General features: G+C 47.0%; 1 protein-coding gene across 2 annotated transcripts; it reads right to left on the bottom strand.

The window, feature by feature from the left end:
- Positions 1-11,543: 11,543 nt before the first annotated feature.
- On the bottom strand, positions 11,544-60,626 carry CRISPLD2 (cysteine rich secretory protein LCCL domain containing 2). 2 transcript variants are annotated; one of them, XM_014580769.3, is made up of 15 exons: positions 60,296-60,626; positions 52,711-53,012; positions 46,181-46,299; positions 43,370-43,502; positions 42,608-42,723; positions 40,537-40,637; positions 37,343-37,501; positions 36,068-36,128; positions 35,053-35,119; positions 33,794-33,924; positions 33,567-33,610; positions 31,952-32,024; positions 30,616-30,691; positions 22,309-22,442; positions 11,544-16,747 (listed from the first exon to the last, which is right to left on the bottom strand). In XM_014580769.3, the coding sequence occupies exons 2-15, from the start codon at positions 52,933-52,935 to the stop codon at positions 16,693-16,695; spliced, it is 1,494 nt and encodes a 497-aa protein (XP_014436255.1). In that variant the 5' UTR covers positions 52,936-53,012; positions 60,296-60,626; the 3' UTR covers positions 11,544-16,692. The 2 variants fall into 2 exon arrangements, with proteins under 2 accessions (XP_014436255.1, XP_025034397.1); XM_025178612.2 differs by having other exon boundaries at positions 52,711-53,053.
- Positions 60,627-60,948: the final 322 nt, after the last annotated feature.

Below are 60,948 nucleotides of genomic sequence, written 5' to 3' on the forward strand. Positions count from 1 at the left end.
AGGATTCTTCTTTCATGGGGTCTGGCCCTCTTGAGACAAGAGTATCTCCTCTGCTGCTCTTGCTGCTTGAAATCATCTTCCTCTTCCATAGACTCTCCACCTACATTCTTCTGAAAAACTTAACATTTTCTCCCTCCTATATACTGCACCTTAGTTTCTCTCCCTTTCCTCTTCCATTAATCACACTTTCCATCTGACTCTTAGAGTTGGTAATAGACATATTTTCTACAGGACATTTCAAAAAAATGTCCAATGTCTAACATTTTTCAGTTTTTCAATAAAAATCAGAACGCCCAAACATTTCACTTTTTGATAACCACTTTGGGTTATTATTATTACTATTACTATTAATAATAATAATAATAATGAAAGAAACAAAACCTGGAAATGTTGACCAAATTGAGGCAAAGTTGATCGAAAATCCATCTTTCACCCGACAAAAATGTTTTGATGGAATAATGAAGACTACCTACCCTGCCTATGGTCTGACTTACTTCCATACTGGCACTGTGAGGTTCCAGGGTTTGCAGAGAAGCCGATAGCTGTGAAAAGAAGGGATTAGATTAGAAGCAAAAGTTCATCTAGCTATAGAGCAGCTACAATGTATGTTGGGTTCTTAAGTTCACCTCAACACTGACCTTCAAGCTGACCTGGATTGACCAAGTCAAGTTGGTCTCCACGCCTTGCTGCTCTGTGTCCAGTGTTTGTCAGTAAATGAAACAGCCAAACTGTGCCAAAGTCAACTGTATCTGACATCATTTTCCTCCAGCAAAGACTGTTGCTCCCTATGGATTGGATTGAGCCAAACCAATTCATTTGACCTGAGACATCGGGTCAGATATCAGTCATGAAATACTGGCACATACAAGACAAAATGAGTGAAGAAGGAATACATATGCCTTTCTGTATTACTGCAGATAAAAAGGCCGGCCTTAAAATCCCACCAATATTTATATTTCCAGCTTATGTCTTACTAATATTTAGCTTTTGGAATCATGACTCTGACTCACTAATATTTACTCCGGAAAGTCTTTTTATAGTATTTGACTGCTCTCCCTGCTGGAGGAACTAATGGAGATGTCTGTCATCAAAGAGTTAGGGAACCTTCCCTGAGCAAATTCTTTTTGTTACGGGTTCAACTGAGCTGCCGGACGCTTTTATACCCGCTGAACCATTAATGCCGAGGCCTTTCGACTGGCAAGGTTCTCCTCCCAGTGGCTTCACCGAGGCAAAACTAATTTTAAATCTGGCTCTCACAACAAAGACCATTTTTTTCCCCCTTTTACTGGCAAATCTGTCACAGCAACATACTGTGCTCAGACCACAGGAGTAGACTACAAATGGGACGCACTCCATTTCTTTATTGGATCCTTCGCGTTAATTTTACCTAAGGTCATACATTATCTCCAGCAGCGGTGGGCAAACATTTTAGGCCTGAGGGCCACATCTGAGTAGGCAAATTGTATGGTGGGCTATAAATGCTTATTGGCCTGACCTCCTCCCAAGGGCAGATTAGGATGCGTTCAGGGTCCCCGACCAATTGGGGAGCTCCAGAAAGATGTGTGCTCCTGCGTTACCACCAGCTCTGACCCTTCGCCTGGTGTTCCAGCCAAAAAGTGAGGTCGGAGCAGGGCCAGCATCCAACCTTGGCAGGAGCACCAGGTAGAACAGGGCAAGCTCTTGACAACTCTCCCCAGCTAGAGTGACGGGCAGAGCAGTATAAACTCCTAAGCCAATGGGCAAGCTGCCTACCCTGATCTAAAGAGTAGGTGTATCAATACAAACTCTTCTGGCTGTTTTTCTCTGAAACGTTTGACACCGTCAACACATTCTTGCAGAACAATTTGATTTAGTCAAATCAGTCGTTTCCAACCCAAAATGCTTCAACTGGAAAACTTCCCACCAGTTCCATTATAAATCACTTCTCCCTGGAACAGCCCAGCTGCCCCATCAGACCTCTTTGAGCCCGGCTTGGTCTCACTCTTTCATCTTGAAAGGAAAATACATTCTGGTTCCCTCGCTGGATCTTGGATGCCAAGATTTGTTTTATAACCTGGCTGAGGAGAAAATAGATTTCCCGGGTCTCTAGCAAAGGTCTGTCTGCAATACCGTCCAGACAGTGTTAATTCCTCAGCCCCTGCAGCTGCCTCTGCCAAGGTAAAGGCACCTCACTGTGGGATGGCTTTGGTTAACACCTAGGTGGTGAGAAAGTGGTCCCCACCCTGAGTACAGTGAAGCCAGATGATATTGCCCATTGTTAACATTTCAAAAAAGCAAATCTCATGCTTTTTCCCAAGCTGGCCCCTCCTGCCGGCAAGAACACCTGTAAACCGGGGTCTCAAACTCAATTTACCTTCGGGCCCGTGTCAGTCCTCGCATCCTCCCAGAGGACCAGAGGGCATCACGCTCTGGCTGCTGGCCCACACATCCACCAGCCCCACCTGCCACCTTAGGCAATTGAACCCCTCCCCTGGGAGCTCCACCACCAGCAATGCAGCAAGGCTAAAACGGCTTCCAGCTGCTAAGTCCACACCACTGCTGGCATGTCCCTATGGCCTGGGAGAGGTGTGTGCAGAGCTGACCCATTCATAGGTCCGTGCAGGGCAGGCACCCCAGGCCCCGCAATGACCACCCCAACCATCCCATGGAAGGACACGTGCCCCAGACTCAGGTTAGCCCATGGGTGAAGAAGAGCAACTGGGCTGGCCTAGGAGATAGCGGCAGAGCAGACCAGGCTGTTGTGTTGCTCTGCTTCCTCAGGGCTCCTGCCGCCACGGTGGGAGTGGGGGTGGGGGTGAGGGTGGGGGTGGGAGTGGGGGTGGGGGTGAGGGTGGGGGTGGGAGTGGGGGTGGGGCTGAATCCTGTGCCGCCCTGCACTAGCAGAGGCACCATTTCAGGTCTCAACGGGGGAGGCAGGCAAATTAAAGCAGTTCTAGCCACCACCACATGGCCCCAGCCCCAACCACCACGCAGCCCCCACCCCAGCCACTGCCACACAGCCCCAACCCCAGCCGCCACTCAGCCCCAACCCCAGCCACCACCACACGGCCCCAGCCCCAACCGCCACGCAGCCCCCACCCCAACCGCTGCCACATGGCTCCAGCCCCAGCCCCAGCTACCACGCAGCCCCCACCCCGGCCACTGCCACACAGCCCCATCCCCAGCCGCCACTCAGCCCCGACCCCGGCCGCCACCACATGGCTCCAGCCCCAGCCGGCACTTAGTCCCCACCCCGGCTGCCGCCACATGGCTCCATCCCTAGCACCAGCTACCACACAGCCCCCACCCCGGCCGCTGCCACACAGCCCCAACCCCGTCCACCGCCGCATGGCCCCAGCCCCAGCTGCCACTCAGCCCCGACCCCGGCCACTGCCGCATGGCCCCAGCCCCAGCCGCCACTCAGCCCCGACCCCGGCCACTGCCACATGGCCCCAGCCCCAGCCGCCACTCAGCCCCGACCCCGGCCACCGCCGCATGGCCCCGGCCCCAGCCGCCACTCAGCCCCGACCCCGGCCACCGCCGCATGGCCCCAGCCCCAGCCGCCACTCAGTCCCGACCCTGGCCACCGCCACATGGCCCCAGCCCCAGCCGCCACTCAGCCCCGACCCTGGCCACCGCCACATGGCCCCAGCCCCAGCCGCCACTCAGCCCCGACCCTGGCCACCGCCACATGGCCCCAGCCCCAGCCGCCACTCAGCCCCGACCCCAGCCACCGCCGCATGGCCCCAGCCCCAGCCGCCAGTCAGCCCCGACCCCAGCCACCGCCGCATGGCCCCAGCCCCAGCCGCCACTCAGTCCCCATCCCGGCCGCCACCACATGGCCCCAGTCCCAGCCTCCATGCAGCCCCCAACTTGGCCACTGCCACACGGCCCCAGTCCCAGGGCCTTAACTCCGGCTGCCACCACAGGTCTGGCCTCCACTTCGGCTGATGCCACAGCTCTGGCCCTCACGCTGGTCGCCACCATCTGGCCTCAGCTCTGCAGCCCAACTCCCACTGCTGCCATGCAGCCCCCAACTCCAGCCCCAGCTCCGGCTGCCGCCATGTGGCCCTATCTCCAAACACGGCCCCCGTCTCCAGCCGCCACCATGCAGCCTCAGCTCTGGCCTCAGCCCCGCGGCTTCAGCTCCAGCCACCGCCACAGCTCCAGTCCCCAGCCCAGCCTCTGCCACAGCTCCAGCCTCCACTCCACCCACTGCCACTGATCCGGTTGCCACCATCTGGCCCCAGCCACACAGCCTTAACTCTGACTGCCGTCACAGATTCCAGTCCCCACCCTGGCTGCTCTGGCCTCTGCTCCGGCCGTTAGAGGCAGGAGATAGTATCCTGATACAGCAGGAAATTGAGGGGGGGCCTGCAACCTCCTTCGCCCCCCCAAAATGGTGCCCACATGCACCAGCGCCGCCACCCCCCCCCCCCCCCCCATAAACCCAAGGCTTCATCCCTCGAAGAAGGGGTGTAATAGTAGGGAGAGGGAGGAGTAGAGGCGGGAAGAGGCATGGCGGGGAGCAGGTGCTGGGCATGGGAGACAGGCACAGACCACCCCCCTAAGGGCTGCAGGGACTCATGTACCCTCAAGGATTCCTGGCTCTTAGCTCAGAGGGCAGATTTTCAAAAGGACTCCACCTGTCCTTATGGGCAGGAATAGTTGCTGAAATCTTTTATAAATCTGCTCCTCTATCTTCATTGTGTAAAATGTGAGCAGGGTGCAACTGTAACCCAAAAGTTCCCTTCCTTATTTCACAGTGTATCACACGCACCCAGGGAAGGCCTCACAGAAAGCTGCTGAAATAAGAACTTGCAGGCCACCACTTCTCTTAACCATAGAGCCAGAGGGTTTTGTCTACTGTACTCTTTCAGGATCTCCCACAGCTGTTGACAAGAGGAGCCCGGGCTCTGTGGTGGACTGTGCTTTCATGATATTTGTGAAGCATTCCTAAGGGTTTAGTTGGCTTTGTGAGCTTGGATCTCGACCATCATTAGCTCTTTGCTGTAATGTCCCTTCTCTCCCTCGACTTCTAACTCCATCCTAAATAGGTTTGTAGTAAAGTCTGACATTTCATAGCACTAAGATGTGCTTGGCTTCGAAGGAGAGGAGAGAGGAGGGAAACTGTAGGCAGCATTTGACTGCACACACAGTACAGCTGGTGACATGCCCATACTCCGGGAAAGGGTTGCATCAGGGATACTTGGTCCAATGAATCAACTCAGCACACCACAGGCAAGAAGATAAGGGAGATGGTTTCTGTTTACACGGAGGCATTTTGCACTGCTCTGGCCAGCCCCCGAAGTGGCATAAATGTAATTAAAGAGTCTTAAACGGAGCCTTTCATGTCAATGAGACTCAGGGCCCTCGCTGGCAAAGTAGCTTAGAAAACCTTGCCCCGGTGTGTCCTCCAAATCACTTCAGGGGTCAGAAGGAGCACGCGCACACATAGGCAGGCACAAGGCTTTGTATTCATCGCTTTCGATTCTTGCAGCCCATGATTAGAAAGAATATAAGTGAGGAAGCGGATGGTTCAGAGGCACCGCAACGCACCACGGAGCCTTTTGCTTCAAGATTGAGCCCAGATGGGAAACATTTGAATCAAGGAATGACATGCCCCATGACTGCCACTTAGACAGCAATCTCAGCACAGGTGAAACAGTGACCAGGCCATGAAAAGAGGAGGTAGCGTCACTGCTTGCCCTGCAAGTTGGATGCCTCGCTATGCTCTGATCTTGTGGCTCCCAACCACAGCCCATTACAGATTGTGACGGCGTGTTGGGGGTCCCCCGTCTCCTGCAACCCCGAAATGGCACAAACAGACTGCACCAGCCGGTGGAATAGAGGAAGTTTATTGCCTCTCCAAGATACAGCACAGCACAGATGTAATCTGGTCACAGAGCTGGGGTAGGATGCCTCAGGCCCCCTTGAGATGGGGGGAGACTGGGCCCCTAAACTCCAGCCCCTTTCGCTAGGCTGTCTCCTCCATGCTCCCAGACAGCAACTAACTAACCCTCTTCCAGCCCTGCCCCCCAGCCAGGGCAGCATTCCCCCTTCCTTTGTTCCTCTCCATGGGGGGTATCTGGTTCAACAGGTTTGGCATCACCTTTGCATAGTGAGGTTTTCCCTGCTGGGTCTTGCTCCAGACAGCAGAGGTCACCACAGCCCAGCAAGTACCCCCACTACGTCACACAGATACCTTACCGGCCAGCAGGGCACACCTTGAAGATCTGTGTATAGCTGCAGCTCTGATCCAACCACTCTGACCCAAGTAGCCTGCCAACCACACTGGCTTCCACCAGCCTTGGTTACTACTTGCAAGGTGACCCCAACACAGTGCCAGTCCCAAATGTCCCTCAGCAGTTCTTTCCTGAAGAACTCAGCTAGTGAAGGGCCAATATTCACGTTTGTTACTGTAACACCAACAGGTAGGACTGAACCTGGGACCGCTGGAGCTTAGTGCATGAAGCTCTACAGATTGAACTAAAAGCCAGCTGGCTCTCAGCTCTGGCTATAGAGCAAACTCATTCTCTCGCTCTGTAAGTGGACTCAGTGCCACTACATGACACAGTGAACCAGACCCAGTAGGCGTGTGGATTACGCTACTTTAACTGGAGTTACCAAATAGTTCAGTTTTAACAAGCACTGTGTTGGTGTAGATCAGTGGTGCCCAACCATTTGAGGCTGCCGGGTGCTAGGGGGTGTGGCCGTTTGCCTGCCAGGCGCCAGAGGGCGGGGACACCCCCCATAGCCACGTGCCCCCCCATAGCCACGTGCCCGGGGGCAGGGTCCCCCATGCGCCGCGCACCCGGGGCCGGTGCCCCCCCCAAGGGCCGCGCGCTCAGGGCCGGCGCCTCTCCCAAGCACCCCTCCGAAGTGCCACACGCCCAGGGCTGGCGACCCCTCCAAGCACCGCGCGCCCAGGGCTGGCGCCCCCCCCAAGTGCTGCGTGCCTGGGGCCGGTGCCCCCTCCAAGCGCCATGCACCCGGGGCCGGTGCCCCCCCAAGTGCCACGCACCCAGGGCCAGCGCCCCCCCCCCCCCAGTGCCATGGCGGCCAATTTACGGTGCTCCCGGGGCTGGTGCTCACCGTGCGCCATGCGCCCAGGGCCGGCTCCAGCACTGGCACCATGCATGCGCCACGTGCCCGGGGCCAGGCCAGCCCCGAGCACTTGGCGGGTGCACACAAATGCCCCACGGGCACCGTGTTGGGGACCACTGGTGAAGATAAAAACATAAAACAGGTTTGTTGACAAAAGAAAATGGGGTTTCAAGTGAATTCAAGGGTCAGATATTAAAGTCAGAAACGGTTATATAAGAAATTAAAGTAAAACACTTTCTAGCAGCTAAAATTTCACAAGCTAGACTTGGTTCACAGTAAAATCCTTACCATGAGTTCCCACCAACAGACATCAGGTTGGAACGAGGTGTACAGATAGATCGGAATGGCTACGTAGTTCGAACTATCTAGCCCGTGCCACGTGTAGCTGCGCGGCACGGGGTTCGAACAAGCCGGCTTTTAAAAATGGCGGAGCCGGCTTTATGCTAATGAAGCCCGGGAAATTCAAATCCCGGGCTTCATTAGCAAGTGCGGTATGCATACATTACCCCGCTAGTTCGAACTAGCGGGGTAGTGTAGACATACCGGTTGTCTTCTTAGGTGAGAGGGAGAATCCAGGGTGTTTTTGCTGAGATCATAATCAGGACAGGACAAGCAAGATAGTTGCATGGGGCACAAACAATTTGGGACAGGAAATGGGGCAAAAAACAGTAGGGAGGTGCAAATATGCTTTCTTGTCGCTAGCACTAAAATGTCTAGTTACTGCCCTGGTTTTGCCCATCACTTTTATAGTCCAGTCACCTTTTGAAATGCATTATTCTATGGGTTGCCCCTAAATAAAGTTCATTCTGGTTGTGTGGAAGGAGATATGGCAGCTCATGATGAAAGAAATCCTGGATTGCTAAAATGCAGATTGATCTCTTCCTGCCCTCCTTCATTTCCAAAACATGACCACCTGACAGGTGATTGATAACAGCTGGTTAGAGGTTTCAACTTGCCCCATTATCTTTGAGGAACCGGTTGACTCCTTCCCCAGACTTACCTGGTAAGCACATTTTAGTTGCAATTTCAGCTTATGTTCATAACTATGCATTTCCTCCATTCAGTACACCAGAATATTAATGGTTAGAGCATTATTAGTTGTGAAATACTCTACACGAAATACTTTGCACAAATGTTATTGCAATGAACATAGGCATGCTTTCAGACACAGGGGTCACTAATTTTCTTTCAGTGTGCTGAGTTTTCAGGTTCAGCTTCAAATAAACCTAGGACCAAATTTTTCCCATGAGAAAACATGAAAAGCAGGAAAATATGTTGTCTTAGCTATCCATCCTCACCATTCACAGCATCTTCTCCCGAATCACATTCTTTGAGTTTCTCTCCCCCTAATTCATGTATCAGCTCTTGGCTTTTTTATGTCTCCCGTCCCCCAACCCCCCCACACGCACCCATCCCTCCCCGACACTAACATTTCACGTTCAAAGAAAATCGACAGCATCATGACAGTGGCAAGGCAAAATCCTCCCCAACAAACATTCTCTTCCCTTCTTTTTTGAGCTGTGGATTTTGCCCCAGGTCTTTGCTCATCTGGCTCATACATACAGCCCCAAGGAATAGGCAGAAACGATATCGTTGCAGATAGCTCATTCTATGAATAGCTTTTTTTAGCAGGGACATGGTAGAACAAGTTGCTTAAGCAGAGATCAGAAGACAGAGGAACAGTTGCTCAGCTGGTGTTAGTTTCATAGCTCCACTGACGTTAATAGCAACTGAGGTTCTGGTTAGAGATATCTGTGAGGGAATCACAAGATTGTGGCCAAGGTGCCGAATTCCCTCCAAGGCAAGCTAGACCTCAGTTTTGCAGCAAGGGGCCTGGATGTTTAGCAGTATTTTGGTGTAGCAGGCCAGAACGCCTACAGCAGCTTGGTTTAAAAGAAGAAATAGAAAGGGTTTAATTAATTAATTAATTAATTAAATGGCTATTAATTAAGGAAATGGCTATTACAAGCCTCATGGCAGCTCCTGTGTATTTATTTTGTTATTATATTCAGTTCATTCAACCCTGCCCACATTTCTAACGGGCCGGTTTTTTGCATTGATTGTTGGCCTGGGAAGTCAAGGGGACACTTTGGGGCTTTTGCAGCTCGGAGGTAGAGGAGGCAGTTTGGGATTGTGAAGTAAACACTTTAGCTCCCAGACTTGCTTTGCTAAAATAATGAGCAGTGAAATGGTTAATCCTGTTGCTATTTATGGGTCATCATTTTTCAGGTTAACGTTCCTGTGTGATTTATGTCCGCCGTGGGCATTAAAAGTCAGGGGTTATATACTAGAATTATGACTAAAGTGTGTTTAAACAAGGCATGTTGGTAAACGAGTCTTCCCTAATCAAAGGAATGTGTGTTTGATTCTCTGAGCAGCCTGATCTTTGAGCAAAAAAATATAACAGCCGTCCATTTTTACATATTAGGTAAACAAAGCTATTAGGATAACAAATGGGGGAAGAAATAGCATGGTGCTTCCTTCACCACAAGACTCCCTGTCGCCTTCCTCATAGCTTGAATTCTTCCACCAAAAAAAATCCATTGCCAACGTTTTACCAGTCTATAATGCCAGAGGGTCTCATCCTGAAGTGATAAGCAATTGAATCAACTGATTGTTGGCAATACTTCTGCATTAGAAAAGGGAGGTCTCTTCTGAAAGCTAATGAAACTCTGTTTATGAATATCATGAAAGGCATGTAAGGATATATGGCTATTTAATGCTATGATGTTTTAAAGTCTATGGCCAAACAGGAAGAAACAGTTTCACTCCCAGACAGGAAGCTTGCAGTGCTGGATTGATACCCGTCAGTGGGAAATGATTTTGAAGTTGGAAAAGCCACAGGAGGGGCTGTTATCACACAAGCTTGCAGGGCCATTAACCATCTCCTGCTACACAGGACGGTGACTCTCAGCACTGTGAAGGACAGAGCGGATGGTTTTGCTACAGTGGAGTTCCTGACCAGCGGATGGGGAAATAGACTGTACACACAACTAACCACATTGAGTACACCTGCAGGAAATGGCTAGTTTTCTATGGTTATACACGCACTGGTGATTCACCATGGACTCTTCACTGATATCAGCATGGGCTTGTCAGGTAAGAGGCTTGATGCTCTGGTCTTTAAGAACACAGGGCTGTTCAGAACACTGCAGATATGGAAATTCTTTCCTGACCAGCCGGTCACCACCGGCAACAGGGAAAGGCCTGTTGTGATTCTGAAGGACTCAGTCTATTCCTTGCTCCCATTGCTATGTTGACAGGACCAAGGCAAGATACAGCCAGCCAGCAGGTGCATCATGACCGTTCAAAGTGGTTGTGGAAGATGTAAGGGAAGCTGGATTGGATGTCAGTGAGGAAAATATCCCAGTGGTTATAGCTGCCTGTTGCGCCCTGTATAACATCTACGCGGCAAAGGAAGAAAAGCTGCTCTCAGAATGGAAGATGTAGGTGAAGCGGCTGTCTGCTGACTCAACACTGACACAAGGGCACTATTTTCTATAGGTGGTGTTAATTTTAGCTGGTAGCTCACTCCCCAGGGTAACAAAGGCACACAGAGCTCAGCTGCTACTGGTGTCCCAAAGCCACCCAGGCCAATATGTCACTTCCAGGAAATCTACACCAGGCATGAATGTGGCTAAGAAGTAGAGCTGGAATGATCAGCTTTAACAGTTGCACACAAGTAGGAACTTGTCACAGCTGTGTGCCCTACCAAGGGAGGCAATCAGAAAAAGACCTTTCCAAAACACTTGGGGGGGGGGGCTGGTTGGGCTTTTAAAGGGAGTGCCCATGACTCATGAGCAGTGCAATTTACAACTGTGGCCAGAGCAATCAGTCATGGGGACTATGACGTTGTGGGACCTGAGCCAATGGAGGACCCTTCGGGTTGGCACAGGTTGTGCACTGTCTAAACTCGCATTATGTCAACATAAGTAGCTCAACTAGAGCACGCTATTCTGAAAGGTGGTTTCACTATGTCATTCCAATGAGGCATTTATGTCAGCTGAAGATACATTGGAGAGGAGACATGTGACAACCTAATTTTGTAGCGTAGACCAGACATATCTATAGTTTACTGCTCAGTGTGTACTATAGATTCATAGACTCCAGAACCAGAATGATCCATTGTGATCTAGTTTGACCTTTTGCATAACACAGACCATAGAACTTCCCGCACAATAATAGATTCCTCTCTTTTCCTGATCCACAGAAGATATGAATCCATTACAACTCCAGTTACAGATCATGGCCCTTTTATGCTTTCAGCTTTGGAAGTCCCTGGTTCAATCCACGGTATGTCGGCCAAGATGGCATTTGTCACATTTGCGCAGCACCGAGCACATTAGACTCTTAATTGAGGTGCTCAAGTACTATAAATAAATAAAAAAATATCCCACGCTCAGCCTCCTAAATGAAGCCAGTGAAAAGTTACACTTTAAAACCAAGGGGCTGACATCTTGTTTTTTGTATAGGTTTTATTTCACAATTCAGAAAACAAAACAAAGGTATTTTACAGTTCTGCATTTAGAAAAAAAATGAGTTTTAGAAACCAAAATATGGCCCCGTAAAGATCATGCAAAGGCAAGCCCCATTTACACTAAACCTTTGTACACAGGAAGTAGTAAAAACAAAAACCCGTTTTTCATAGAAAAAAGGCAAATACATAAACTGCAGGCTGAGGCAGCCTATGGTCAATAGCTATTCAACTCAACACCTGCTTCAAAGCCAGGGAAGAGCAACAAAAATGCAGCTATTAAAGAGGGGCTTCAAATTATCTAATTCCAAACTTCAGTTGCCTTACATTTTAGGGGTGATGTTACATTAAAAAATAAAGAGATCTCTCATGTTTTGGTGGGTTTTCCCTCTCCCGCACCCTTTGCTGTTCTCCTATATACAAAATCTCTATGGTGGAGAAATCAAAAGAGGGGCCAAATTTGCATACCCTAACTCATGCTCAGTAGAACCCTACTGTGCTAATGGTCCCACTGACTTCAGGTACTATGCGTTATGCACATTGACTTCCATAGGATTCCTGATGGGGGCCTGGATTCAGGAAAGCATCCTTATTTATGACAGCATTTCAGTGACTGCTTAACTTTAAGCATGTGCTTAAATCTCACCAGCTTCACGTTAATCATATAGTCAAGTCCCCGCTCAGTGAGTCTAGACTCAGAGCCGAAATGAGGACCAACCAAATCTGAACCGCTGGAGACTCTGAAACACTGAAATGCCCTTGACCCCTTAACTGTGGCAGTGGCGGTAATTAGAGCCCTGGGTGGTGCACTCCTGGTGGTGCTGAAAGGCTGATGGGAGGAGCCTATATCCAGCCCCACCCCTTCTGCTCAAGGCCCCACCCCTTTTGGGAGCACAGAGACAAATGCTGGCACACACAATTCTGTTGGGACCCTGGTTTCTGCGGAGAGGCTCTTCAGCCCCTCTGATCCTAGAAACCAATGATGTCCTTAGGAATCCAGCACATAAAATGAGATTCTTTTCAGTGACCATTGCGTTACTTATTTATTGGTGTTGGGATGAAACTTATAAGCCAGCCATAAAAACCTAAAAGACTTCCATTAACAAGATACTTAACCACCGGCTCCCTTTGGCTTCAATTTTCCAAGGCATTTAGGCACCTAATGCCTGTTGAATCTCAGTGGTAGTTAGGCACTTAAAGACAGGTGGGACCTCCCAGATCTGGCACCCATGGGACCTGACTGGTCCCAGATGAAGGATTTTGCCTGACCAGACGAGGTCATTTTTGGACCCCTGCCACTGGCCCCCCCTGGACTGGCCGCTGACCTCCCAGCTGGTTGCCCTCTCCTGCTGGCCCTGCTGCCCTGCCAACCTACTGGGCAGCCATTGCTGCCGTGGCTCCACCTTAGGGCTTCAGGCAGCACTGCGCACCAGGACTCCCAACTCCACTAGGCAGCCCCGCTTCTATGTGCCAGTCCCATAGGGATCCTTACTGCTGGCCTTCCACCAGGACTCTTTGATCCTGCAACATCCATGCTGGACCATGGATGTTGCCAGAGCAGAGAATCCCAGTTAAGAGAGTTTCAACCTGTACCTTATCTTAAAAATCCTATCCCTTGGCTTCAGTGAGGATCCTCCCAGGCTTACAGACAGGCACATTCTTCAGTACCTTGTTGAATCAACACCTAAATCAGGGAATTTGATAATATAAAGACAAAGACACTCTGCAGCTGAAAGCTCTGTTGAAACATATTAGACTGAGAAATGCTTGGGTAAGACACAGGTAATATCAGCATATATTTGGCTAAAAACAGCCTGTTCCACCTACATATGGGCAGCTGATATATACAATTGAACACAATGATAAAAAAGGCATAATGCCTTGTAGGATGTGACCCTTCCTAAATACGGTAGAGATATTATTTAAACTAATAGCACCCAGAACATCAAAGAATGATTGATCAAAGTCCTGATTGTTCTGTTGTACAGAATCTATACAATTAAACAGAGACACCGACATACACTAAATACCAGTTTCTGAAAATCCAAATTGTTTGGCTGAAGCAACAGAATGATTATATTGTTTATTTTATATTCACAATTTCACTTTTTATGTTACGGTATTAATTCCTTCTCTCCCCTCTTTTTTTTAAGAAAGATACATTCTAGGTCAACTGAATTTGTGTATATTGTTCTTGATGATTCTCAGATTTTCCTGTTGTTCCAGTCCAAATTTTTTCCCATCCTTCTACAAGATGACTGATTCTCAAAGACAGGGTAATGGAACAATTGTGTTCTCCTTTGACTGGGATATACAATAGAACTAAACATGAGCCCAATCCAACTCCCATGAAGTCCGTGGAAAGGCTTAATTGATCCTTATTATGCTTTCTAATTCAGTCCTCAGCTACTGAAGATGTAACTTCTATTTGGCTTACAGAGTCCACAGATTCATGCAACAAAAATGTGGTGGGATTAGACAAGCCTGTTTCCAATCTTATCTACTACATGTTTTAAGAGAATCTGTTTGTTTGTTCAAGAACTCCTCCTAAACAATAAGAGCTAGGATCACCAAATTTGGTATGCAGCTTCCTCTTATCGTAACTTAAAGCAACATAAGAGTTTGGTGGTGTCAGGAAAATGGGATGTGCCTAGAATGGGATTGCTTCTCATAAACCCATACTGAAATGAGACAGAATCACCTAGAAGGTGAAAGAGGCTGGCTGGGGGCAATTCCCTCCCCCATCTAGGACTTTCACAGCTCTGAGCCACCCCTCCCCCTCCCCCTCCCAGATGCCTTTAGGGAGGAGGGGGTTGAAGCTCCTCCCCCACTTCCCCAATTCATATAGGGATGTTGCTGACTGTTCCCCTTCACCACTGTCAGGGGGCGAGAGGAAAGTGCACAGTTTGCTGCATTCCTCACTCTGATGAGGTGTGTGCTTTGCTCTCGATCCCTGACAGGGAGAGGAAGGGGAAGAACAAGGAGCCCTGGTACAAATTTTCCTTTTATTTTCTAAAAGAGAATTAACTGAGTTAAGGACCGGAGCAAATGAGCTAGTTATTCATAATGGGCAAAACAAGGAACCTGACTTATCTCATTGTCAAGTTTTCAGTTTCTCCCAACGGGCACTTTCTAAAGCTGTTTTTCACATACATTTACCTTGAACATGTAACCGGTTTTCCTTGCTATAAAGCAAGCACAACATATCTTAAGAGACCACACTAAATAAATACAGAATAGGTGTTACGTTAATTTACCAGAACCATTCCAAAAGTAGGCTTGCTGTGTGTCACTTCTTGAAACTGTGCAAACCCTGCTCAGTTATGAAAGGTCTCTTTCTAACCTCAGATTTCACAAGGAAAGGAAACCTTACTTATGAAACAAATGGCCTGACAAATGTAATTTCCTTGCGGATTTCATGGGGTTTAAAAATTAAATAAAATGAGTGCTTATCCATATCATGCTATTGGTCTAACATTTTGGAATAGGTTTATAGCTAGGTTTCCGGCCCCTCTAGTATAATTTAAATATAGCCTGAACATTGGAAGGCTATGGAAAGCCATGAAACATCTGCCAAATAGAGTGATGACATAATTGTAACAGTAAGTGAAATATATCCCACATGTTACATACTACAATCGAGTTACTGAGTGAAGGGATATCTTTTTACATCAGCCAACGAGCTAAAGGTTGTGTGGCCTTCTCTGTGTTCATGTGGGTTATTTTATATCTGACCATTAAGGGAAAAATAGGTTTAGGCTTAGATCAATGTTACTAACCTCTAAAAGTTAGGAACAAATTAGCTTCAGCCATGAATTCCACGATTGCTAGATTGTCTTACAAGACAATCCATATTAGGCTGATTTTATAGCTACTTTTAATTCCTTTCAAACTCTTCTAAGCAATGTATTTAAATAGCTCTTAGGAGCAGAATGACTGAAATTTTTAAAACTTCTAATAAATTTATATTTAGTAACCCAACACTTTGGATTTCAGATGCTCACAACAATGATCATGTTGGAAGCTAAGACGGCTATATGGTATCGATTGTATGCAAGCAAACAATCCAGCCCCATTCCATAAATTTAAACCTCAGAACTGTACAAAAAAACTTCATAAAGATAAAGTGAACACAGTTTATATAGATGCATCCATTTCTAACAAAAATAAGATTAACTTCTTATTACTGCTTAACTACTATCCATAAAACCAGCACTGCTGTATAGAACAATAAATTGCATTTAACTGTAAATTAAAAATAAATGGTGTGTAGCATAATACAGAGATGTGCCAGGACAGGAGCTCTAACTCCTCCACTTCTCAGAGGTAATCCAACTTCCTAACTATCCACGAATGTTTGGCCAGCAAACACCAGCGCAGCATTTTTGATTGGCTTGGGTTGTTGTTTCTCTGGGGTGGGGATCTTCACCACCTTTTCATACTGTCACCACATTTTTGAGACAACATCATCTCCAAGAGTCCTTTAGGAAGCCACAGGTTACATCATGACACCACTTGACCTAACGCAATATATCACGAACCTAACCCAACGTTTCCTATGCACATGCGAGCTGATGGGGAAACACTCAGGTTTTGCTCTTAAATAGACACCCCCTCCAAAACAAAAAACAAAACACCAACACAACACCTCGTTCCAAACAAAAACATATGCCCCACCCCACAAAAGGAGCAGCTTTAAAACTAATTTTTAAAAGGCCCGCCATCCAAACAATATTTCACTAGATATTCTGCTTGCCAACGTGTGCTGTTATTTCCATCGCGGTAGGTACTTCAAAAGCTACAGCGGTATCTGTGGACCAGCAAGGGGAGGGGTCCCAATATCAGCTGTAAATTAATCCACACTCAAGCTAGTTAGCACACCTCTTTTGGAACTGGAAGCTGCAACACTCTGAATGCCCTGGATTTAAAACAAAAACACACAAAGCAAAATACTGAACTGGAGCAGATGTGATGCAGACACTGAAGTCAGAAGCTGTTGAGATTTCTTCGGTCTTCCCTGAAAGAAATTGGCAAGGGGTGTGTGTTCAGAGCAGACGCCATCAGAGGAAGGTTGCTGTCTCTCAAGATCAGTGGATTGTTCTCCAGAAGAAACTTGCACGTTCCCAGGGTCTTTACTGCTTCACAGAAAAAATTCGGAAAGCCATCCCTTCACGGGGACTCTTCAAGCTGTAAAAGAGCAAGCAGTGTGAACCATAAGGAGGTGCAGCAGCTCGCCATGTAGGCACTTCAGTAAGGAAATGAGTGCTTTTAATTATTGATTGGATTTAAATGCATGTTCATTCGAACATCCGCAGTCTCGGTTTCTGAAGCACTCGCACCTCCATGACGCCTCGCACGGGGAGTTTCCATTACCACCCCGAGCCCTGAATGCTTTTCAGTTTAATAGAAAGGCCTCAGTTTATAGCTGGTGAAACTTAAGAGTGCATTAAAAATCTGCTACCTGTATGAAACAAGATGCAGTATGGGCAACTGGCAAGCAACTGAGCCAGCCTTAGGGCTGGGCTAACTGGGCCCATGCCCAGGGCGCCATAGCCAGGGGGTACCCCAAGGGGCTTCAGCCTCCTTTCTTTGGCTGTGACAGGACTTTATTTGGCTGCCCACGGGGCGGGCTCCTCCTCTCTGGCCCCTCTCCAGCGCTGGGCTGGCAGGCTTCTCCCCATCCCTTGCCCCACTCTCCACTCACTCACTCTTCATCCAGCCAGCTGAGGGGTCTGCAACCACCTCATCCCTCCCTGCAGCAGGAGCCCAGAACAGCACAGGCAGCGTGGTGGTGCCCCACACCATGCTCCGGAGTGGAGTGCCTCCCGGCCCGGACTCTGGCAGGGCTGGGACCTGGCCAAAGCCAGAAGCAAAACTTTCTCTTCATGTGACTGAGTGGGAAGGGGAGGGAAGGGGAACCGGACAAGGCTGGGTACACCCCCAAAGCCCAACCTTCTGCTCTTAGCTCCACCCCAAACCCTGTCTCCTTGCCCCCACCACATCCTGACTCCGGCACTCCCACATCCCTATCTCCTGCCTGGAGCCTCCCCCAAACCCCACACCAATCCCCTGCCCTCATCCCCCAGCACTCCACCTCGCTCTTTAATTTCTTACAGGCACTGTCGAATCACATCCCCTACCCCCGGAGTAACAGAACACTCCATGTGAGAAACATAAGTTACTTTCTCTCCTGAGAACGCCATCACGAACAGCACACTGCAGGGCTAGGCACCATGTTGGATAGCTTTCTTCTTGTCCTGAGGTCTGGCTTTAGAACTGCCAAGTTCAGTGGCAGATGCAGCTAAGACTAAAATTCTGAGTGAATGAGATGGCCAGAGCAAAATTCAGCAGAGAGATTTCTTTGAGCACTGCGAGCTGCCTGCATAAATTCCTTCTCCCTCAGGGTATGTCTACACTACAGCACTAATTCTAACTAACTTAATTCAAATTAGTTCATTCGAACTAAGCTAATACGAATTAGTGCATCTAGACCTAAAAACTAATTCGAATTAGCGTTTTGCTAATTCAAAATAGCATGTCCACATTGAGTGGACCCTGAACCGAAATTAAGGCTGGCTGAAACCAGTGCCAGCAGGGCATTGGGTTAGGACTTAGAGTGTGGAGCTGCTGTCTCAGGAGAGCCGAAGGCTGTGCTTAAAGGGACCCGACCCCCACTCTGGACAGACAGTTCTCAGGGTTCCCCACTTGCTTGTCTAACTCGATGAGGGACAGCAAAACAGTCCTGTCTTGGAGTGTCCTGAGTGCCCGCACTCGGCACATCACAGCACTCGGCCATCAGCCCGGCTGCACTTGCCGCAGGCTGCCATCCAAGGGGGTCAATCGGGGGGCTGTCAGGATCCAGGAAGCCCTGCAGGAGAGCTTCCACCCTGAGGAGCCCAGAGAGCCACCCCAGTCCTCCCCATCAGGGAGTCATGCCCCATTGCTCCCTCACCTCCTTCCACCTACCCCTCCCTAGCCCCCCTTCCTGATGTAAAAAATAAAGGACACGTGTGTTCAAAAATAGAAACTCTCTGTATTTAACAAAACTGGGAGGGGATTAACCTCTGGGGAGACTGGGAAAAGGAGGTGGGAGAGGAAAGGGGGAAACCTGGGAGGAGGGAGCTGGAAGGGGGAAGCCAGGGGAAGAAGGAGGAAGGGAAGTATAAAACTATGGTACACCATATCTTCAGTATTCTGTACAGATGCGGTCTCCTCACCTCAAAAAAGATATTTTGGCCTTGGAAAGGGTTCAGAAAAGGGCAACTACAATGATTAAGGGTTTGGAACAGGTCCCATATGAAGAGAGGCTAAAGAGACTGGGACTTTTCAGCTCAGAAAGGAGGAGACTGAGGGGGGATATGATAGAGGTCTATAAAAGCATGAGTGGTGTGGAGAGGGTGAATAAAGAAAAGTTCTTCATTAGTTCCCATAATAGAAGGGCTAGAGGACACCAAACGAAATGAATGGACAGCAGGTTTAAAACGAATAAGCGAAAGTTCTTCTTCACACAGCACATAGTCAACCTGTGGAACTCCTTGCCACAGGAGGCTGTGAAGGCTAGAACTATAACAGAGTTTAAAGAGAAGTTAGATAAATTCATGGAGGTTGGGTCCATGGAGTGCTGTTAGCCAGGAGGTAGGAACGGTGTCTCTGGCCTCTGTTTGTGGAAGGCTGGAGTTGGGTGGCACGAGACAAATTGCTTGGTCATTGTCTTCAGTCCATCCCCTCCCGGGTACCTGGTGCTGGCCGCTGTCATCAGACAGGCTACTGGGCTAGATGGACCTTTGGTCTGACCCAGTATGGCCATTCTTATATCCTTATGTTCTAAGCTCAGGGTCGGGGGTCTCACTGGACCAACTTGATTTTCATGCAAACCTGCTCCTGGGTTCGCATGTGGCCTTTGGTGGCCAGGCTGGCAGCTATCCTGCCCTAGACAGCTGCATTCCTGTGCCTAGTGTGGAGGTCGTGGACATTGGCGGCCTCCCCACAAACTTCGATGAGGTCCATGATCTCCGCACTAGCCCAGGCGGGCTCCCGCCTCTTGCAGCCTGGTCCTGGGAAGAGGCGGAGGGCTGGGTGGCAGCAGGTGGCTGGCTCATGCTGTGCCAGGTGCAGGGTCTGCTGGCTGGGTGCTGGCAGGCTTGCATCTGGCATGAGCACTGTAGCCAGACCGTGCCCCTTTAAGGGCTCTGGGGCTGGAAGGGGGGCAGAAGAGTTTCCCTGGCTTGGCCCAGAGTGGCCACCAGGGCAACCTGGGAAGGGCTAGCCTCCCACTAGTTCGAATTAAGTGGCTACACAGCCCTTAATTCGAGCTAGTTAATTCGAACTAGGCGTTAGTCCTCATAGAATGAGGTTTACCTAGTTCGAATTAAGCGCTCCGCTAGTTCGATTTAAATTCTAATTAGCGGTTTGAATGGATAGCCGCTATTAAAGTTAATTCGAACTAACGGCTGTTAGTTGGAATTAACTTTGTTGTGTAGACAGACCCTCAGTGCAGAGACAGAGTGCACAGTATGATGAAGAAATACAGAGAAGCAAACATAAGAGTCAGTAATCCGGGTGTACAATTCTGCTTTGCAGCTAGCTCTTCAGTGCTTGTGCCCTGTCAAGGCAGAGTAGTTATGTATGAGTTATGTATAACCACCACAAGGCAGATTTGAACTAGGGATCTCTGGAGTTTAGTGTAGGAGCCTCTACAGCTTGAGCTATAAAGCCAGCTGCTTCTCACTCACGTTATAGAGCTCACTTGCTCTTATCTCTTACTGTAAGTGGTCTAAGGGCCCCTGCATGGGACAGTGAACCCCACCCACTAGGGGTGTGGGTTACAATTGCACTTCAATGGCCCCTGTTATTGCCGTCTCTGAGAATGTCACCATTTTAACGTATTTGCCCTCAACCCTGCTGTGAGGCAAGACTATTATCCCCATTTTACGATGGGAGACTGAGGCACAAAGAGATAAGTGATTGGCTCAAGGTCCCACAGAGGGAGGGACTTAAATGTGGGCTTTCTGCATAGAGAGTCAGTCCCTCTCTCCCAATGAATAATTATTCATACAAAGTAGAAAAGATCCAACATCAGAGAATGATATCAATCCATTCCCAAAATAGCCAATAACCGGAGTTTCCTTCTCATCCTTCCTGCTGACAGGACTGAGTAACAAACACTTCTCTGGCAGGACCAGTGGAATTAACCCAATAACTCTTTCCTTGTATGTTAATGACACGGTGTGTTCCGAGGCACTGTCAGGAAGACCCTGACAGGGGAAGTTTCCAGTCCACGGCCAATTCCAAGTTTAAAAAGAGCTTCCCCTCCCCCACAATGAACACACTGTACATCTCACATATGCTAGTGATGGCAACCCCACAGCTTTCCCTTACGCTATCTGCTAACCAGAGCCACTTGTGCAGAATCTCCTTCTCCTCCTCCCAGTTAGCCAAAGGGTGATAGCTTTTCACACACTTGGTTGTGTTTTCAGAGTCTTGCACGTGCAAAATGTGCACCTACATTCAAGTGCATGTCTCTCACAACTGCATTCCACAGGCCGGTCAGGTACATAATTGATTATTAAAGCATGCAGGGGCTCGCCCCATCACAGAAAAACATAGACGATACGGGCACACAAAAAAGCAAGATCTGAAAATCTAGGTCTTTTTACAGCTAGAGCTTGTGTGTGTTAAAGATTTCATGTATTCCCCACTGACAAGCTCTTGAGCAAACATCTTGAGGGGCCATGTTCGTGGGCAGATTGAAACAAAAGCATGTCTACACAATCTAACAGAAAAAAAAATTGATGCAGAATGCTAATTGCATCCAGACGGACTCTTAGATAGCTCCCCAGGTTTGTTATAAGAAAATGCCAGCTTTATCCCATGTAGCTGCACAAATTTTGTAATAGATTTGAAGGCATAGGAGTGCATAGCATGTGCATGCAGGCTCCCTCCAGCCACACACACACACACACACACACACGCACGCACGCACACACACACAAGCCAAGTTGAACCACACTACCCACACACCCTGAAAAAAAACACAATCAGGCATTGTCACGTTAGGGTACAATCCAGTATTCAGTAGCTTTGTTTTATCCTCTCATGAGAGTGTCCTGGCAAGTTGGTTGACTTGGATTTCTTTCAGCAAGAAAAATTACTTGTGTCAACAAATTCAGGCCACTGTCAAAAGCGAGGATCTTGGGCTGCAGATCCCTGGGGCCTGACCCGGCATGGCCATTCTTATATTCTAATGCTATTAGATACATTAGACTTCCCAAGGGAAAGCCCCAAAGCGGACTGCATGATGAAAGATGCAAAGCACGCACAATGGTATTAAATTTGCCAGAATGTTTCAGGGACAAACACTTATCGGAATCTATTCCCCCAACATTATTTAATAATGACTTTGCTAAAAACAACCACAACACAGAGTATATTTTATAGTGCTAATATCCAATGAAATGTGTTAACAATGTATTCAATTTTGACCAGTTTAACCTAATGTTATCAACTAAGGAGAAGCGTAATAATATTAAATCCTTAATATACAGAGTCCAAGAGCTGCAAAAGCCAAAGAAGGGATAGCATCAGCTTGTTTTGTTTGGTTGCTGCTCTGAGTTTACAGTGACATGTGAGAATCACATACCTTGTATATTCAATTCCCAGCATACATATCATCTGGCTTTAACAGACATTTGCATGAAATGGATTGCAAAAAAAAAAAAAGGCTACAAAAAAGACCAAAGTGACCTTACCTCTCAGATTGGACACCATTTCTCAGAGAGCCAAAGTAGTTTTTCTTTTTGTCCACAGGCATTACATCCACATAACCCCCAGCCTCGTCTTTAATGACTCCAGCATGCACGGCCGTTTTGCAAATACTGGAACTCTGAAAGATCATAAAGTAAATAGATTTAGCTGGGGCTCCAAGACCTTTTTCTGATGACTGGGAAAATAAGGACGAATGAAGAGAGATTTATGTGCATGGGAAATATATGGGAACATGCCGTTCGTCTTCCAGCCTGAGCAATGAGAAATGATTCTACAAAATCATAGAGAGATAGGGCAGGAAGGGACCTTGAGAAGTCATCTAGCCCAGCCTCGTGCGCTAAATAAACCTAGATGAGCTCTTGCAGATAAGGCATGGCCTCTGCTACTAACTGCAAAGGGTGAGGATTCTGCATGGCTGGCACAGGAAGGAGTGATGACAGCCCTACAGAGGATCAGTAGGACTACCCACTATTTCTCTCCATGAACCTCTGTCAACAGACTGGTCAAATAGCCCATTGGTCTGAACAAGAACTCTGCTAACGGGAGAATGATTGAATCAATGGATTTACCAATCAGCCAGGCCCTGCCTATGTTAATCTATGCCCCCTCTTTTGGTGCTCCACAGTCACTTTCTTGACCACCCCAACCCTGCCCTTGTCTACGAGAGAACGTAGCCCCTTTGCATTGTCAATAGCTCAGCAAAGATTCTGCAACTCTCTGCTGGTGTGAAACAGCAGAGATCCTTGGTGAATCTGGCCTAAACAAATAAATGATCATTCAACTTGAGACACGTTAGGCCTCATCCTTCCAAAAGCTAAGATGATCTACTTTCATGAAGGGTCTAGTTATCGGAGGTGCTGAGAATGCACATCTCCCACAGACTACACCAAGCATAGCAGGCGAGCCCTGTGATCTCAGTATTGCAGGCTCCTTCTGTTTATTTTATTCTGGTTGCTGCAGAGACAGAACTGACTGGCAATGGATGATTAACGACAAAAACATCCAGGAAATGGAGTGATAGCAGAGCACTCAAAGGCTCAATGTAAACTTGGACGCAAACCTTCTAAAATAATTATATGCGGCTCGCTAGAACCACAAAAATTGGCTCCAGTGCTGAGGACTGAAACAGGTGAAAAGCTAAAATCCAACAAAGTTGTTGATCTTAAAAGAAAAAGTCTAACTTCTACTTCAGAACCTGCAAAGGAATGCATGGCGGTGGCATCTGTGTACTATAGATCATGCTCTCTTGTTCACTTTCTTTCATCAAGACCATAAAAGGCATATTTTTCCCTATTCCCTATATATTTATCATTTTGGATAGCCTATATCTTGGCATTTTATTGGCCAGTTTGGTTTTGCTTCTATATATGGGCAAGAGAGCACAGGAACACTTTGTTTGGAAGATATGCTTTGAATTTCTCTAGTATGCAATGGGAAATCTGTAAATCTAAAATTGGCTCATTAAATTAAACTGTCCTGTAGGAACGGGGCAAGGCTATTTGCAAAACTCCGCTCCACTGGGACACCCTCCGTTATGATTCCAAGGCATTCCTCTCTTCCAGAACTTGCTGTTCTTCGGCCTGCTCATTCTTTGGCTGCTCTGCTTTTTATGCACCCCTCCTCCATCAGTCGATTGGGATCCCGTCTTCTATCCTGCCAGTGAGTCCGTGAGGTGACTGGAAAGTGCTCTGGGGATAGGAAGCACCGGGAGGATGGAGGAGTCCTCGCCCAAAAGAAAAGGCACCGGTGCATGAAGGATCACACAAGAAAATATATCACCCTAGCAAGTTCTCTGCTTCTGCTTGAGCACCACATTTTTGGGATGGCTGCTAGTATCTCTGGAATGCTTCCCTCCTTGCGGGGGCAGGGCCTGTCTGGCACAAGCTGCATCAAATGATTCACAATGAAGTAGGCTTATGAAGTAAGTCCTGGTCTACACTAAAAACGAGGTGCTCTCAGCAAGGTCACTCAGGAATGTGAAAAATGCATAGCAACTTAGTTAAACTGACTAGCCCCCGTTGTACACATTGCTAGGCCCACCAAAGATTTTTTGACTTAGCTACAACCTCATAGGGAGGTGCATTATCTATAGAAGATGCTCCCTCCCTTTGGCACAGGCAGTGTCTACACTGATGTTGCGTCCCTGTAGCATTTCAAGTGTAGACAGGCTGTAAGTCACTCATCCAGTCTCCATTTAGGGTTTTGTCTTCACTAAACCAGGAGATTGATGCTGCCGAGATTAATCGCTCAGGGTTTGATTTAGTGGGTCTAGTAAGGACCCACTAAATCAACTGCTGATGGAGCCACCGTTGGCCCCAGTACTTTACTGGGTTGCGAGGAGTCAGGGAGCTGAAGGGAGTGTTTTTCCCATCGATCTCCGGCAGCTGAGACAACACAGAAATTCGACCTAATGTACGTTAGCTATTCTCATAGCTGGAGTTGCGTATCTTAGGTCAACTTTCTTTGGTAGCATAGACCTGGCCTTTGTGTGGCCAGCCTGAAAACAAAAGATATGTTCCTCCCTGGGAGTTCAGCCAAGTTCTGTGGCTTCCACTGGTGATAAAAATCCGCCTCATTATGCAGGCTTCCTTCTTCAGGAACTCTCCCCCCAGCTAATTGCCTCACAAATGAGACTGCTGGAGACTAAACTACCTTTGTCTCTCTCTCATCGCCTCAGGGTTCCTGAACATGAATGGGACACACATTTCCCTTTCAAGCACAAGCCTCACAGTGAACCAAGCAAGGCAGCTGCACAATTCGTTATGTATACATTTCCCAATGCTTCTGTGCTTTATAAACCTTAAAAGCTCTCGCATGGCTTTGATAAAGGTCCCTCCTGATCTGCTGCCCACAGCCTCAGAGACATTTCTCTCCACATTAGCAACTGCTGAATTTTTCTTCACTGAGCAAACCAAGGTGCAGAAGAGAACAGTCTGGCCTTACCTTACCTTGCCTTTTCTTTTCACCACTACAACATTTCCGAACCTGAGCACTTACATCTAAGATCCTACAGCCACATTTAGGAGCGTAAAATATAAACAATCTTTTTTCCAGCAGTACAGCATGTAGCTCTCATGAACTACAGTGAGAAATATCCGCCTGCAAAACCAGGACTGAAATTGCAGATATTTCTAAAGTAAAAGCAAATCGGGAGAGAGAAAATCCCTCTTGGACCCTCTTTATGTATCATAAAGAAACACAGTCTTCTTAAAAACAATCCTTGAAACTTAGATACATGACCACTGGGTCCAGCTCAGCCATCTTTCCATTTTCACGCCCTCCACCCCTGACTAGAATTAACATTAATTTTCCTTTCTCTGTCCCTCTACACAGGCTGGCCAGAAGTCAGCCTGCTCCCTCACACATCCTGCTGCCTGAAACAGTCTTCTTCCCTCTGCCTTGTTTCAGATCTCAGCTGAAATCACCTCCCTTTCTGTGCTGTATTGAAAACAGTGTTCAAATTAGAAGCTATCGCTTTAAGTTGTAAGGGCTTTCTTGGCTCTGCTTCCAAGCGAGGCTCTTTGAGCAGTAGAGTCAGTCTGGAGAAAAGATGGGCTGAACTGTGCCTCTGGGGAGCAGCCTGCTTTCACTCTCACTGTTTCTGATGGTTGCTGGGTTAGGTTTCTGGATGCTGAATTCCCTTGAAGCCCTTCAAGAACAGTATCAATGAAGGGGAGAGGTTCCTGACTCTATATATGCCGTGAACACAGCGCTCATGCCTTCTTCTGCACTTCACCCATTTAATGCACATGGGGCATCAATGCACGACCCTAACAGATACTTTTATGCTTGAAGCAACGAAAGGAAGGATTGTGCATGTGTTTTCATTTGTCTATTTTTAATCACAGCCAGTGTCCTGCTTTCCTCCAGGTCATGGAACAACTGTTTCTACATTGGAAATAACTTTTTAGCAGAACATCTGGATTGGGTGACCTGCATTTGCCTCCTCCGCCTCATCCTCACTGTTTGCTGCCACAATTTATCATGCACATTTCAAGACTCTGACAGGGTATGTCTACACTACCACCCTAGTTCGAACTAGGGTGGTAATGTAGGCAACTGGAGTTGCAAATGAAGCCCGGGAAATTCAAATCCCAGGCTTCATTTGCAACTCCGGTTGCCTACATTACCACCCTAGTTCGAACTAGGGTGGTAGTATAGACATACCCACAATGACACTTCAGCAATGCACGAGAGGTCTTATTTTGTCATTGATCACAAGTATCTTGGCTTCTTTGAGTGGTTTCCAAAAGAACGGTGACCTCACTTCCTACCAACATACCCTTCCCAAGCCCTTGGCATCAGAAAACCTAAAATAGCATCTTTCTTTCTCTGAGAAGAAAACAGAATCTTCCTTGAAGCTGTTAAAATCCCATGACGCAGAGGTTAACTGCTCCTGGGGCGATGGACCAAACCAAACAGAACCAAGTACAGCCAAAATCCTCTCTTCCTGACGTCGGCACTTTGTACTCGGTTTCACACGCATCCTGGGACCATGTGAACATTGAAGCTTTCCAAGTCTGATCACAAGGCTACAAACTCATTGAATTGAATACTGCTACCCAACTAGGAGTGACTCTCTGAGGCTAACTGCCCGCAAGTGATTGCCCTGTTCACTCCTCGGCTGCCAAACCCTTTTTGCAAGGCAAGGTTCTGGATGTGCTGCCAACGTGACAGAGCACAAGAGCACAAACTTTGTTTTCTTGAGTGAAGCTATTTAAAAAGGACATATACACACGAATCTCATAAAAGTGCTGCTGTAGGGCTGGGCAGGCCCACTGACAAAAGGGGGGGGGCACAGCAGGTAATTGCTCCGGGCCCCAGTGATTCAAAAGGGCCTGAGGGTCCTGGCCATCATCACTGCTACTGGAGCAGCAGCAGCTTTCGCAACCTTCGGTCTCTTAAATCGCTGTTGGAGCCCTGGGCAACCCGCTCCAGATGGTACTAAGGGCAGGCGAGGAGATCAGGTGGCACTGAGGGCCGTCTGGGGGAGGCGACTCCCAGCCCCGCCCCTTCTGCCTGAAGCCCCGCCTTGCCCATCCTGGTAATTCTGTCAGCCCTCCCCCCCCGGGTGAGGATCCACGGGGCATGTCAGAAGATTAGCACTTGTCTATTTTTGTGTGTTATCTGTTTCAATGTGTCTTCTGATGCACGGCGATTGCGAGTTGATTGCACGCCGTCTTGCAGTGCATTCCACACATGCAGTATCCTCAGTGGGAAAGGCTTTGGGCCAAATTCTCATTTCCCTGAATGTTTGCCTATTTTGTCAGCCTGCCAGTCCTTGGAGTTATCATGAAGTCAAAGAACGTTTCTACTTGTAGCCCTCACTATGCTTGCAACCTTCTCTCGCAGCTCCCTTAATGCTCTTCTTCTCTTCCCAGTCTAGTCCTGTCTTTTCCCACCATTCTGCTAACACTCCTAAACTATCAACGCATTCCTTGTTAGCTCCTGGTCCTGTCCACTGCTTTTGACATACTAGTCTAAAGGAGATCTAACAAACCCTTTCCAGAGCAGCATTGTTTGGCTTCCAAATCACATTCCATGCCCCCATTTATATAATCCTAAACCCAGAGTTTTGCAAGTTTTGGGGCTTGTGACCCAAGACCCTAGTGTCTCTGAGTCAGTATAAACCATAACATTATGCAGGACTGAGATGGTAGTACTAAACTGGTGCCTCACTGACGTCTTAGCCAATCAGATGGGAAACTGAGGTCTTGAGCACTTATGACCTTCTAAGTTCTCATGACATTCTTCACCATCTTCCTGATTCAGATCTAGTGTGGACAGCCACATTCGTCCCACCAAAAATGTCCAGGCTGCTTCTACTGGGTAGCATTTTAATCTGTTTCCTGTCCTGATGCAGTTTTCTTCTCTGGTTAAACACTGGAATAAGTTGCCTAAGGAGGTTGTGGAATCCCTGGAGATATTTAAGAGCAGGTTAGACAGATATCTATCAGGGATGGTCTAGAACCAGTGGTCCCCAACGAGGTGCCCATGGGCACCATGATGCCCACCGGGGTATTTATGTGAGCGTACCTAGTGACCAGGGCCGGCCCGAGCCATTCTTGCGCCCCGGGCTCCGGCCACCTGGCGGATGCGCAGCCCCCAACCCGGGCACGCGACACATGCATGGTCCCCGCCCCAGGCGTGCAGCACATGCGTGGAGTCCCCCCCCCCCAGGCATGCGGCGTATGTGTGGCCCTACCCCCGGGCGCCTGGCAGCCCCAAAACATTGGGGACCACTGGTCTAAACGGTGCTGGGTCCTTCCATGGGGGCAGGGCACTGGACTTGATAACCCCACAAGGTCCCTTCCAGTTCTAGTGTTCTATGATTCTACAAAGATGTCCTTCCCCATACGCAGCTGCGTAGGGCGCATGAAAACGTGAGGCCCCTTCGGTCTTCATGTCCACCCTACCGCCTCTTCCTATCCCTGTTCTGTGTCTCTGCTTCCTCCAGAGAAGATCCAGTTAACTTAAAAGTGGAAAAGCCTGCCCAACCGATTAGCAGAACATCAAACCTGTGGAAGAGCCATTCAAGTGGTAATAAAGCCATTTAACAGGCATTTGCCAACCCCGGGTATATTTTGTACGGTCAGTTTCTGAACTTACTGTTTCAGAGAGGTAGCCATGTTAGTCTGTTTCAGCCAAAACAAAGAGTCTGGTGGAACTTTAAAGACTAACAAAGTTATTAGGGTGTTAGAGTATAAGTTTTTGTGAGCTACAATTGTGTGTGTGTGTGTGTGTGTGTGTGTGTGTGTGTGTGTGTGTGTGTGTGTGTGTGACAGACAGACAGAGACATCAGGTATAAGGGCACCAGCTTAATAGTACTTTGTAGGGCCCCCTAAATCCTAAAAATGACCCACTCCTTTGTCTATGCAATACACACACAAAAAGCACATGCCATGGTGACGGTGTTTCAGAGATAGCCAAAAAAAAATTTCTGCATAAATTCCTTGGCTTCTTTGGAAAGAATCTGGGGGGAAAGGTGTTCTAGAAATGTCATATTTTATTATCACAATTGACCATTTTTGGCGTATTATATATTTAAACAGGCAATGGAATCATAGAGCAAACAGAAAGCTGGCATATGATGGCAATTAACCTGGATTCATAGATCACTATAAACAACTGAAATGTTTGCACGAGGTTCTTCTGATCAGTTAATTAACTGATAATTTGCCCAATGAAATTGTTATTCTTGGGACCCTGCAGGGACAATCTTATTTAACCATGTGCCAGTTCTGAGGCCAAACCAAAACTGGCACCGATATCAAATTCCTCTGTGTTTTTCCAAATGCTGCCTGTGACTACAAAGTAAAAAAAAAGTCAAAAGTCCTCTAACAAAGCAAAAGGAAATTCTCCACCAGGTCCCTGAATTTTAGAACAAATCCCTAATCCCATTTGCTTTATTTATTGAACTGAATAGACCTAATGAATAAAAATGAACCCAGCATCTGCTGCTCCCCCCTCAAAAAAACCAAACTTTGAAAACTCTCTTTTCAGGTGTAAGTTTAGAAAGAATTGATACAATTCAGCAGTGTGAGAAGAGGTTTGCACCTCTCCCCATGAGGAGACCGAGCTGTAAGAGCAATAGGAATCTATACGAAGACTATTTTCAGTGGATTTTTAACACATAAAAGTGGCGACAAAAAACGTCCCTTTGCATTTCTGTGCAGTAGGTTATATTTTGTCATTTTGCCTCTGTCCATCCATGTCAACTCTACAGCTGTTCGCAGAGCCCTCCCTCCAAAAACCCACCCACGTACTTCATTTCCATGATGACTGCTCACAAAAGATATTCTACTTGCAGAAATCCAGGGGGAAATCTATATTTGCCAACTATGTCAAGTAATAATATAACAAATGTAACAATAAAAGCTCTTTGCTTTTCATCTGTACTTCTCAATAGACGCTACAAAGGTGGACAAGCGTCATCCCCATTTTACAGGCAAAACCCAAGAGAGGTTAAGTGACTTTCCCAAGATTGCAGAACAAGCCAGTGTCAGAAATGGGAATGCAACCCAAATCTCCAGAGTCCCAGACGGGAGCTCTACCAACTACTCTATAAAGCTACTGCTTATAGAGCAGTAATCAATACACCCAACTAATGCAAGTGACGTTTCCATCCTAGGGGCCAACACAGAGTACTTCTCGGTCATATATAGGGACTGTATATAATTCCAACCTTCCTAATTCATGAAATATGAATCTCTTAAATAGCCATGGGGATCTGGTCATCCCCCTATAGTCTCCTTGTTCTGTGGGGAGATACAGGAAAGTGAAATACTCACATCTGCATAAACTTTAGAGCCAAAGACTGGCGCCCAGTATGCTGGCTCAGCTTTACAGTGGGCTGGGCAGTAAACCCTGAAAAACAATGTTTGCACATTTATTTGCTACATCAAGAAATAAGAGAAAAACAAGTTGCATTCTTGAGCTCTTGGAAGCCCTCAGGGGCCCTGCATCTGGTTAGCAGGTGACAGCAACTGCCTGGTTTTTTTCCCCTTCAGATGAAACTTGATAGTAACTATAACTAAATAAAACAAGACCATTGGGCCAAATTCTCCAAGCAGTGTTTCCATCCTTGTGTCCAGCCCTGCGTATGGAGTTGTTTGCCCATCACCACTCGTGCACACAACTGCTAGAAACAAGAGGGAAAAAAAGTTCTGTGCAGGTAAATTTTATCCTTTGGGTGCATAGGTGCCCGCATCCCAAAATGGCACATGCACGTGAATGAACAAAGAATGGAAAGTTGCATATGTGTAACTGCCGCAAGACGGATTTGAACCTGGGACTTCTGGAGCTTTGTATAGCAGCTGCTACCCTCGGAGCTAAAAGCCAGCTGGCTCTCAGCCCACTCTGTAGAGGTCACTTGTTCTTATCTGACGCTGTGGTCTAGGTGCCGCTGCATGGGACAGTGAACCACACTAGGTGTGTGCATTACAGATGCACATCGCAAGGCCAGTCTGAAGGGGTCTCATATTCAGAGCTTCTCGAATTACTGAAGCATGTAACAAACTCAGTAACAAACCCACCAAACTATGGATTTTTACTCCAGTTGTGTGTCCCTATGTCAGCGCTGATGATATGCTCAGGTGAAAACCATGCTTGTGAAAGCAGGTCATTTTATTCATATACAGATTGGACCTCCCTGGTCCGGCATCCTCAGACCTGGGGGAGGGAGAAGTACTAGCCTCCCCACTGGGCTCCTGTCCCCAGCCTCCTTGCCCCATGAACTGTAGCAGCCCTGCCAGAGCTCGCGGCAGCCCCACCCAAGCTCCTGGCGGTGACCCAGCTGGCTGCAGGTTCCACTGCTCCACGAGTTCCACCCCCTCTTGGCTTCCTTGCTGTGCCAGATGCAGGGTCTGGTGCCCAGCAGAATCTGCTGACTCCTCCGGCTGGCTCCACTCTGAGCCACTGGCCAAATCTGCCACCGGGGCTCTAGTCCTGCAACATCCCCGGGCCGGTTGCTGGACCACAGAGTCCCAGACCACAGAGGTTCAGCCTGTAGTACATTGATTTGGATGCTGAAAAAGCTCTTCTTTTAAACCTTTATCCCAGTTAATCCGATATAGTTTAGGTCTAGGATCAAAAGAAATAGCATCATACTTGGAGTATGCAGCTTACCTCGGACAATGAGTTGCTGGCTTTTTGAATGGACACAGTTCGGCGACGGTGGTGTAACAATCCAGCGTCTGCACTGTGGAAAGCAACAGAGAGGAATAATCAGGCCAAATAGTTGGTGCCCGTGAAGTAAACAGAAGCCTTAGTCATGCGTCACATCTGACAGGATGCATGCCCAGCTGGTGCAGCCAGAAGAATAACTTCCAGGTCTTCATTAGAAACAGCTTGCATCGAAGAGATGTTTTTATTAGGGTTTATGCTGGAGATCTATTAAAATTACTAGAAAATCCTTTTCCGAGGACTATGGCTTTTTAAAGCAAATAATATCTGAGACACGGAGAGGTGGAATTTTGTTACAGATGTTTTTGACTCCCGAGGAGTTTCTCTGGCAGGTTTTTGATCAAATTCTGAGTCTAAACGACTTGACAGTATCACTTTTAACTTTCCACTTGCCAGAGGCTTCACCCTAAAATCCGCTCGTGGTAACACAAACCAAAACATAGGGGCTACGTCTACACTGGCCCCTTCTTCGGAACAGCCATGCTAATTTAGAACTTTGGAATAGGGAAATGCACGGGGGATTTAAATATCCCCCGCGGGATTTAAATAAACATGGCCGCCGCTTTTTTTCCAGCTTGGGGAAAAGCCGGAAAAGAGCGTCCAGACTGGCGCGATTCTCCGGAATAAAGCCCTATTTCAAGTAGGAATAAGAGATCCTCCGGAATAGGGCTTTATTCCGGAGGATCGCGCCAGTCTGGACGCTCTTTTCCGGCTTTTCCCCAAGCCGGAAAAAAAGCGGCAGCCATGTTTATTTAAATCCCGCAGGGGATATTTAAATCCCCCGCGCATTTCCTATTCCAAAGTTCTAAATTAGCATGGCTATTCCGAAGAAGGGGCCAGTGTAGACGTAGCTAGGTTGTATTTAAGCTGCGCAGCAGGGTGACCATACATCCTGTTTTGGCTATGGTCCCTTTTTTAAGCCCCTTCTTTGGAAAAAGTGGACATTTGTCCAATTTGCTCTTGCCAACATGATCAGCTGGTGAAAGCAAATGGGACGGGGGTGGAGGAATGTGTGGGAAGGGGTAAGCAGCAATTGCATCCCTGTGAGGGGATGGGGAAGGGGCAGAGAAAGTAGGGCTTGGGCAAGAAATACTGCCAGCCCCAGTCTTTGGGCGAGATGGTCACCTTATTTAGCATGTGTGGCGCTACTCACCTAAGTCCTACCTGAAGGAGGGCTTAGGAGAGAATGGGATGCTTGGGTGAGAGGCTTGAGCTACTCCTGCCTGGAGGGGGGGAGTGTCTTAGGCTTGCCCCACAAGGAGGATGGGGAGACCCATACAGTGTCCTGTGTTCTTGGAAAATATAGTCACCCTTGGCTGGGGCATTATTCCATTGGGCTGCAAAAGGGGGGGAAATGTTTTGAAAAATGCCGCTTTTGTTTTTCCCAGCCTGCTCTACTCATGAATAGGAAGCGTCCCTCATCTGCACAAAGCTTTGCCCATTGAAGACTTTTAAAGGAGCATGCGTTTGGAATGACAAAGTCCGTGTCTTCCACTAAACTCCAGCACGGTTGAGTTTTTCTCAACCTTATAATGACAAAAAGGACATTTGCACTTACCTGTCACTTTGGAAACCATGAATGAATTGGAAGGTTTATATTTACTGAAAAACAAAACAAGAAATGCCCAGATATATTTCATTGGCCTTTCACACATAAGTGCACTACAGTTCCCCTACAACTTATTTCTCTATTGTTTGCCACCAGTGTCCAGTGAGGAACAACAATTTATTGTGCAAGTCATAGTCCTCCACACATAGAGTTATATTTTCTCAGGGAAGAATTACCTTAAAGATTCAATGCCATTTCTTGTAGACTTGACAAAATGGGGCGACCTCCCTTTCCGGGTAATGTCAACCAAACCTCCTTTATCATCTAAGATGCCATAATGGATTGCAGCACGACATATACTGGATGACTGGAAAGGACAGAACAAATAATACTTTAAAACTCAAGTTTCCTAAATAGTTTGAAGCAAAAAAAAAAAAAAATCATGAATAAATATGTGAAAGAAATACTTAAAAGCCAGCTGGAGTCTATATCGACTTATATTTACTGAAGAAATGCCACACTGGGCTCAGTCAACTGAAATTTACTGCTATAGCACATGCACATTTATTTTTATTTCAAGCCTTACTTGATTTAAGTACAAACATGGATTTGTTTAAAAAATATTTAAAATTTATTAAATGTAAAAGATAAGAAGAGCTGGTTTGAAAATGCGCCCCCCCCCCCCCAGGTAATTTTGTATTTTTTAATAAAAAAGACAAATCTGAAATATTTCAGCTGGAAACTCTTTATCAAGGAGAGGTGGTATACCACAACAGCTGGATGGCTGTGATGCATCATGGGAGACAGAGTCCAGAGAGAAGCTCAGGCCATAGAGAAGAATAGGAGCACAAAGCAATTGAACTATAACTTCCATGAGGCACCTGCAGCTGTATTTCAGCTTCAATATATCTGGGGCTTTTTTTCCATTACAAAAAAAATAAAAAATTTTCATCAGAAAACAGGCACATTTTGTAAATACAAAATTGTTTAAGCAAACCCCCATTTTTTCTTAATCAAAAACAGTTTTGACAGAAAATTGATAACCTACTTTATTATAAAATATTTTAATGCTTCAAGATTCAATGAGCCATCCTAAAAATAAAAAGCCAGCATTCCTGTGAACCAACCTGAGAAGTAATTCTAATATAAAGTTTCTCTTCCAACCCAAAAGCTCACGGCACTGCGACAGACTCTGAAAGACGCCATGCACTCCCAGCAAGTAAAACAGGGCTCTCAACTTCCGTTCAATGTCATGGGCATAGAGGGCACTCAAAACCAAATCAAATGCTGAGTAGATATTCTTTCCAGCACTCATTTTATCATATAGATGGGAAAATGCAGATTACCTTTGTTATGCAAGTTAATACGGATTTGCAACACCAACATGGAAGGACAGAAAAGCTGTGTTACATTAGAATTGCCGGCGTTTTCCGTTTATATTCTTTCTATTAAAATCCCAATAAATGTCATCCATCAGCCATAATAAAGTACTTACCGTCTCGTAATAGAACGTTCCAAATATTTTTGCCTTGCTGTTCACGCAGCCAGCTGGGCACAGATACCTAGTTAAACGGAGAGATATATGTGGTGGTGAGTGAAAAATGTGAGTCAGACTTTTCCTACATTTAATAGTGACCCTATTAGTGTCATGTAACTAGTCCTTTGAAAACCAGCACTGCAAAACAGCCACGTTTTTTAATACCGTTTCCCTTGAGACTCAGATCAATATTGACATTGTGGGTTTGGGGTTTTTTCTCAAGCAATAAACTTTAGTGTATCTTCGTGAGATCTTACCCAGAGCTCGTGACCCGCTGGGTGGGGACAAACTTCAAATTAATGGTCTTAGGTTAGATGGGAATATAACACAAGAGGAGTGCAAAAATGACTGTGCTAAGGTTTACTAAATGGGGCGGACCACCTGTAAGCTCCAGGTCAGGGGTAGGGGCTGGATGTGGCTCCCTGTTTGTCTGGATCCAGCCCCCAGGACTCGGAGCCCCTCCCCCAGCATTGGGAAGCATTCCAGTCCCCTCGCTGTCCCCCTGTGGGGCTGGAGCACACAAAATCCACTAGCCTGGGCCCTCTTTGGCTCTGGTGTGTGAGGGGAATGTGGGGAATGTCTTTCTACTTCGCAGTCCAGGGCCACATGAGTGAGAGTTGGGGAGCTTTAAGGTTTGTTGTTGATGTTGTTTGATTGGTTTTTTGCTTCTCACTTGTGTGTGGCCCCCGACTGATTTTTCTGGGTGTCAGCAACCCCCAACCTCAAAAAGTTCCCCACTCCAGGTTATGACCGTTCACCGTTTCGAGCAGCAAATTAATTGAGTCACCTCATTGCTAAACTTGACCGAATAATTTGTATTAAGAAGAATGAAAGACATTTTCATAGGGAGTTAGGCAGCATGGGATTTGGAGCACAATCAATAGAACTCAGCCCGCTCCATGTTTGCAACAGTCAGGCAGGTTTAAGGTGACCGTTTCCACGTTCACAGCAGCAAAAACCGATAACACACTACCTGTTGCATGTTGATCCTTTGCATTTGTCCCTCATTTTGGCATCGCACTTAATGACCTGTGCTAGAAAAGAAAAGAAAAAGGGAGAGGCATAAGAGATGAGAGCACAAGATAAAAACTGCCATGGAGATAAGTAGTCAGCGGGTAAATGATGTGGTCTCCAAAAGATCGGCGTGGGAATACTGAATTCTTACCATAGAATAACTATGCAGTAGTGAACAGTAGTGAGCTCAGAGGGAGGGATAGCTCAGTGGTTTGAGCATTGGCCTGCTAAACCAAGGGTTGTGAGTTCAATCCTTGTGGGGGGCCATTTAAGACAAATCTATCAGGGATGGTACTTGGTCCTGCTGTGGGGGCAGGGGACTGGATTCAATGACTTCTCAAGGTCCCTTCCAGCTCTATGAGATGGTATATCTCCATATATTATATTATATTATTATAACTTCAGGACTGTAAACCTGAAGCAGTTTTATGTCAGTCACATGGCCAAGTTAGCCATTCCTTATCACACAGGTGCCTTTGCAAATATTAACTTGAAGGAAACACCTGACACCAGACATCTTGAATTTACCGCCTAAAGACAGTACTCAGCACTTCCATCATCCACTTAATTACAGGCTACCCACATTCCTGTAGACAGACTTGAGAAGGCAACGCACACTTGCAGTAAATCACTCTTTGGATTAATGATTAGAAAACCTTTGAAGAGATACTATCAACTCCTTGAATATTTCATGAGACCTTGTGAAACAAAACCAGTGCCCCCTTTTCTTGCTGGACAAAACCCAGCAAAAACATCAAGGTGATGAACACTGCGCTTAGAATATTCAAACGAGTGAAATAGTAAATCGTGAACAAATAAAGTGCCTGGATAGGAATATAATCTGTGATCACAGACAAGATTTTGTAAAGGTGCTAACTAGTGGAAGATGCTCAGACAGAAAGACGATGAGTGTGATAGAAGAACCAGACTAGACTAGAATTTCTGGATGCCTCTGTTTTGGGTGTCCAGCCCAACGGGCCTTAGAGAGGCCTACTTTTCAGGGCTGTCTGAATGAACAGGCCTCAAAAGTTGGACACCACAAAAATTAAGACATCCAAAAAATGCTTTTGAAAATCTTGACCCACATTTCTACTTTTTATCCTCCCTCCCATTTGCCAAACTGGCTCTCAACACAGCTTTGCACTAGAGGCCTCATGGCATCTTATTCTGCATCCATACTCCTATGGAAGTATTTAAAAGCTTATAGAATAGGGAAGGCAAATAAAGCTCTTACTCATGAAATTGTCTGATGTCTTGGTGATTTTCTTGGTCTTAGTTGGTTTAGTGGGTTTGGTCACCCGTTCTTGCACCCACATGTGTTTTTCCTCTGTAATTTGTGGGACCTCCACTTCGTTAGTCTCATCCTGCTCAGGCTTTTGTACGTAGTGGTCATCTTATTGAGGGGAAGGTAAAACAACATCCTGGCATTAATAGTCAAGTCAGATGAGCTGTGGCAGGACTGATATTTCGTGGACTATTGTTTGGTTTAGCAAAGATCTATTTCTAAATAGTTGGAAACTCAACAAAATGAAAGTTAAATACAGAATAGACCAATCTTCTAGTATGGGTAAAGTACCAGGAAAGGAATCTTCGCTTCATACCATTCATTTCCTTGGCACCTAAAGCAATGCTTAAAAAACTAAGCAATAACTGGTTGAAGTGATCTGTCACTTACAATGCTGATGAGGGTGTGCTGAAATCTTACTATTATTTATCATGCTATTTAAAAACACTTTTACTCGGTAGAAAAAGGTCAGTACTCTAAGACAGTCAGACATATTCACCAGACACCTGTCAAGAGAGGACCCTCACTCGTTAAGTGCTCAGGTGGTTGATGCTCTCCACTTCTCACGCAGGGCGTTCACCTCAAAACTACCTTCCCCATCCTTATCACAGCTTCCTTCTGTCATGCACTGCTCATTTCTCCTTACCTTGCTGCAGCGTTAATACTTTTGTGCCCTCGGCGGGCTCATCTACACTGCGGTTAGAGAACCGTGGCTGGCTTATGGTGAGTTGGACTTATGGGGCTTGGGCTGTGGGGAAGGTTAACTGCAGTGCAGACATCTGACCCCAGGCTCTAGGACGGGTTCCCAACCTTTTTCGATCCCTGTACCACCTTGGCTTTTAGTAAACCTTCCCGTACCCCCTATTCAATATGAAAGGAAATAAATTCTAGACTCTAGAATCCACAACTTTTTTCACTAACACTACTACTTTGGAATATTTCAATTAGGATAATCTAGTTATTTACCAAAGATTCCCCGTACCCCCTTGACAAGCTTTTCATACCCCCTGGGGGTACGCATACCCCAGGTTGGGAACCCCTGCTCTAGGAGGTGGGATGGCCCAAAGTTTGGGCTCTAGCTTGCCTCAGACGTCTACTCTATAATTAAACAGACTCACCACCCGAGCACTGAACACCCAAATCAGCTGGCCCGTTGTGGGGTGTTAATTGCAGTGCAGGCTAAGGAAAAAAAGCTCCAATGTGGCACTAGCTAAATCCACTCACCTGGGCTTGTCCTAGCAAACTCTCACTTTCCAATATACAGTACAGCAATGAAGAGAGAAATGATTCCAACAAACTGATGACTCATCTTTTAGAGGAATTTCTCCCTCCGGCTGTACCATGAGCGCTCGCATACCACTCTCACTTTGGATATCGACAGCATATGTTTGCTTCCTTATGGCTCGGGCTACTAAGCATGAAGCACCACATTGATTTTGGCCCAAAATCTTTGCTTTGAGCAAGTCTAGTGAATTTGTCTTCATGTACAAAAACAGGCTCATTCCTTCCCAGAGCAAAGGGCTGATAGAGGTAAAGAAAGACGACACAGCTCCAATACCTCTTCTACTTTAAATGGTACAAGCGATTTCATTGGTGGCTTTCGAATTAATAAAAGTTTTCATTCACTAAATAGAGCACCATTTATAGAGCAAACCAAGCGAGGGTGGAGTTGCTTATACCTAAAACATACACAAGCCAATGAATGGTCTCAGTTACACTAAGGTAACCCAGAGAAATGTCCTTGAACTGATGGAGTCGCTTTGGATTTACACCAGTGCCTGCCAGCAGAAATGGATCATTAAGTGCTGCTTCCGACATTCTCCTAGCGGTTTTCAAAGTGCGGGTCGCGACCCAATGGGAATGTCGGGCATTGGGGCTCGTTGCTGTAGGGGGATCAGGTGACCCATGGAGGAGCTAAGGCAGCTCCCTGCCTGACCTAGCACCACAGACTGTGCTGTGCCCCAGAATTAGCCGGCAATAGGCCCAGCTCCTAAGTGGGACCTGCCCCACTGCCCCTGCCCCGAGCACTAGCTCCACACTCCCATTGGCTAGGAACCTGCTGCTGGCTGCTTCTGGGGCCTTAGCAGCCCCGCTGCACCACTGACCAGGAGTAGGGTTGCCAGGTAGACCCCGCTAAAAAACCAGACACGCTTGTCCGGGGGGGGGGGGGGGGGAGAACCGGCTGGGAGGGTGGGGGGCTGGCCGGGAGGGGGGCGGGAAACAGAGCTGGCAAGGGGGGGGCTGCGGGGCTAGACAGGAGGAGAGGGGCGGGAAGCAGAGCTGGCGGAGGGGACGGAGCAGCCACTGGCCGCAGCCGGAGTCCTTCCAGCTACGCCCCCGGCAGGCGCTCCCTTTACTTGCCAGCAGAAGCCGGGCAGGGGCGGGGCTGGGAGCCACTCCCCCCGCCCGGCATCTGCTCGCAACCAGAGGCTCCCAGCTGACAGGCGGGGCTGTGATTGGCGCTGGGAGTCTCTGATCCCGTGCAAAAGCCGGGGGGAGGGGAGGACTGGGAGTCCCGGCCCCTGTCCCGCCCCACCCGGCTTTTGCGTGCAACCACAGGGCTCCCAGTGCCAATCGCGTCCCACCTCCCAGTCGCTCCCCCACCCCCGCCAGGCTTCCCTCCGACGCCCGGCCGGGAATTCACAAAATACCGGACATTGCACATGTCCAGTATTTTCTGAATTTTTCTACCAGACAGACGGTGCAAATACCGGACTGTCCAGTAGAAAACCGGACACCTGGCAACTCTAACCAGGAGCCGCTCAAGAGAAGGCCCTCCTGCCCCAGCCCTGGCCTCCCCAAAGGTGGAGCCCCCTCCTACACGCCAAAGCTCTCACCCTCAGCCCCACCCTGGAGCCCACACTCCAGTCAAATTGTGCTGGGTTACGGCATCCACAATTTTCTTCAACTGGGTCATGAGAAAACCAGTTTGAAAACCCCTGGCCTAGAATACGGGTTCTGTGCATTTCCGAGTTAACAATGGAGGATTAAATAGCGCACACATCTGGAACTGGTTTTCATGAAAGTTCCCAGGAACATTTTTCCCATTTTTCCATACCACACAGAAAAAAAACCCCAAAACAGGTGAGCTCATTTGCATTTTCCCATAAGGCACTGAGCCGAGAGAAATATCGATCACCTACCTTTGTAACAGAGGTTGTTCTTACAGTTCCCTCCGTAGCTAGGTGGGCACTCAGAACAGGGCCTGCCATTTTTATAGGGCGCTTCTCCAATCCAGTTCCCCCTGGAAAAAGCATGAGAGAAATGGGTCTCTTTTGAATAGCGTCCATGCCACACAAACAATTCTCTTACTTCGCTTGCAGGGCCTGTGCCTGAAACCTGAACCCCGAAGCCTCAGGCTATTGAGGAATAGTGGGAAATGAATGTTTTTCCTGTGCTTGTGTGTTGCTAGATGGGTGTAAATATAGAAAGGGGTCCCCTGTGTCTCTCCTTCCATGCACACGCAATCTCGGCGGCTTTCTCGCGATAACTCAGCAAACCAAGGGGAAACAGCCCAGTACAACACTTTCCCTTCTGCTTCACAACTGGTGAGTCGCAGACTGGTACTGTGCCATTGGCTGCCTCGTGTGTGTTCCTCAAGGCCAGAGCCACACATCTACCACCATTTCTGTGCTCTCCAGATCAGTCCAGCAACGACACACGCTGCCTGGAATACAGCTCTTTTCCATTTAAAAGCTGTTCCGCTTTCCACTGGGAACGGCTCCCACACAGGGCTCGGCCTGAGACACCAGAAATCCCAGCCGTGGTGAGTGCTTTAGACAACTTGCCGATGTTTCTAGACAACGTGTCTAGGAACATTAGCCTCATCTCCCATTTTCCAATGACTCAAAAACCCCTCCGTTTTGCCTCTGAGGCCACAAGCAGCATTCTTCACAGTTGCTGTGGTAATCACTACAGACTGAATATGAGGCAACTCTTTCACATATCACTTCAAAAGGTCAGCACCGGCAGCCTGCTCCTTGAAAGCAAACATTTCACCTCATTTCATTTCTAAAAGGCCTGTTTAAGAGAGGTGCATGGCGTGCTCTGTGTGTGTGTGTGTGTGTGTGTGTGTGTGTTACTTTTACATTAAAATCCTATGTAGATACTGCATGCCTAGCTGAGTGGAATTAAATCAATTTTATTCACTCAAGAAATTATTGGCTTTGCAAAAAGAAAAACTCTGCCCCTGCTCCCCTTCTGATTTTGTATATTATAAAGGTTTAGAGCTTTCAGAATCCAAAGAGTGTGATCTATGAATCGCACCTTCTTAGTAATTGTCCACTGCGTGGTCCCCACTCACAAGGCTAGGGTCATACTGAAGCCTTGAAAGGAGAAGAAACTCCACAAGAGCCTGTATTTGTCCGTACTGCAGCCCTGAATGGGGGATATGCAAAGCAATTCCACCTTCTCCCAAAGGTCTGCAGGACACTACAGTGCAATCCTGCATGCCGATGAGTCTCCTCAAATCCCATTCCATTTCTTAGGAGCCAAAGGTTCTCAGCATCTCCTGGGCAGGGAAGGGCTTATTGTTGGTCTAAATACCCACACAATTCTCCGATGGCTTTCACCGCAAACAGTAAGAATTGCATCCCACCCCCATCTTAATCCGTGGCTGAACTCAATGGGATCTGCAGTCAAAGTGCCTTCATGAATACATCGTCTTCTCTTCCAAATATTTCCGTGTGGTGTTGCCTTTCTGTAACGGTTTTCTAAACTCTAAGCTCTCTGGGGCGAAGCAGCTTTGTGTCTCACGCAGCACAAAGATTTTCAGGGCCTGCCCATTACATATTAAACAACATTAGCATATATATGCATGTCGATTTGCAGCTCTTTCCAGAAACTGGCTCTGTAACCCGGACAGCGCTTCTTACTAGAAACTTGCCACAGATACATGTAAACTCTTAGAACAAATGCAGCTTCTACGTCTAGTAGAAGTCTGGCCCAGGACTGATTCAATATGAGTGCTTGAGTTACGTAACTTCTTTGGAACAGAGATGGTGGCTTGCTGCAGGTCTGTATAGCACTTAGCATAATGGGGCCCCACTTTGGTTGGCATTTACGTACTGCCACAATTTAAATATTTAATAAATCCACCACTCCTCCAGAAATCTCTGCCCCCAACTCTCTATTAGTTGGGCAACCTGTCAGGGTGCAGCTGTAAGTGCTGGCGTGCAGAGGGGAGGGGAGAGAAACAGATTGTATCATCCTTACTTAGGAGAATAGTTGCAGACCAGATAGACGGCATTCTCCCAGATTTCCCCCCAAACATTCATCTGTTTGCAGATGTTTACAGCGCAGCCAACCTTGTTTGTCGTGGCCCAAACGATCTGAAAGCATAAAGCAGGCATGTTAAAAAAAACCAAAATGCTGCAAGAGACACATTTGCTCAAGTTTCCAGAATATATTTTCACAATGACCAGTGTCCCCATCTCCCCCCATCCCTGCAGACAGACTGGGATAACTTTTATAATATACTATGATGGAGCCACTATGCCTAATGCATATTCAGGAGAGGTTTCACCTCTCTGACCTATTTTCATTTCCTCACCCTACTAATACTGAAGTGCCTTCATTAGTATATAATTAGTATATTAATTAGGTTAATTTGTTATCGTATATTAATATGTTGCCATGGCTCTCTTGTGGTCAGACATCTGCAGAGGTTCTATCCAAAAAGTGGAGTTACTTCACGTCCCTGAGCCTGGCTGGTGTCATTATGGACAAAATTCCCCCAACACACTTTATTTCCAGCTCCCCAAAATTTAGGGGGTGACTGAGCCAAAGTTCATAGGCCTCAAGCCTTTTGCTAACTGCTGAAGTCAGTGTCTCCCAGGATAGAGGCCTGAAGATGTCTTGCATTACTGGTGAATAAAATAAATACTAAGAGAGCTCTATGGGCTACATGGGGTGTGAGGGAACACACCAAGTACTGACAGAGGACTCGGGATTTCATGTTTCCTTCCTCTTCCTTACCTGGGTATAGTGAGTGCACATTGCTCCAGAGCATCTTTCAGGACACCAAGGATCACATTCGTGGGGATAGGGATAAGTATAATCTTTAACTTCGTCATACCAAGACTGCACATGGAAGGCTGGAGAACGGTACCTAAAAGACCAACAAGCTAGATCACTACCTACAACTGTAGGGTTCCCACCAACCTCAATGCACCAGGGTCATCTTTTGTTAATATGAAACTCTCAATAATTCGGCATGGGATATTTGCAAAGCAGTAAAATCCGTTCATAGTGCAACATGGTGCCACCTTGGTAAGGAACAGCAACTTTAAGAAATGGAGCGATCGTCAGAAATGATAGAAAAACCCAGCGTCATATCTTGGCCAATGACAAATCTCTGCTGTTTGACACACAGAGAACTATGAGAGACTTTAAAATTTAGGATCCAATCTGACATTCTGCAGTAGACTGTATTTTTAGGTTTAACTTTCTCTTTAAAAGCCATTGACCTGAAATGCCCCCTTGACTTTTCCACTCCATTACAAAAGACTTCTAGTTTGGCAGAAGGCTGTATTTTGAAAGTAAACATCAGCAAGAGGCTGCCAAATGGATTAAACCACAAGTCATGTACCTATGTTACTGCTACACAATTGATTATGTCTGAAAGCACACTCATGTCCATAGCAGCTGTGCACCAGGCACTGGGAGGATGTGGTTTGGGCAGGCACTACACTTTTAAATGCTGTTTGTGGCACAGTTGCACCATGATCCAGGCTTATGTTGGGAAAGTGAATGTCAGTATAATTATATATACACCCCATGCATGCTGTGTGCAATGGCCCATTAGCCTCCACCCACTGTAGCTAATGGTACAGATGGAGCAACCTGTGGACTTCACATTCCATTCAAACGCTCATAAACGAGCAAATAACTGGAACCAGAGGTGTCGCGATCAAGGATACTTTGCACTTGCCTCATAACCTTTCTCTGATGACCTCAACGTGCTTTAAAACCATTAATGAATTGTGCGTCACAATATGACAGGAGGGAGTGTACTAATGGCCCCATTTTACAGATGAGAAAACAGAGGCAGAGGGCTTGATGGCAGTTCTCTCACTGATTTCAATGGGACTATGCAGTCTGTGATTAGCCCAAGGTCACTCAGGATGCTGGAGTAGAGCCAAGTAGAATCCTGGTCTTCTGACTCTCAGTCCTGTACGTTAACCCCACGATCCCACTTCCTCCTTTCGTACATCAATTTGTCAAAATAGGGCCCGATTCTGATATCACATCACTCTTACATCGAAGAAATCCCATTGATTGTAACTGAGGCTATGTCTACACTGCTGCTCTTTTCCAGGATACTGGAGGTATCCCGGAAAAGCTGTGCCACATCCAAGGAACGCATCCGCTTAAAAAAAAAAATCGGAAAAGCGGACACGTTCTTTCACCATCCCTGTAAACCTCGTTGTACAAGGAAGAAGGGATGTGCCGAAAGAGGAGGTTTTTCTGAAATTTGGCACCATGAAGATGCGCCAAATTTCGGAAAAGTCTCTTCCGAAAGAAAAGTGGTTTGCAATTTGTGTATCTTTTTCCAGCTTTTCTTTATAGTGTAGACACAGCCTGAGGTTCACAGTGGGCATAATCACAGTCCAGCCTATTAAGTTAACAAGGAAGGGGAAAGATTTGCTTAACAAATAACACTAAATTCACCCTTAACATCTGCACCAAATGAGCTCCAATTTAGCAGTTGGCTGAGCTCCAGCTGCTGATCTGGACAGACTCCAACCTGGTTCATTAAGCTAACAATGCTCAGGAGAGCCAACCGTGCCATCGACTGCCAGCTCCTACTGGGAAGAGAACCCCTGTTGTTTTCCACTGAGGACATACAGCAATCTGGCAAAGCAATCCCCATGGATGCAGAAATGCAACAATCTCTACCTGGTCCAACACCCCAGGTTTGGCCCAGAAGCTAAAAGTGTTTGCCCATCTCGAATTCCGCACTCATCCAAAAGCAAACACAAAGTGGTTGCAGACATTGGGAAGCGCAAAGGGAAGTGTGGTGAGATGCACACTGAGGATTCCTAACAGTTAGAGGTCAGGCCCAGCTGGTTTGCAAAGAGAGCCAAGCTGTGTGTGAAACAGGGGACTTGGGAGTCCGGGCCCTGGAGTCAGTGGAACTCTGCCACTGAGTCTCTGTAGGAACTTGGGCAAGTCCCTTCTCCTCTCTGTGCCTCACAGGTAAATCCACCATACACAGGGGAGCCGATAGGATTGTCAGGCCTCTGTCCAATGTGTGCATGGGGAGAACGCTGCAGTCCTGGAAGGGGCGGGGCTTCAGGAAGAAGGGGCGGAGCCTCAGGTGGAAGGGGTGGGGCTGGGGTAGCCAGCCCTTAGAGCTGCCCAGGCTGCATGGTCACCTCTCCCCCGCCAGTCCTCACGCCCAGCCAGAGTGCATGGCATGAGGCTCTGTAGCACCACCTCGTGGTCCTATGGACCTAGGCCCCTTAGAATCACCAGCCTCTGGGGCAAATGCAATCTTTGCTTGAGCTCCCCACTACCCCGCCCCCCATCGGCGGGCCTGACCACACAATGGGGTTCAGTTCACATTTCCTAAGCATGCTGGGAACTGCTGGCTGAAAGGCCAGATATACGTTACCATTACCGCGTCCGTTTCAAAGAACCGCTGCCCACCCCCCTTCCCTTTTTCCTGCCCGTCAAGCTATTTTTCCTAAACGTTGACAGGACAAACCTCCCAAATTGTCCCACAAGGCGAGACCCAAATGTGGACCGAACGGGCACGCTAGCCCGTCGCTCTCCAGTTCTTACCTGCCCCAATGAACCGCCAAATTCTGGCCAATGGACATAATGAGGCTGGTGGGTCCGTGATCCCAGATGCACTCCTGGGCCCAAGCCTCTGCTGATCTTTCCAGCTCATCATCCCAGGTCTACATGAGAGTCAAAGAAGAGAGCAGTTGACAAACGGTGGGAAAACCTCTGACAAACACACTGGACCTGCGTTCTGCCTGGGCGCCGCACTGCGGGGCAGGCTCCGAATCGCGATGCGCCCCAGTGAAAAGCTGGAGTGTACCTCCCTGTATCAATGAAAGGCTCTGGCGTGGACTCGGCCTTTCTTTGCTGCTTCCCCATGACGCAGAAGGGAAAGATTCCAGCAGCAGGACCCTACCTTGCTAAAAACAGCTGTGTAGATGGGGAAGCCTGGCTCAGGTGAGTTCAGAGCCATGTAGTCAAGTGCATACCCACCTGCTTCAACGTGTCTTTTCTTGCCCAAGCCATGCCTCATGTCTCCTATTTATACCTGTGCTGGGGGGGCTACCCATGTATGTATTTTACCTGCCAGTGAAAGAAGCATGCAGTGGAGACCTACCCTCAGAACTAAGCAAAAGGATTGGTTGATGGGATGAGAGTTAAGAGTCACACATGATCCCCAGCCTGGCCTTTCTTTCACGTAATCAACCTGTGGAACTCCTTGCCAGAGGATGTGGTGAAGGCGAGGATGTTAGCAGGGTTCAAAAAAGAGCTAGATAGATTCATGGAGGTTAGGTCCATCAATGGCTATTAGCCAGGATGGGTGGGAATGGCCTTTGTACATGGACTCGGGACTCTTTGTGGTCTACTACTTTAGGCACCATTTAAACACCAGACAGCATCTGACCCTCTTCAAATCCATAAGAACAATCATACTGGGTCAGACCAAAGGTCCATCTACCCCAGTGTCCTGTCTTCCAACAGTGGCCAAAGCCAGGAGCCCCAGAGGGAATGAACACAACAGGTAATTATCAGTTGACCCATCCCCTGTCGCCCATTCTAAGCTTCTGACAAATAGAGGCTAAGGACATCAACCCTGCTCATCCTGGCTAATTGCCACTGATGGACTTATCCTCCGTGAATTTATCTAGCTCTTTTTTGAACCCTGTTAAAGTCCTGGGCTTCACAATATCCCCTGGCAAGGAGTTCCACAGATTGACTGTGCATTGTCTGAAGAAATACAGGTTGAACCTTTCTAATCTGGCACCATCCATGGTTCAGCATGATTTTAGCTAGCTGGCTGTCCATTTATCATGGGTGTGGGAAAGTTTCCCACAGTCCCATAGAGTTCGTTTACAGCCACCAGTCCTGGCTCTCTCACTGTTTGGTGCTGTTATTTAGCTCTGATTTACCCCAAAATATCTTCTAAGAGCCCTGTAAGCAGTGGAAGTGCTGGTCATGCTGCTAGGCAATATTCACCACCTGTGGTTTGACAAATTCTCTGGTTTGGCACCGTTCAGGTCCCAAGGGTGCTAAACTAGAGAGGTTCAACCTGTACTTCCTTTTGTTTTAAGCCTGCTATCCAGTCTAAAGCCACTGAAGCTCCCCAAGATCCTAATGCTCTTGCTACTTCATAGCTTTTCACCAGAGCCTTCCAAATCACAGCCTCAAACGCAGTTGCTTTCCAAGTCTCCTAATTTAATGCAGAGACCATATGATATGAGCAATATGCTACTAAATGGAAATTGACATGAACATATGTGCTACATCTTACCAATGCAGGCAAGAGATACTCCATGAAAGACTGGGGACAAGCTTTTTTTTTTTTTTTTTTTTGCATCTGTGGATTCTTGCTTGATTAGATGCTCGGTTCTGCCGGCATCACATTATAAAGCCCCGGCTATTTAAATTAGACCTTCCATTTGCTTCTTTTTCGATGTATGATTGCCATCAGGAGACTGGACTTATTCCAAGTGCAATGAATATATCAGCAAAATAGATTTCTGACTATCCCCTGATCCCTCAAGACCCCTTAATGCCAAAGACTCAAACCAACCTCTCAGATCAATATTGAAACCAGACATGCACTAACCAACTAGGCTCCCTTTAGACTTATTTAAATTCTCTGTAGTGGACACTCTCCAGGAAATGGGATACAATGAGCTGGTCGTGAACCTGAGCCAAAACAGTTTAGTTTTTCTTCTGGAGATCTGAGATCGTTTTTGAATGGCGTTAAGGACATCGTTGTGGACACACCGATGAATAAACCGGGACTGCAATGTGCATATGCAACTACATGAAGAGCACGCACAGTTAGACATGCATTTGCTCGCCTGTTTTGTCTGGGAACATGACATTCAGGCTGGACCGCGATTTTAACTCGCACAATTCATTGGCCAATCTCAAGCAATTCTGCTAGTTGCACGTACTGTGGACTGACAGGCCCTTTACTCTCACGATGGGTATGAAATGGAAACAAAAGAGATTTCACAAAATATGAGGTGCACTAGCAGAATCTTGGACCAGATAATTTGCCCTATCTAGTAATAATATCTTCTCCACATTCATGAGCAGTAACTTCTTTTCAACCATGCAGAGGAAAGGTAGGTTAACTCCACATACAAGGGAACGGAAATCCCTTCCCTCTAGGAATACGTGGAACCCATAAGGCCGTGGTTTTCCATTTTATTTTCATGACCCAGTTGAAAAAATGTGTTGATGCTGCGACCCAACATAATGTGACTAGAGTATGGGTTCCAGGGTGAGGCTAAGGAGGAGAGCTTTGGGGTGTAAGAGGGGGCTTCGGCTTTGCGGGGCATTGCTGGGGCAAGAGGGGCTTACCTTCAGCAGCTCCCCATTACCAGTGCAGGGGGGTGCTAAGGCAGCTTCCTGCCTCTTCTGGCACTGCAGACCAGGCTGCGCCCCAGAAGCAGCCAGCAGCAAGTTCTAGCCAATAGGAGTGCAGAGCTAGTGCGCAGGGTGGGGGCTGTGCATGGAGCCCCCTCCCCCAGGAACCGATCCCGTCGCCAGCTGCTTCTAGGACACATCACAGTCTGCGGTGCTGGGACAGGCCTGGTCACCTGATCCCCCTGCAGCAACGAGACCCAGCGCCCGACATTCCATCCCCCAGTCCTGGGTCACAAACAGTAGTTTGGAAACCACTGATATAAATCAGCTGCAGCCCATTACTGTGCTGGGAAAATCCTTTGAGATCTGAAAGACAACACACCTCTAGGCAAGGTAAGGTTTTTGATTTTCAGTGTTGCTGGCAAAACAAACCGAAAGGTCACTCGTCTCTTAGAAACTGCTGCTTATTTTTTACTCTAGGTTGATTATCAACATGGAGCTTGTTTTGTTTTGGACACTCGCCATCCCCATTACTACTGTTCTATAATAAAAACATACAATGGAAGCGCATGTACTAAAGTTGCAAGGCGGTTAGGGTCATTTTATTTCTGGCCCACTCCATCGTGGAGAATGTACACTGTTCACATCTGGCCCAGAACAACATCTGCCAAAGCGGAGCCAGGGAGCTGATTTTCCATTAACACTGAATACCATGGCTAACCTTGAATCCATTATCCTAACATAGCCAAGCAGCACTAGGCTGCTGCAGTAGTGAATTTCTATTCTTTCTCCGCTCTCCTATTACCCAGCCTCAGACTTTTCTTCCCCTTTTGCTTGAATGAGTCTCTTGCTTCAGTTATAAGATTAAATTCTCTCTAATGATAACAGGTGTAGGTTGCTCAACATACCTATGTATAATTGAATTGGCTACCTCATTTACTTTTGGCATCTGTTGGATTACAAATAATGAGACAGCACATTAATATCTGCATTTTCTGGAAAATACGAGCTCTCTGTGCATCTATAGCCATAACATCTGAGGTTCATACAACTGCACATCTTTTAATGCAATATATGCCATCAAATGCCAGCAATGCCCCTCTGCCCTGTATATTGGCCAAACCGGACAGTCTGTGCAACAAAGATAAATGGAAACAAATCAGACAACAGGAGTGCTAACATACATACCCCTGTAAGGGAACATTTTAACCTGCCTGGTCACTATCATGGATTTTAAAGTAACCATTCTTCTGCAAAGGAATTTCTCCACCCATTTACAGAGAGAAACTGCAGAACTGGAATTCATCTACCAATTTAACACTGTTACCCTGGGCTTGAATAAAGACATCAACTGGTTAATGCACTACAAAGCCAATTTCCCCTACCTCTGACATCTGAATTTCCACATCAAAAGCTAAGAATGGGATACATCCAGCCCACTTCAACACGGGTCCTATAATTGACAGGTACTTCTTTTGCTTTTATTTATATGTATGTGTGTGTGCGCGCGCACACACACACACACACACACACACACACACACACGCGGCTTGACAAACAGCAGCAAGAGCTACTCACCAGCCCCGCATCACGCATGCACCAGACCAGCACTGCACATGCGTGCAGCGCCGGTGAATGGGACGCACGGAGCGACTGGCTGAAATTTACTCACCATGGGCAGGTAGAATCAGTGGTTTGTCAAGCCCTGTATATATCTATCTTGGATTCTGCTGTTTGTACTCCAACTCATCTGATGAAGTGGGTCTTACCCACCAAAGCTCAGGATCTTATGTATTTTTGTTAGTCTCTAACACTCCTTTTTAAAGTGACAGACTAATATGGCTACCCCTCAGACTTTTTCTGCATCTTTAGGTCATTTATGTGCATCAGATATAGACCTGAAATAATGGACCTTCACAGCTATCACAACTTAGCCAAGCACCCAATTCTACTTACTTAACCACAGATTAATGCCAACTCTTCTGCTATGAAGATTTTGCTACCTGCATCAAATTTAAAAAAAAAAATTAAGCCTTTCGCCTCTCACTTTCTGTACAGCACTGAAAACAGCCCATGATCTTAAGTGAGCAAGACTGAGAAGTGCTCTGTTTGAAAACAAAGGATTAAAGTGAACTTTGTGTTCAGAATGCGCGCAAGGATTCCCAAGGAATATTAGGTAAACATGAACACATGAAAGGCTGATTATAGTGGTTCCAAGTAGCACCATTTTATACCCGACTTCTTTCTTCGCAGCATACAAGGCTCTTTCAGTTGTACAAAGCCTCCCCTCAAACCACTAGAAAAGCACCCTGAGCAAACACAAACATCACACAGCCACCATCCTGGACAAGTAAACAGAAGTCAGGCAGCGAACACTCCACAACTGAAGCATTTTTAGATCCCCAAAGCCAATGAAAATATATTTGGCTTTCTTTGCATTGCTGTGTGTTTACTTTCTTGGAACCAGTCAAGCCTCATCTTCCCTTGCAGTGTGTTGCAGCCAGCCCACAGAATATCAGTCTACTAAACAACAGGGATATAAAATAACTATACTTAGGAAGGACTATAACTCTCTCTCACTGACAAAGCAGCAACAACTAAAAGCAAAAAACCTGGCACTAAAGGGCTTATATGAAGAGCTGATGTTTTAGATCTGTTTTTGCTTGTACCTCTTCTCTCTTACTCTTCCCCCCATCCTCGCAAGGCAGAGTTTTATATTTTTCCCATTCAGTTCAATGCAAAAGGCATTATTATGAATAAAAGATGCCTTTTATAGCACCGCTCATTTTTATACACTGTCTCCATTACAGCCTCACTGAATCAATCCAGGGGAGACAGATTGCCAAATGGGCGCTATTTTTGCAGTAACAATATTTGAAGGAGAGAGAAATGCACAGAAATTACTATCCTGGGTAGTTCTCTAATTCCACGATATTTTTGTAGGCACCCCAGAAATAGCCACTGTGTGGAAAACTGTATGATGAAAGGGTATTCATGTTGATTGCTGCTGGTTAACACTTAGGCATGTCAATGGCTCTCTCTGAAGTGAGAGTATTGACCAAGAGTGTAATTTTGGTTCCTGGAGCTCAGAAAAAAAAATACTGTCAATCCGTCTACTACTGACCTCAATGGGAGTCTTTCTAAAGATTTTAACAGACTGGGCCTATATTCCAGAAGGTGAAGCTGGATTCTCCAAGGGGCTAAAGTCAATGAGAGCTGGCAGAACTAGCACACCGCAGGGGCATGTAGGACTAGACAGGGACTAGCACAGCGATGCAAAGAAAGCCAGCCAAGGTGGGATTCCTGGAGAAGAGTAAATGCGTCTCTGAGGTTCTGATGCAACTTCTCTAGGCAGGCTTTGGCACGGCCCAATGCCAGAGTCTTTCAGCAGACACATCCCCAGGGAGAATGTAGATTAAACGGTAGGAAAACCAGGAGACTTGGATGACATTTCGGTACCGGTCTAAGCTGCCAAGGGAGGCTGTGGGGCTGCTATCAATGGAGGCATTCAGGGTGAGACTAGACAGAAGTGGGAATGTTTTATGGATAATGAAATCAGTCCTGAAACTATGCAGTAGGATGACCCACTAATGGACCTTTCCAACATAAACAATTCAGCGGTCTAAGATGGTGCCAGGGAACCACTAGAGGAAAACCTATTATAGCAGAACTTGTTACAGTCCTCTAGCCAGGAGACAAACTGAAGTGACTACACACATTTCCACACCAGTGGGTGAACTCACCATATATTCCATATTGGCAGCTGAAGGATAGACTTCACCTCTCAGCTTGTTATGAAGCATCAAAATCTCTTCTTTGTCTGACCTTGGAATCGCTCTCTTGGCTCGGGAGTGATAGCTCTTCCAAATGTTCTCAAAGAAAGTACCATTGGGCAAGTAAAAGCATCGGGCTTCCTGCACCAAAACCAGGAGATATCCAAGGAGGAACCAAGACAGGGTAGGACTCATGGTCTACTCTGCGGTCAATGGACGTCGAGATGAACGAGGTAGAAGCACTCTGATTTTCTCTATTGCGCTGGACTGGTCTGGAATTCAGGTAGGAAACAAACAGTCACTCCAGGGAACACTAAGGAAGATCAACAGCATGTCAAGAGGATGAAGGCAAATCTGAAAATTAAACGAATTATTTTCTCTCCTACACAGCCCCAGTGCACCTCAAGGGTTCCCATTTCACAGATAGCAAGTCCTAGCCAGTTGGACAGGGCCAACTTCTTAAATCAGGTATTGTCTAGATTTCACACTGAATACTCTCGCTTTCCATAACTACTCACCGTTGCCCAATTTGCACATGCACTCGTTGGGGTGATATGAGCTTATTAGGTAGGTCATGGCACGTGAATTTTGCAAGGCCAACCCTTTTGCCTACAGCTATTTCCAACATGCCCATCAAGGCAGGAAAAAGAGGGCTGCATCAATATGAAATGTTCATAACTTCCTCCCAGCCCATTCCACATGCCGACTCTAGAGCAGGTGCGGGTAACCTAAGGTCCAAGGGTTGGATGTGGGTCCTGGCTTGCCTAGAACTGTCCCCCAAAGCTCTGGGTTCCCCACCCCTGCATTGAAGAACCCACTCTGGTCCCCCACCTCCAGTTCTCCCCGTGGGGTTGGAGTGCCAGCACTGGCTGCTTGTTGTAGGGGAGGAGCCACAAGACTTCTGGGCTGGTATCAAGCAAGCCAGAGCTGGGTCCGATCCACAGGGGCAGTAAAGTGCTGCCTGGAGGCTTTCCCCCCCCCCCCCCAAAAAAAATCTACTAGCCCTCCTAGGCTTTGCCGTGTGAAGGGAACGTGGGGGGGTGTCTTTCTGCTTCTCAGTCAGGGGCCATGTCAGTGAAGTGGGTGGGTTTTTTTGGGGGGAGTTGGTGGTTTGGGGGCTTTTTTGCTTCTCACTCATGTGCAGCCCCCCAATTTCATATTACAGGTTGGACCTCTCTAGTCCGGCAACCTCTGTGGTCCGGCATAATTTTATTTTGCCAGATGTCCACTTACCATGCATATGGCCAAGTTTCCTGATTTTTCTTTAGGTCAGCGGCCCCCAACACAAAAAAGGTTCCCCATCCCGCGTCTAGAGGGTCCCAGTACAGCTCCAAGACAAAACAGCGGGGGCTGTTTGGGGAATAGAGCATATCCCGGACAGCCCTGGACAGGGCCAACTTATCCATTAGGCACAATAGGCACAGTGCCTAGGGCCCACGATACTCTTAGGGGCCCACAAAAATGTTTTAATTTATTTTAAAATCAGAAGAAAAAAAATGAACTTTTAGGGTCGAAGAAAATGTTTTAATTTTTCTCTCACATCAGGAAAAAAATGAAACTTTTAGGGCCCGCAAAAAAAAATCTATTAAATTTTGCCTAAAACAGAAAAAAAAATGTTGAAATATTTAAAGTTATATCAAAAATAATTTTTAATATTGATATTATTATAGTGGGAGGGGCCTATGAAGGCAAATAATGCGGCCCACAAAAGTCATAATGCGGCCCTGGCTCTGGAATGCCCATAAAAGTAGAGGGAGGTGCAAAATATATGGAGATTCTCCTGAGAGGTGTAATTTATATCCATCAGAGTGAATCACCGGCCAGGCCCTTAAAATATCACATTCTCCAAGCTGTGACTTTTCACGTCTGCAGGGGGAGAAACGACAGGTTGTTTCTTCCAAGTGTTGTCGTTCGAGGAGGAGAACAGCTCCTAACAAAAGGGAAAGCAAACTTCCCCAGCAGCCAAGTCACAGAGGGTCAGACATGAGCTATAGCTATTTCACAGGCCTCCGCCTGCCAATAGACTCCGGCAGAGCCAGCCCCCAGAATCTGTCTGTTTGTGTGAAATGTCATCGTAACATCAGAGCAATCAAATTCCCCTCCGCAAGTGACGCATTGGGGTGTTCTCACTGACGCGGTTACAACACTCAGCTGGAGACAGACGTGCAGCCAACTCGATGAATTATTACGGAGCAGGAGAGGAGCCGGAGCAGGTTTTCCGCTCCTCACCTCAAAGAGGAACCAATTCTGCATTGCTCAGTTGCCAAGAGTCAACCTGCCTGGAACGGGAAGCCGTAATCAGAGCTGAATGCTGGCCTGAAGTGTGCTGACGATGATGGTCTAAATCACCTTGGACCTTGATCCTCTCTCCATCTTCACACTCACCTGTAATCTTCAAGCAAACCCTCCACCCTGATTCTGATCATTAACTGTCCGTGCTTTGTCCCTCACCTGACAGACAGTTATCTTAGCTTAGATCCTACATTCTCTGGTACTACAGATTTGTCCAGTTAGCTGGGATGGGCTGGTAATATCATGGGAATACAGGTTGAACCTCTCTAATCCAGCACCCTCTGGACCTGACTGGTGCCGAACCAGAGAATTTGCCAAACCACAGGAGATCAAAATTGTCTAGCAGCATGACCAACACTTCCACTGCTTACTGGGCTCTTAGAAGACATTTAGGGGTATATTTAGAGCTAAATAACAGCACAGAACACGGAGAACCAGGACTGGTGGCTGTGAACAAACTTTATGGGACCGCAGGAAACTGAGCCGTACGCATGATAAATGGACATTCGGCTCTGGACCACAAAGGTTGCCAGACCAGAGAGTGCAGGAGTAGAAAGATCCAACCTATAATATGAAATTGGGTTTAAACGTTCACACTGGACAGACAATGGAACAATCCAGTCACATCTTCATAAAACCAAAGGAGTGAATTACAGATTTCCAGTGTTACTGAGTGATGTTTGCAGTCTGGGAACCACCATGCCAATGGGAACAACTGTATATCAGGGCAGCTGTGTAAGGAGGGAATATTTCAAGAGAGGCAGCTTTTCCTTAATCAAAATTATCCCAAAGGCTGTCCAATTACATTAGGAGGAGCATGGCTGGCAGATCTAAGGAAGTGACTATTCCTCTTTGTTTGGCACTGGTGAAGCCATATCTACAGTATTGCACCCAATTCTGTCCTCCCCCCTCCCCTCCCATTACAGAAAGGATGTGGATGCAATGGAGAGAGTCCAGCGGAGGGCAACCAAAATGATGAGGGGGCTGGAGCCCGTGACCTATGAGGAGAGACTGAGGGATTTGGGCTTATTTAGTCTACAGAGGAGAAGAGTAAGGGGGGATTTGATAGCAGCCTTCAACTACTTGAAGGGGGGTTCCAAAGAGGATGGAGAGAGGCCGTTCTCAGTGGTCACAGATGGCAGAACAAGGAGCAGTGGTCTCAAGCTACCATGAATGGAGGGGAGGGGATCTAGGTTGCTTATTAGGAAAAGCTATTTCACTAGGAGGGTGGTGAAGTCCTGGAATGGGTTACCTAGGCTGGTGGTAGAATCTCTATCCCTACAGGTTTTTAAGTCCTGGCTTGACAAAGCCCTGGCTGGGGTGATTTAGTTGGGATTGATCCTGATCTTAGCAATGGGTTGGACTCGATGACTCCTGAGGGCTCTTCTAAACCTAGGGTTCTATGATTCTATGATATTAAACATCCCAGAACCCTTTCCTGAATAGGCCCCCAAATGTTTTCTCTACGTGACTGGTTCTGCAGATTGTACTGTTTACATTAACAAGCATTGCAAATTACCACTACATCCTCCCCAACTGGGCATTTTAATGCCGGGGTGTTTCTGGCTTGAGGGTATTGTTGAACGTGTTTGATAGAGGTGATTCATTTTCTTTCTTATAGTGTCTGGGTGAGGATGGGGAGCGGAGGACAGCAGAACTGCTCTGATGGCTGAAAAAATAAATCAAAGCTTGTTACCTATTTAGCTGTAGAAATATTTCGCTTCCCATCTAATGGAAGAGCAGCCAGGTGTTAACAACATGCTTTTAAGCAGGAGTATGCACACAGCACGCAATTATTTTGATGATGCTCAGAATGCATCTAATGGATCTAATTCTCCAAGGTGCTGACTCTCATAGAATCATAGAATCATAGAATAATAGGACTGGAAGGGACCTCGAGAGGTCATCGAGTCCAGCTCCCCGCCCTCAAGGCAGGATCAAGCTCCGTCTACACCATCCCTGACAGATGTCTATCTAACCTGTTATTAAATATCTCCAGAGAGGGAGATTCCACCACCTCCCTTGGCAGTTGATTCCAATATTTGACCACCCTGACAGTTAGGAATTTTTTCCTAATGTCCAATCTAAACCTCCCCTGCTGCACTTTAAGCCCATTACTCCTTGTCCTGTCCTCAGAAACCAAGAGGAACAAATTTTCTCCTTCTTCCTTGTGACAAATTTTCTCCTTCCTCATGACTCCAGCAAAAGTCAAGGGGCGTGTTGAACCCTGGCAAACCAAGCCCAGAGCTTATGCTGTCCAGCATGTTTGTCCAGTGCTTAACACAACGTAGCCCCACATCCCTGGCAGCCTTCTCAAGGCTACTGTGATATAAAACAGCAACTTTATAAGCAAAGTATTAAGGGATTGAGCTGGAGATCATGGTAGGATTACATAAAGAAAGTGTCTTAATTACTTCACTAAACCACCCTTTGGTTTATAGGGCAAGTGTGATACACAGACATGCATAATCCCTAGCCAGGGTTTTATCAGTTAAATTGAGGTTGAATTAGCCTAGTAAAAGCATTCAAGGCACACAACTTCTAGATTTCTTTTAAGGATAAATATTGCTCTCATCTCATCCTCTTCCCAGCATTGTTCGCTGGCACAAACCCGTCCATAAGTGAACCGTAAGTGGATAAAGAGAAGGGAGAAGGGAATGAGCTATTATTTTGCAGCCTGCCTGGCCCAGTCCAAGGAACAACTCCTACTTTCAGACACTTCCCCAAGAGGTTTCACATACAGATACTCCGCCAGGGCTATTTACACTGTGGCCATTTAATATGAGCCGTTTTAAATGCAATCTGCTTCTTAGGTATGGTGGCGAGAAGCAGGCAGCTGGCATCAGCTGCAGTTTCCCTCCTGACCTGGATTCACTCCTTTTTCTAACAAGGGGGCCACGTCTGGCACACAGTGAAAGTATAGAAACTGCAACTGGCAAATCAGCTGAGCCACCTGACAGCCCAGAGTTACACCGCAGGTGTTACTGTGCCATGAAGTCAACATCCCAAGTCCTTAACAGACCTTAGGCAACTTGACTCAGACCCCTTCAGCAGCTGGTCAGCACTGTGTAACAGACGGCAGATTATTCTCCGAGGCCTCTTCTCTGCTTGTCAATAAACATCCCTAATGCCTTTCCCCACAGGGGCTGCCTTGAAACTTAGTTTTAATGTTGGTGAAGGACGTATTCAGTCCCTGCAGCAGACAAATCGCTCATTGCAACCTCTGTGAATGCACATCCATAGGCGCATTGATTTCAATTAATAATCGGGGTAAGACCGGACATTAACTTCCATGGGAGTAGATCCTAGCCCAGTAAGATCAATGAATCGAGTTCTTGTCAGGTAGGATTGAACCCAGGATCTTAGGAGCTAAAGCCATGAGCCTCAGCTGGGTCAGAGAAAAGCCAAGTGGCCCCAAGCTAAGGTTGTAGAGCAGCCTTCACTCTTCCTTTCAATGGTCTCAGGGCCCCCGCATTACACAGGCAGAGCTATTGCCAAACTAGCCCAGCTCAAAGGTCTGACTTGTCTAGTGGTCTGCCCCAGGATGTCTTAGAAGCAGTGACATTAAAACAGGATAATGGCAAAGACACACTCCTATTACAGTATGGGCAACTATAACACTCCTTGGTACACAGTGAAACCCTGTGGACGCCCATGGGAATTTGAGTGGGCAAAGAACACAAGAGGCAAGTCCTCCACCGGGATCCATGGTTCCAAGCTCTTCTTCAACCCAGCAAGCCCCAGTTCAGCAACACTGTTTAAGAGCTTTGCTAAATCACAGCTCCAGGCTCCACAGACCACTGGCTGGCCAGTTGTGAAACTCCTACAAGCATTGGATGCACATTGTGTTCAAGCTGGAAGTTTGACAGTCATCTCAAACACTGTGCCAGCTGTGATTACACTTTGCTGCATTGGGAGAGGGGGAATGGAAGCATTTTTATGGCCTCTTTTCTGACATCTCAGGCTCATGCAGACATTTAGGGCTGATCAGAAACCATTGAAACCCCAGCAGCTACCTCCTGAAAGTTCTCACCTGCCAACGACATCCCACTTGGGGACAAAGGAAAGGCATTTTTCTGAGATTGGAGGAGGTCGTCTTTAAATGGGCTTTGAAAAGCTAAGTCACAAAAAGTTACTGCCTGGACTAATGGAAAGCTTCTAATCTCAGACTGTAGTAGCCTGGATAACCTCTGAAGCTGCCATGCAAAATTCCCTGCTCCACCCACAGACAAACAAAGTTAGCCTCAATGTGGTGTCCTCACCAGACCTTAAAGTTTTACTGTTATTGATCTCTAGTTAAATATTAAAATGGTTGTCTCATTTCCCCCAGTTATACAAATATATCCCAAAATACCCAGTGCCATGGGATAACTTAAACAGAGAAGGCAGAGGAAACTGGCAAGAGCAAGAGTTAACATAGGATGCCAGCAATAACTCAAAACCAGTAGCGCAGAGTCAGTGCTGGATCAAATTTTCACGCTTATAGATAAATTCAGGATACAAGCACTACGCCCACTGTATAGTTTGTGCATGCAGCCTGGCCTTTTTAGCCAAGATGCACATATTTGAGGCTTTGGAATGTTGACAGGTTTCCCCCTGAAAACGTTAGACCTGCAGAATATTCAGAGAAATTACAAATTCTGTGACTCAGAATATGTAATTATCGCTATCACGTAGAACAATGAAATCTGTGTTTTCAAAGGGAGAGAGAAATCATCTGGGTCTGTCATCACCCACTCCAGGGCAATACAAGAGGTTCAGTTTCTGTCTAAAGCCACAGTAGAAGTTGGGTTGTTGTTTTTTTAATTGTTCTACTAGTATTTGAAGGTTCTGATGAATTCATTTGAATCGCGGTTCTGATTACATGTGAATATAACATATAGCTTAATATATAATAGCTGATATTTAAATAGGACGAAGATGAAGAAAAAAAAATCAGGAGATGTTTCAATTAATGGTCAGCCAATTGTTAGAGGTTTTAGCAACAGGACTTCCAGAGGATTATATTATCTATGACACCTTCCACCTATGTGCTTGTAACTGTGTATAATATGAGTATTACTATTTACATACCATCGGTTGCTATATTAACCCATTATGAACTATTTATGAATGGAACTTTAATATTAACATGCAATTGTGTATCACACCCGCTCTTTTGGAGACAGTCTTAAACCTACCCCATCCTTGACACCGATTCGGGTTGCACACAACGCAGGCAACTATGTTTAAAACCACCGCTGTACTCAAACTTCACGCTTACCTCTCAAAGTCTGCAAGTCCGCTGGAAGTGAAAACTCCTCCCAAACCTGCGGGTGCGAATTCTCTCTAAACCGGGAGCGGGGGAAGTAAGACGAGGTGCAATGAATGCTAAGGTCTCAGAGCAGCTGGCAGCGATGAATGCTGTTCCCATGAACTCCCTCCGTGATATTTATACTCTCCAGGGTTGGGATGATCTGCTGGCCATCTCAGATCTTGGCAACGGCTCTGTATTTTCTGAGAGGGGGGGGGATAGAGGGGTGTCATCAAATCTCTCAGCGCAGCGGGGAGCTACCACTGAGCCTAAGAAAACTGAGACTCGCCCTCCCAAATGGAGTAATATAAAACACACACACACGTGGAACAAAACGGGGGAGGGGGGTGTTGGGGGGGCGGTGGGGGAGGATACCATCGGGTGGGAGGGGCCAGTAATGAAAACCAAATGATTATTTGCAAGTTTTCCATGAGACCCGCTAGCCGGACGGCTCCGATGCAATTCAGCGGTGGACTCCGGAGAGATCGGTCGGCTGCCGCCCTTGAAGTTTAACAAACAACCCCCCCAAAAGCCCAACCCCCCCAGGCCACTCACGCGGGGGTCGCAGGGCTCCTCCAAGCCGCGGCTTCTCCTGCCCCGAAGCGTGTGGCTGCCCAGGGCAG

This window comes from Pelodiscus sinensis, chromosome 12 (genome assembly GCF_049634645.1).
Source record: "Pelodiscus sinensis isolate JC-2024 chromosome 12, ASM4963464v1, whole genome shotgun sequence".
In the NCBI taxonomy this organism is placed as follows: domain Eukaryota; kingdom Metazoa; phylum Chordata; order Testudines; family Trionychidae; genus Pelodiscus; species Pelodiscus sinensis.

Excerpts from the sequence above, each read along its gene's own strand:
- CRISPLD2 (XM_014580769.3), bottom strand. The coding sequence starts at position 52,935 with ATGAGTCCTACCCTGTCTTGGTTCCTCCTTGGATATCTCCTGGTTTTG. Across the intron at positions 36,129-37,342 it reads GACATCAGACAATTTCATGA|CACAGGTCATTAAGTGCGAT; the intron begins GTAAGAGCTTTA and ends TTTCTTTTCTAG. Across the intron at positions 33,611-33,793 it reads AATGGCATTGAATCTTTAAG|TAAATATAAACCTTCCAATT; the intron begins GTAATTCTTCCC and ends TTTGTTTTTCAG.